General features: G+C 38.7%; 3 protein-coding genes, 1 long non-coding RNA gene and 1 pseudogene across 15 annotated transcripts; 2 read left to right on the top strand and 3 right to left on the bottom strand.

Moving 5' to 3' along the window:
• Positions 1 to 7,015: 7,015 nt before the first annotated feature.
• nkx2.4a (NK2 homeobox 4a) lies at positions 7,016 to 9,668 on the bottom strand. Of its 2 annotated transcripts, none has more exons than XM_088400489.1 (2): positions 9,107 to 9,668; positions 7,016 to 8,266 (listed from the first exon to the last, which is right to left on the bottom strand). In XM_088400489.1, the coding sequence occupies exons 1-2, from the start codon at positions 9,474 to 9,476 to the stop codon at positions 7,587 to 7,589; spliced, it is 1,050 nt and encodes a 349-aa protein (XP_088256615.1). In that variant the 5' UTR covers positions 9,477 to 9,668; the 3' UTR covers positions 7,016 to 7,586. The 2 variants fall into 2 exon arrangements, with proteins under 2 accessions (XP_088256615.1, XP_088256616.1); XM_088400490.1 differs by having other exon boundaries at positions 7,016 to 8,239.
• Positions 9,669 to 11,712: 2,044 nt separating this feature from the next.
• Positions 11,713 to 15,694, top strand: LOC148385511 (uncharacterized; annotated as a pseudogene).
• A 9,305-nt stretch (positions 15,695 to 24,999) lies between these two features.
• Positions 25,000 to 28,103, bottom strand: nkx2.2a (NK2 homeobox 2a). 2 transcript variants are annotated; one of them, XM_088400665.1, is made up of 2 exons: positions 26,346 to 28,103; positions 25,000 to 26,034 (listed from the first exon to the last, which is right to left on the bottom strand). In XM_088400665.1, the coding sequence occupies exons 1-2, from the start codon at positions 26,608 to 26,610 to the stop codon at positions 25,451 to 25,453; spliced, it is 849 nt and encodes a 282-aa protein (XP_088256791.1). In that variant the 5' UTR covers positions 26,611 to 28,103; the 3' UTR covers positions 25,000 to 25,450. The 2 variants fall into 2 exon arrangements, with proteins under 2 accessions (XP_088256791.1, XP_088256792.1); XM_088400666.1 differs by having other exon boundaries at positions 25,000 to 26,007; positions 26,346 to 28,087.
• Positions 28,104 to 39,312: 11,209 nt separating this feature from the next.
• Positions 39,313 to 54,474, bottom strand: LOC148385509 (uncharacterized). Of its 10 annotated transcripts, none has more exons than XR_015863378.1 (5): positions 53,759 to 54,217; positions 52,582 to 52,639; positions 50,289 to 50,361; positions 44,083 to 44,226; positions 39,313 to 39,588 (listed from the first exon to the last, which is right to left on the bottom strand). It is a non-coding gene; the product is annotated as an uncharacterized LOC148385509 (long non-coding RNA). The 10 variants fall into 10 exon arrangements; XR_015863380.1 differs by having other exon boundaries at positions 52,582 to 53,126; positions 53,759 to 53,962; XR_015863387.1 differs by lacking the exon at positions 50,289 to 50,361 and having other exon boundaries at positions 53,759 to 54,184.
• pax1a (paired box 1a) lies at positions 53,916 to 62,188 on the top strand. The gene is made up of 5 exons (XM_088400265.1): positions 53,916 to 54,201; positions 54,618 to 55,250; positions 55,834 to 55,967; positions 56,105 to 56,318; positions 56,878 to 62,188. The coding sequence occupies exons 1-5, from the start codon at positions 54,198 to 54,200 to the stop codon at positions 56,970 to 56,972; spliced, it is 1,080 nt and encodes a 359-aa protein (XP_088256391.1). The 5' UTR covers positions 53,916 to 54,197; the 3' UTR covers positions 56,973 to 62,188.
• The last annotated feature ends 6,832 nt before the right edge of the window (positions 62,189 to 69,020 follow it).

The raw sequence follows: 69,020 nt of genomic DNA, 5'->3' as shown, positions 1-69,020 counted from the left end.
ACTCCTAATTGGTGTTCCCAAGACAAATTGCTGTTTGCACTGATGAGGTTTTAATGGAGAGAAAATACAAATTATAAGTAAATACAACACCAATGTTGGAAGAAGAATAGAAGGACCCCAACTCTCCAAAATCTGCTTTGAGCCATCTAACGGCATCTAATTATGCAACAGGGATCAAATGAGTCAATATTAATATATGAATCTTGACATTAAATTGTGTGGATTGCGTCTTTTTTACTCAAATGTGCTTTTCTAATGTCATGGGAAAATGAAATACAAAACCAATGTGGTATACTAGAAAACTGAAATGAATATGATGGCAATACTTAAAAGAAACACCAAACAATTACCCCACTCACAATGTAATGAGAGTAAAGTAGCATTTAGAGAAAAGGGAATACATTTTTTGAGAATAGAGTCAGAATTTTACAATAAGTAGAATGAGAAAAAGAAGAACAAGTGTGATAATAACACAAAGGCTACATTTACGAAAGTTGGAATTTTAGTTTATTGTATGAAGTTGTTTTGTAAAATGATGTTCCATTACGACAAGACGAGAGCTTTGAGTCTAGGTTAATTTCTGTCATTAGGAAAATAACAAAGTTGCACTTCATGGGAATAAATTATAAATAATATGACCATGAACATATACAAAACATGCATCCTGATTATTGACATCATGTGATCAAGTTACAGTATGTATGGGCAATCTCATTAAAGAATATTACACTGCCTTTCTTTAATATATTATTATTAATATATTATATAAATTATATATATATTTTTTAATATTATGTATGTATGTATGTATGTATGTATGTATGTATGTATGTATGTATGTATGTATGTATGTATGTATGTATGTATGAATGTGTGTAACACATTTCAAACATTGAAAAATAATATGAGTAAACACATCCTAGCTCTTTCAAAATAAACCTTACTTTTTGTAGGATGTGTTCACTATATTTTTAGAAATAATCTACAAATTGCAAGCCAATTCAACCGAACTTGCAGCACACACTTGTCATCTCGTCTACTTCAAGCCATTTATATATTTGCTGATTTCAATGGGCCTTCACCATTTCTCACCTGACTGCCTCTGACCGCGGCGACCCCTGACTGCAGCTTCTCAAGAGGAAGAGAGGAAGGAGTAAAGAAACGTGGGATTTGGATGTAATCCTGTTTGTGTTCGGGGGTCACATGCTTTGCTACAGTCTGGAAGTTTATTCGAGGGAAGCAGTCCAATTGTAATTCCCTCTGGAGAGCAGTCAGTGTCTCCTGCTGAATGCTGGAGTGGAGACAGGTTGCTGCAAGATGATAATTGAAAAGAAAGTGGGTGGTCCTCTTTGGCCCGCTAGCCCTCCGGGACAGTTAGATTGAGACTTCAGCTCGTTTTCAATGGGCCAAATGTTATATTTGAAGAAATGATTATGTCCTTCTGTGCTTAATTTGTCAGGCGGCGTTATTTGAAAGGTTGCTCTCGCTGTTGTCTGTTCACATCTTTGTTTGCGCATCTCGGCTCTCAAATCCCATCAGTCGCTAGTTGTGAAAATATTTGATTTTTCGTTTTTATTGGAATACCGTGCAGTATGAATGCAGTCTGGATATTCAGGTGTGTTGACAAAAGACTGCAGGTCTCAACTGTTTTCAGGAATGGTCACACACCTGCACAAGGATAAGTTTTTCCCAACCTAAACGCACTGATTGTATCCATTGCACTGCTCTCCAGGCCTGGCCCTATTAACCAGTAATCTGTAGACTGGCAGCTGGCCATTACCGTGGCAACCGTAAGTGGGGAGAAAAACTGCATTCTGGTTCAAAGTGAAAAAGGAGTATTGTGAAGCATAGTGTTTTCCCCAATTGAAAATGTTCATATTTCCGAGGGAAAAACTTTGGTAATCAGAGTTTGTCTTTAAAAGTCTTTCATTTACATTTTTGATGTATTGTTTACGACGGCTTGGCACCCATTCCAAGGTTGCAGTGTAATTATATCATGCACCAGAAAGAGGTGTTCTTGAATGGATTACAAATCTCTCGCGGAAACACTTGTCCTTCATGTAATGAAAATGAGGGCCACAGTCACTAACCATTTCACTCAGTCTCACTATTTATCCACACGTCTAAAGACAGATTCAAAACTGCTGTAGACATTTGAGAAATTGTCAGGCGAATGTGCTTTCATTTGTAAAAACGTAAGACACGTTAATATTCCTGCTTGAAATTAGTTTGACTTCCAAAAGCGTGAGGTTAAATGTTTGTGAAGTTTCTTTGCAGAGGCTCTGAATTTCTCACAAAAACCTATATTGGCAAACTTTAATGTAACGAGATCTGGATTGACAATACAATAATTACAATGTCCCCAAAACATCATCCAAGGTCTTCATCACTCATTCGAGTTTATTACAAACGGTAAAGTAGTGTTAATTTGTTTTGTTGTTATTGTTGTTGCGGTGGTGTTTTTTTTTATTTTGCTATGATTACTGTTTTTTTTTCTTAACTTGGTTAGTATGGTTACTCTGTACCGATGACCAATCCCACATTAAGGATAGCTTCCTCCCTAAAAGCTAATGCTAACCACACTATCTCACCAATACCTTGAATTAATACTATACTTTTACTTTTATGGTATATAACCATTCTGCAAAGTTTGTAAAAAAAAAAAAAAAAAAAAAAAAAAAAAAAAAGAGAATGAATATCTAGACTCACAAATCTAGACTCACAAAAATGATACCAACCCAGTGGTCTGACTTTAGGTTGTTTTGAAAAAAAAAGTTTTTCTTCTAAATATGTATATATATATTCATTCATTCATTCATTCATTCATTCATTCATTCATTCATTCATTCATTCATTTATTTATTTATTTATTTATTTATTTATTTATTTATTCCTCCATCTATCCATCCATCCATCCATCCAAATTGCGTTATTTTTGACCAAGCACTTTTGAGAGTGTGGCATCTTTGCTTGACTGGGCTGGCCCATCAATAGTCTGTGATGTGGGTTCTCCATCAAAATAAAAGGAATACACTCTCCACCTAATTGTAAGGCCGCATAATTTTAAAGCTGCTATTCTAATGCAAAGTTTCCACATGTTATTGCTTTCAATGTCAGCACACGTGCTTCTCAGCGGGAGCTGCCACTGCATAGCCCCAATAGATTTTTTTGTGGGATTGGCTGAACTAATTTTCTTAAAGAAGAGTTTGTGCGACTTAATGAAGCAGAACTAATGGAGGTCCCACAATCATCCGCGCCGTGCTGGAAGCGCCACGGCAGGACAGAGCGGCCATTGATTCTTGCTTCAAACCACTTGAGTTCCTAATCAGCTTCTTTGGTTGTGCGTTTGAGGCCTGACAAACCCATTGTTGGCCTGTGTCACTGGAGGTCAGTAGTTATTAGTGGCAACTGAAAACAGTTTCTTTAAATACTTATAGCCAAGTGAAAAACATGCATATGGGGACTTCGAAGGGGGATTATTGGCATTACAGAGAGTCAGGAGAGAATGTGACATGGTTTTCTAATAAGGGATGCTCCCCCTACCCCAACCCTCCATCCCACACACACTCTTAACAGAGTTCTTCCATCCTTCGTCCAATGTCCACTTATCGTACAGATAGTAGTCACCAGTGTTCAGGTTTTAGTGATCATCGTGAAAAATCCTTGGATGTCATGTTCGTATGCAAATGTGTTTGTACTGACGTTGAGTATTTCAAATCTTTTTCAAGGAGCAATCTGATCTTTTTTTATGATGTGTGCTGCATTACCTTTTCACTTCGAGACTTCGAAGACTCCCCGAAAAAAAAAAGAATCCATCAGTAAACATTTTTTAATACATGAAAGATTGTCTCTCTTTGACAGAATGCACACACCACTCTCAAATCACTCAGAACTTTCCAATTTAGTAATTTCACTTGTATGCTTGTAATTTTGTCTGCCTCTCAAAAAATCCATTCCCTGGTGCACACTCCGCGGTAATGAAGGCAATACACAATCACTCGTCACAGCATTAGGCACAACTGCAAAATCTAATGAGTTCTATCCAGCTCGATATAAAAAAAAAAAAAAAAAAATACTGGTAGAATAATCATTTCCTATATCAATTACCATTAAAAAAAGAAATGATCAATTAATTGTTGTCAAGTTATTGTTTTTTTATTAACTTTAGATGGCAGAAAATAAAGTGAAAGGAAAAAACTTGATGCAACTATTAAATACCTTGTACAACAATAACACAAGATAGAGCAGCAGAAAGAAAGTCGAGTGAGGCTCAATTCAACCTCTCCACATTAAACATACACTCCACATCACACAAAATCAAGTAGCTACATCGTGCTGCTTCATTCATGTCAACATGAATCACCAAACAATTCTGAAGTCATGCAGAAATGTTGACGCTAACGTCGCCTGCGTAAACTCGCTTTGTTCACTTCTGTATTTGTTTCAATCGATATGCTGACATAGTGGAGGTTTGTGTGGCGTCATTTTATTGTCCTTCAAACCTCAAGCTAATTGAGACTAGCTCCAGTAGTGCACTCACTTAGCTTTGTAGCGTCAATTTTACAAAATAGTCTTAATTCTCAACAATAAATCATACTGATCCATAGTAGTATGTAGGTAGTAGGAATAATTCATCCATGAATTATCTCCCAAATCTGTTAAAATGAGTAAGAGAACATAAAAATACAGCACTTTTTCCTTTGAAAGTTTCTTAAATGGGTGGAATTATCATATTGGAAATGAATCATTAACAGCTGATTCAGCAGTTAATGCAGAAAGCTTCTTTTCATTGAACAAGATAATAATAAAAAAATTTTTTTTAGTTGCCTGAAAGAAATCATTAGAGGGAAAGACAGCCTCGGTATTCACATCCCTTTGTCAAGCCAAGAGCAATACCACAAAACATTTCTCTTCACATATCAAACACAGGCTACAAAAAAAAGAATATGAACAAGGATGTATGTTGGTAGGTAAACTATAGAGCCAATAATGTTGAGCCCGTGCCAATTAGCGCTCACTAGGTTGCTAGGTCGCCATGGTCAATTGAGGAACACATCAATAGGACTTGAAAAGGTTCCTCTGTGATCAGACCTTCTGACATATTAAGTAGAATAAAGGGAGAGAAGGGAGTTGGGGGCGGGGGGGGAGTAGGGGCTTGCAGGGCTGTAGAAACGACATGCACATTATGGAGTGCAACCTGCAATTACCTGACAAGAATAGACGGAAAAGTCCTTTGCATGCATGAAAAAAAAAAAAAGACTATCGTTGTCCTATCAAACTCTATGATAACCCAAATGTGTCATTTAAGGCATGTAGGTATAGAGTCCATCTGGTATTTATGGAAATATCTGCTTTGTATAATAGAGGCAATTTTATTTAATGTATCATTCAGTTGTGCGTGTGAGGAATGAATTTTCATAAAGATATATATGCATGCGAATGGAAGTGACACTGTCACCCCTCCCCAAACTTTCCAGACTGAAATGATGCATCCAGCAGCAATTACAGTAGCCAGTCAGACTCATATTTCCTTACAAAGAGAGGTCCACCCCACAATAATGTGAAAGAAGCAACAGACACAATAGGCAGTGATTACCAAGCATAGCCTATTAGAGCGCCATAACTATGGCTATTGAAAAGAGAATAGAATGGCTTCACCTCCACTTTCATTTCATGTGGTCCACCATCAAAAGCTTTGTTGACAGCTCATTCATGCCCTCAATTCCGGGACAAAATCTATCCGAAAAATCTTGCCGCATCAAAGTACATCCAGGAATGCATTGTCGTTGTCTAATGCTCTTATCCAAGTCCCTCCAGACGGACTTGTTGCGACCAATTTCAAATGTCAGGTGCATATTGGCTCTGATCGCCCTCAGAGTATCGGGATAGCACATATACATACAGCTGCCAGGTATGTGAAGGGCTTGCAAAATGGAGGCTCTCCGAGGTCTCCATTGAGACACACTGATAGCCATCATCATCATGGCGGGGTGTCATCACCGAAAGGGCTCCACAAGTCTTTTTTTTTTTTTCCAAACATGTTTAAATGACCACAGGAAATGAAATGTTAGATGCGACTATCAGCCGCTGCTTTTGGAGGACACGAGTGATGAGCTTAAACACTTTGGAGTTGGTTTGCACAAATCATTTATCTTTTCAAGAGATTGATCACAATGATGCTTGTGTCTTCGTGTGTGTGCTTGCGAGTGTGCGAGTGGGTGCGTGTGTGTGCAATGAATCTGAAAACTAAGCCGCTGGATTATCAACCTTAAGATACGGAAAGTGATAGTAATAAGTAAGCATAAAACAGTAATTCTATGTTATTCACCAAAATAAAAAAGTCACATGTATTGGCATATTTGGTGGATTATTTTTTAAAAATAGAGGTAAAACATAAAAAAGACAAAATACAATTTTATTATTATTATAATTATTAGCTGATAAACTACATATCAGTTATGCAGGCTTATTCATGCTCAAATTCAGTACAGCTCAGATTTAGGCAAAAGTGATGTCTATTTATTTTTACATCAATTTAATTTGCTCACTGGATATTAAAAATGTAGTTTCTATTATTTAGCAATCAACATTTTTATATATTACTTTAAAAATAATTGAGATCCATTGAGTTTGTTTTATCAAATATAAATAAATAGAAATTGTGAACCGGAGGTCGCATTCACAAACAAATTGTCCAATTAGACTGCGGCAAAAGATGGGACGTTAAAACAAGGTAAAAGAGAAGAAAGAGAAAAAAACTATAGACGTATACATCAGACAAGATTTTTTTTTCTTTTGCTTAATGATTGTTAATGTTTTTAAAGGGGTATTTTCCAGTCTTGGATATTTGCAGACATCTAGTATAAAAGACAGCCCTCCAAAATGTCACCCGAACAATACTCCCTCCCTCATCGACCTTGCTTTCCTTCTCAATTTGGTCACAATCTCAACATGATGAAAATGCACTTCAAAACAGATACCTTAAAAAACAAAAAAACTTCCTCAGAAATCGCTGTCACACTTCAAGTTATTTATTCTTATTGTTCACTTGGATCTGAAACATATACAGCAGCTCCATTTGATCGTTTTAACTTACAAAAGAATAATGGAAACATAAAAGTGGACGCAAATAACAATTATTATACAATTAAACGTATTCTTGTGTTAGCCAAATGTACATGTCCCCTAATTCGTTTAAGAATTCTAATTGAATACATTAGTTTACAATATCCATATGACAAAATTGGTGACTTCAGCTCCCTATCGACCCCCCCCCTCCAAACATAGACAAACATTAAAACATCATGAGGGAGGTCCAAAAGATTACAAAAGGGGTCCAAAGCGTCTTGATTGCTTTTCAAGGGCCAGCCGTGTGTGTGTAATGCTCAAAAATAGACTCCCTTCTTTAGAGATGTCAAGAAAATGTGCCCTGATCAGCTGGTACTCTTGTGCATGTGCGCAGCCCGTGGCGGCCGGCGGGGGCCTCATGTTTGTCTTATTCTATCGGACCATATTTGACGTCTATAGGCGTGTGTGGAATGGGCTCATCATCCTCAGGTTGATAGAAAAAGTGACTGCACCGGGTCCTACCACGTTCTGCCGTAGAGGAGGTTCGAGCTGACCATGTTACTGGTGTAATCTACAGCAGAAGTGTCTATTTGGGCCATGCTGAGCTGGCTGTGAAGCGAGGGGGGGCTGGGCGACATCTCCTCCAGGTCCAAATCGTTTACCTGCTGTTGGTTCTGGTGCTGGCCCAGCACCACTCCGGCCCCATTCTGCTGTTGGTTCTGTTGGTTCTGCTGCACGGCTTGTTGGTTCGGCGTCGACGTGTTGGAGGCGTTCTGACACGGTTTGCCGTCCTTGACCAGAACCGGTACGGCTACGCGCCTCGGGGACTGGGCCTGCTGTTGGCACATGGTCCCGTCCTGTTGCTGTTGCTGCTGCTGTTGCTGCTGCATCTGCTGCGCTGCCTTGTCCTTAGCTTGGCGCTTCATTTTGTACCGGTGGTTCTGGAACCAAATCTTCACCTGAGTCGGCGTCAGGTGGATCATGCTGGCCAGGTGCTCCCTCTCCGGCGCCGACAAGTACTTCTGCTGCTTGAACCTCCTCTCCAGCTCGTAGACTTGAGCTTGCGAGAAGAGGACCCGCCGCTTCCTCCGAGGCGCAGCGTGCAGGGCCGGCATGGACTTGGAAGCGTCTCCCATCCCCGTGAGACCCCCCATAGCCGCCATGTTCATACCTGTGGAAGGTCCCATGAATCTAGAAACTTAAACATATACATACATATACGTGCGTTCAATCAACACAAGAGTACATCACCGTTCTGCCTCACGCTTGTGTTCAAATTGAGCATAATATTGGAAAACTATGGATGATAAAATATTACTTCTCTTGGACAGCTATATTATATTAATAAAATGGCCTCTTATTTATCTCTGAAATCAATAATTGGAGTAAAGCTGAAATTGAGAATTTTAGATGAGATTGCTTTGTAATTAATAGTAATAAAGGATGTAAAAAAATGTCATTTTAAAAATTTCAAGTTTACTTTGTAAAATAAGAAACATAACGCGCACTGCTCTTTTATTCATTTTAATATGTATATCATTCAACAATCTTAAATATTAAAAAGAAAACAACGAGCCATAATTGCTAATTGTGAACGTCTTACAATTACAATATGAAGAAAAACTGTGAATTTTATATTAATTTGTAATATTTAAAACGAGATTTGACAAGTTTGACTCGTGCAAATAATATAAATTGCAGAAGTTGATGTTTCATGATTGGTTTAAAAAAACGTAGCCTACAAGTGAAAACTTTTAAATGATCAGTTAAACGGGTGCATAATAATAATAATAATAATAATAATAATAATAATAATAATAATAATAACGAGTCAGACTTGCAATAAGAATCCTTAATGTCAAACTTAAATGTTAGTTGCTCAATTAAAAAAAAAAAAAGCTGTAGATCCACTTGTGCAATTAATTCTAGCAAAGTAAGCTTGCTTTAGTATTTCGATTACAGGAGCGCAGAAGAGGGTGGAAAAAAATAAATAAAAGAAGAAGAATGTGTTGAGCAAGTCCGGCAACAGCGCACTTACTGGTGGAGTATCTTGGATCAGGGTTGGCGCTGTACCAGCCTGTTGCTGCGGCACTATTCCTCATGCTCTCCTGGTAGGACGGCAGCTCGCCCATGTTGCCAATGCTCCCATTGCAGTATCCCCCCATGGCGCTGTGGGAGAACTGGGACACGGAGTGCGGCATGTGGTAGGCGGCCGCCACGCCGCCGTTGTGGCCCATGGAGTGCTGCTGCATGCCGCCCTGAGACACCTGCGACTGTCTGTAGGCTCCCAGCGGAGAGCTCAGGTTCCCCGCGCCGTCCATGGCACTAAACTTCTTGTAGGTCTCCTCGATTGGACTCAAAATGTCTGTCACTGAAAAAGGCGTTGTGTGCTTTGGGCTCAACGACATGATTCAGAAAGCAGGTAGAATTTTTTTTTTTGTGTTGGAGCAGATCAAGCGTGTTGTTGTATCGGCTCTCTCCTTGTTGGGTGTCTACGTAAGAGAGGACTTGGAGTGCGCCTGAGATCCTATTGATCGCCTTGGAGAAGGAGGCGAGCCCAGGGCGCTCTTAGCCCGGGTTTATTGGAGCCAGGAGCCAGGTTTATGACAAACACTGGGGGGGCGGAGCCACGCGCCTTTAGCAGCAAACAATGCTCATTGACATTTTATTCACATAACTCATGAAAACAAACTTTCATATACATCAGCAAGCACGTGGAGGGTACGTTAAAAAAAGATTCTTCTTATTTTGTGGTAGATGATGAATGACCTACATTCACCATCAGCTGGGTTTTTTTTTGGGGGGGGGGGCAAACTTTGAGAGCACTTCGATGAAATACTGGACCAGCGAGTATCATCAAAGTGTCACATGAAGTAGAATAACGTGCTTCTTGATGCTTCTCAAAATGTATTTCCTCAAACACGAACGACACTTAAAACAGCATATGAACTCACTAGCCACAATATTAGGTACAGCTGTGCAAAAAAAAAGATCAACTACAACTATTGCCTTTACAAAGATCGTAATGCCAAGTATTTTTTTATAAAACATTTGTAGCAGGTTGTTTGCTGTGGTGTTTTTTATCATTATTATGTTTGGAGTTGATCATTTCAGCTGCTTGCGTGCAAAATGCGAATCACTGTTTAGAAAACACTTTTATTGTCATTGTTCCAGTTTCAATCAAATTAAGTAACTAAAGTAGATTTTATGAAAGAAAAATGTGGATGAACAATGAGCAACTATCACATCAGTAGATTATTATTTTTTTGCTGCAGTCGAGTAGCAGAATATTAACCAAATTATTAATCTTTGCAATAGTACGCAGGTGAACTTTTATTACGGTGGACTATTAGTCTTTCATTTCATCAGAGTTTACCTTTTACATAGCTGGAGATAACCAATAAATTAGGAACACACCTGAGTTTACAAACAAATAATAAACAAGCTGTTTGTGTAATACTTCTCTGATGTTGTCAACCACAACTGCGCATTTTTATATATATAGCTCCTGAACACCTCGCAAAGTTGCAATTTTATGAAACCCCAATGCAATGGGCTAAGACTTAATGCGACTTGGCGACATTATAATCCTCTAACCCTCAAGCCTGGCCAGCATGCATTGATGACACTTTGTTGCAGTCTCCACCTGACATTGTAATCTCTCAGCAAACTGACAGGCGCCAGGGGAGGAATCAGAGCAAGGGGACAAACAATATGCAGGAGGAGATGGCGGTTTGTGTGTGGAGGCCTGAGTGTTCTGGGAGGGGGTGGGGGTCACAGCACTGAAGTTATACTGAGCGGTGCTAATCTAAAATCAGTAAATGCATCATATATAGCCCACATGTCTAATCAGTTTAACTGTCAAATTAGATGATAGCCTCATAATTTGTTATCATGTACAATGCATGCCTCAATGGGGGCTTTGTGATCCTCTGCCGCTCAGGTTATTTTATAAACGTACGGGCCTCTTTCTTCATTTGATTCAGTCTGCATCAAGGCATTAATGCAATTTAGCGTGTCGGGGCAGCTAAAGGAGCTACCTAGTTTAATTGAGCAAATGAAGACGTGTCATGGTCGGCCATCAATTAAGGCGACAAGTGAAGAAACACTAAACAATCTCCGGTTAGCTTGATTGGAGCACATCCATGCTTGCAAACACATTTCCTCCTCGGATATAACATGAAGTGTTTGGATTTTACTGTTGCGGGGGAAGAGGGGGGACGCACGCACGCGCTTACGCACGCACGTGCACACGCAGACGCAAGCAGACACACACAAACGCACGCACAACAGCTGGAGTTGGCAGGAACGAAACAAGAACAAAACATTTTGTCTTAACTCCAATTGAATAGTTCTTAAAAACAAAGAAAAAACAATCTTACATGTTTTGCTGGAGGAGAAAATAGCGAGACCTCGATCGGCTCAGAACTCGAACATTATGCAAATGAGGCAAACCTCTCAACCTAAAGTCAGAGAGCAGGACCCGGTAGCACAGACCCTCCACGTTGGGATCTGATAAAAATCTGGAGCTGGTTGGCTATACATGTATCGTGCTTCCGAGCAATTGTTTCTTAAAATCTTGATCTCAATTTAAGTTACCGTGATGTTGGCGGCGTCCGCGGTGTCTAAGGAGGCTATAACAGGATGAACGGAACCGCCAGGAGGCCCATTGAAGAAGGTTAGTTGAGAACTGTAAGAAATTGAATGTAAAATGAATACAATATTCAAAAGATAGCGATTCGGTTGTTTAAAAATGATCATTATTAGTGTAGGCTGTTTTTTTATTTCACATTTAACTGCCGCCCTAGCAATATTTGTATCAAATTGTATCAATTACGCACAACACGGCAGCTTATAAAATCATTTTGACGCTATAACGCTTTAGAAAATCTCAACTTTCGACTGTCCAATTGACTTTTGTGATCAGTCCTGATTGTTTTTTTTAATGTATTTGTTTATTTTAGCACAATAAAGCAAACCCGCTCGAGGGCCTATTTAAGACTGCCCATCTTTTTGACATAAAAAAATAACCATCATCATCAGTAATAAATTTCTTAAATATGTCATTTATAACACAAGACTTAAAATAAATGAATAAATGTGCGTTTTGCGCAAGGATATTATCCTGTCATCAAGACCATTTATATAAGGGACTCCGCCGGGCCGTTTTTGGTAAAACTAATCAATGTAATTTTAATCAAATTCTGGACGTCGACCTGCAGTTCATCCCAACATATTAGATCGAGCAAAAACGGACGAAATACTTCACTCCATCACTTAAATGTTGATTCAATACCGTAAGAGATGTTGAGACGACTGAAGAGCTGAGGTCCCGACCTGCCCCCTCGGCCGCAAACCAAACGTGCATGCAAACGTATAGTGCAAAACGGGTTTGTTTGTTTGTTTTTTTCGAACGTCACACTCGTTACATTAAAAAGTGGAAAGAAAATCTAAAATCTGCGCCCAGAGACTGTGAATGGTTATTTTTGATTTATTTATATTTGGTTAAATATTTCATTTAATGTCATGTTGGGAAATTACTCTTAACCCGTAAACATGCATCTTCGTCAGTTTTGAGTCATATAGTAACAAATAGGCCAAACAAAATCTAATATATGATAAAAATTTGCCGATTTACAAATTATTTACGTATTAGGGGCGTTTAAAAAATTTTCATGCATACAATAAACGTGGGACTCAAGTGCCGTTTGTTTCACAAGATGTATATTTCTCACAAAGATTGTTTAGGAGATGGAATGGACGAGTTGACTAGTCTATTTGGAGAATAAGACCAAATCTTCAACTTTTATTTTGAAGCGAACACACGCTGTCTTCAGACTAAGATTTCAAATTTGGAAGAAATCACATTTTGTGTGGAAACTCCATGTGCACCTAGCCCCATTTAGCTCAAATGCTCTCTCTCCTCTCAAACGGCCCAGCAATGTGGGAGTAAAAAGCGGGCAGGTGCATATCATTCATGCTGGCCTACTTGAAACAGTTCTGTCCCTCGGCTAAGTAGGTTAAAGGTCTTCCCAAGTGGAGAAAGTATATGACAGGCCTCTTCAAGACCTTATTCTACTCCAGGAGTTTTCATTCATTCACAATTAATGTGTCTTGATGGAAGAGATGATGCTAATAGGGTCCCCCAAAAACAGAATATGTGGATGCTGATCATGCATCTTGGGAAAATTGCCAGTAGGTGAATGCAAAATAGTGTAATAGGATTAGTGAGCCCATTGTTAGTGGCGCCCACTTCATTTACTTGACAAAGTTACGATTAAATTTTTTGTACGGTCCTGGTGAATGTGCGTGATGAAAACAATGTCTCACATTTATTTAATTTAAATTGGAGTGAAATGTAAAAAGGAAGTTCACTGATGATGGCAGATTAAACTCTCCCATTCTGATAATTTATTGAAATACAATACAATGAGGCCTCAAAAGTTAAGAGTCTAACATTTTGGAGGCTAAAATTATTGGTCAGTGTTGTATTTTAAGTACCAATATTTTAAATGGCCATGCACTTTCATTTGGAAATCCATTTAATTTTTTTTTTAAAGGTGATTCAGATCACTGTAAAATAGCAAATGAACGCAGGACAATGCATACAAGCGCAGTTTTGTTCCCATTTTGGTTGTTGGACTTGCTGCTTGCACGGCAGCAGCGGGGGCAGGTAAACCAAGCCGTTAGTGAGTTTGTCACGTCACTAACTTTAGTTAACATATGCATCAAATTGCAAAATGTCTCTGCCCGGTATTGTGTTCCCAAAAATATGAAATCTCACAAGCTTAACTTCTGCCATACTGGTGTAGCTGGAATTCTTAATTTGTCTTGCTGATTTTGGAAGGATGGTTTTCTATTTCACTCTGTGCCGTTTGTCTGTCTCTATTTGTTTTTGTCCAGAAACAGCTGAACCAGATGTTTCCGGCAAATTCTGCCTGTTTGAAGAAAGCTGATCAAATGTGTTGTTCTCGCCACCAGAAGTGCATGCAAACAACTGCAATCTGTCTCAAGTGTTTCCTTGTGTGCAGGTGTACCTTGATGCTAATTTGTGTTTTTATTTCAGCAGTCAAGAGATGGGCCTCTATCTTTCTGTCCAAACTTTTCAAGCACTTTGAATGTCAGTTTCGAATTGAATCTCGAAATGATTTGACAGTGTCTATATAGAAGCGACCTATTTCACTTGTGTTTGTCCTCACTTTTGAGTGCTTTTATGCAGGAAGATAGACTGCCATTATAATTCACATAAACACATCGCAAAATGACTTCTCTCTGAATGTATTGATCCTAACAGAGGTACAAAACTCCTGTAATATCATTTGAAATAGAAAGTTTGACTATAAATTGAATAAATCAAATGGGCAGAATAATTGGGCTTCTTCTCAATGAGTAAACCTGCAGCTGAATAGCAAAGGCTCTTAAAGCGGTGTCAAACACAGAACGCAGATTTAACATGTACACTGTATAATATGATACAATTGCCAACATGTTTTTACTAATGAAATGCCATATTATATTTTATTTCTTCATTATTTATTAATTTATAATTTTTATTAATTTTCAATGTGGCATAAAATTATATTTTTCCTTTATAAAAATGTATGTTTATTGTTTTCCAATATATCTAAAATAAACACATTTAAAGTTGTATCCCGGCTCTGGATAATTGTTTGGTGTGTTTTTATTCTCTTGAATAATAATTATATCCAATCTAAAAGGTCACCATGAATCATGTTTTGTGGGTTGCCAGTTGAGTAAAGTTCGGAAATCATTTTAATTTTCTCTCGAGTGTTTTTAATGTCTCTAAAACTATAAAGTATTTGGAACATACCACTCAAAATGTCTGTTGCCGAAAATAAGTCAACATTTCAAAATATTAGCTACGTGATTTAAAGCTTGCAGTTTTTCACTCGTTGTCACTCACAATTGAATAAGAATAAAGTGCATTATGTCTCGACTATCAGTAATGTGGGCTTATTCTTTTTTTTAAAATCTGTTTTATCAGTATTGTACTGGAGAATGTTTTGTTTGTACTGTGCATACAAAATGTTGCGGTAACATAAATTTGTCAAATCACTTTTTTTTGCAGTTACACAATGATAGTTAGGATTTCTTTCATTAGTACTTTGGTTTTACAGCATTTGGAGTAAAAAGCAAAGCCAATTAAACATATTCACATCATAATACTACTTATATTCTAAAAGTAAATTCAAGAACTGTCTATCATGGCAGTTGCACTTTCTATAGCACTGAATCGTGCTCGTTTCACTTCTTGCCTCCATCAAGTCTATCTGAGACTCTCTTATTTGTCTTTTTTTGTCATGTACTGTTCCAGCAGCACTTTTTGCTTTTGTGGGATATCAGCTGCCTGTGCATGGCCATCTTTGAGGAGGCTTGATTCCATCTTGTCTGGCTCATCAGTACACTAGCTGCTCGGCCACTTGAAATGCTTTGCTGGCCTCTTCTCTTCAACCATCACAAAATAGTAGGGAAAACCCATGGCCGCTGTTCGGGGGGGGTGTCTCTCTCTCTCTCTCTCTCTCTCTCTCTCTCTCTCTCTCTCTCTCTCTCTCTCTCCACTTCACCTCAGTTAAGAAAGCAAACACAAGTTTCTCTACGTTTGTAGAAAATGAAGAGGAAAGATTTTATATTTGCAAATTTTTCATCAACAATATCTCCTGTCAACTGTAAATCTTGCAGCCATCTTGCAGCCATTTTACGAGTTCAAGTTGTAACCTCACTGACATGCATTGGATACGCCATTATCAAATATGTTGCCTGTATATACATTATCCCTAGAAATGCAGTCGCATAATGATAACAAGTTTAATATTTCTAGACGTGAATATGTCTGTGTGCAGTCAATACCAATACCAGTACAAAATTTGTGATTGTGACATGAAACAGCAATGGACATTTTAGAATCCACACAATAGATCGGAATCATGCACTGCAGACATAAATATAAAACTAGAAAACAAATACTTATAAACAATGTTTAACTATTCATTACAACTTTGAACCTGTATGTATCAAGTAGGCTAAATGCTAAAATCAGAGAGATTTTTTTTATAATTGCCCATGCGCAAGTCAACACCTCTGGGCATTATGGGAACAAATGCTCTGTTTTTAGCATTTAGCTTACATTTTATCAAAACCTTGGAACGTACTGTGCAAATATGTTCAAACAAGTTTGCCAATCAAAGATATTTACTCAACAGCTTCTGCATATTTGTAGTGTGTGTCATACTTGAATAAATGAGAGAACCTCTTAAGTAAGTTAAAATAAAAAAAAATGATATGAAAATATGTATTTTTTCAGCCCACACACATATTGGACGTTCAAGGACGTTCTAGCCCACCCATGGCGCTGTGCTTGAGCACTGTGTTGACACTGTATGTTCTTATCCAAGCAATAGATAATATTAACACCCTAAAATGGTGATAATTTGATCAGACTTGATAAGTTAATATATTTAGTACGTTACAAATAAATAGTAGTCTTATGCACTAATCGCTTCTAAACGTAACGCATTGAACCTCTGTGATTCGCATGGTATTGAAACAGGACAGTTTTTCCTCAACAGGCATGTATAAATAACTCCTATCGGGTGGAAATAGCTGAAGATATTTCCTTAAATCCCTCAAATTCTTCATAAAACATTGACAAGCTGTCAAAATTGGCGAAAACAAACATGCTTTGTATTAGACTTGCACTGGAAAATGTAAATCGGGGCCATACAGAGTGAAATCCAGCCACATATGCTCATGCAAGAAATTCAACTGAAGGGAATAGACGTCTCGGCATAATCAAATTAAATCATAATTTATACTTAAAGTGACTAAACCATATGTAGTCGAGTGTTGGATCATGTGTCTTGTACTTGAAAATACAAAAGCAAAAAAAGAGTTTGGTAGGTGTCATGTTAACTCAGAGGTGAAAGCCACATTCACTCAAACAGGCACTCAGAAACAGGCAACTTGCAATCAGCTCCAAACCTCCCAACCTGCAGGGGGCAGAGAAAGATCAAACTGTCAGACAAAAACAGTCCAACCCTTGAGCCGACTACCTATATACTTCCTGTAACCTGCATGGCATGGAGAGCAATGAACAAAGAAGAAATGTTTGGTAGCACTGGAACAAACAACAGAACATCACTCAGCTCATGGTCAAGATGCAACTGGTATGAAAATGGACATTTGTATTGATTGTTGAGTAACTTTATTGATTTGAAAATTCAAATTAAGTTGACGTGAAGTTTGAGTACTTGTTTCAAAGTTTAAGTATGTCAATTTAGACAAATGTTTATTTTGTAAATGTAATACTTTCTTTATTTTCTTTACTTGTTTAAAGGTTATCAACATGAAGTACAATCTACATTACAACCTTAATTGGGACCTAAATGGAATGTAAACTGAAACCCAATTAAAGGAAAAACTAAATGAAGATTGGGGTTGCCCCTTTGCATTCTTCAGACCAGGCTTTTTTCAAGTTTAACCAAGAACTGGGTGAAACATTGACATAACTTGACAGTAGGTGAAGATCTGAAGAATACTTGCAGGTTTATTTTCCTTCGCAATCAATACGGTAAATGACATAAAGCTAACAAAACACTGGAATTTTCTTGGTGTTGGAAACTGTTTGCTTCCTGTCAACCCCAAAAAAATTCTAATTCAAATGTCAAATTCACCGTGGGTCTTATAGCTTCTATAGATTTTCTCGAGTAGCGTGGAGGGTGGGGGTGGGGTGTAAATTACAACAATCCAAAAATAACATAAAAGTATAGGTCAGTGCTTCGATTAGTGTTAGGGCCTTCAGAAAATGTCTATTCATTTACGTGAACCTCCTTTATACTTGCGGTGCGGCATCCAGTGATTCACCTTTTCGCCGAATTCTTTTTCCAATGTTTTTTAAATGTCCATGAATGACATTGACAAGTAAACTGCAAAATCACTTCTTGCAGAAGATGTAGTCAACCTTGCAGATGACACGGGCGATTGAAGACCAGCTTGTTGCACCCTTGATCTTGCGTACTTGTGTGAAGAAATTGTACCATTCAAACGTGAATGGTACAATTAAAGATTACCGTATTTTCCGGACTATATGTCGCTCTGGAGTACAAGTCACACTAGCCATAAAATGCATAATAAACAGGGAAAAAACATATAATTCGCATTTTTGGGAGACATTTATTTGATATAATCCAACACCAAGAACAGACATGAAAGGCAATTTAAATTAAAAATATAATAGAGGCAACAACAGGCTGAATAATTGTACGGTATGCTAACGTTACATGACACATAAACAACGAACTGAGCACGTGCCTGGTATGTTAACACAGAGTATTAACTGTTCAAATAACTATAGCATGCTAACAAGCTTACCAAACCATCCGTGGCACTCCAAATCACTAAATCCAATGAAATCTTCATCCTCTGTGTCACTTTTAAACAACTCCACCAACTCTGGAAGAAGAAGAAGCGGCACGTCAACTTCTATGTTGCTTACGTCAGACTCTTCGTCAATTGCAGTTCCAATTACTCCTCAGGCCTAGAGCGCCCTCTTGCGGTTTGCGTGAAAATAGCTTGTAAAATTATATAATGTATTAGTCGCTCCTGAGTATAAGTCGCACCCTCCAGCAATATATGAAAAAAAAACTGTGACTTATAGTCTGGAAAATACGGTATGTTTGTTCAGAAAGACATTCAGTATTATGCGAATGAGAAGAAAAAGAACATGAAGATACTTTGGCATTCATACGTGAATCTACATATACATAAAATATGATGGCAATGCTCCTTGTATGTCTTCAGAGGGTTAATCACTCAGTCAATCGTTCATTCCTCCGTGATCGTTATTCTTACTGATGTCGGAAACGTAGAACAGCTACTTACAATCAGGCTGACGTCCCTGAGTTTGCAATGCTAACATGTCAAGCACCATACATTGCTCCACTGAAGAAGGTGAGACAATCCATTCAATGAAACATGTGAACACTCAAATCTGTGACTCTGAGTCCGAGTCTAGGATGTTTGATTGTAAAGGACCTTTCAGCAATGCATGCAAAGCATTTACAGTAGCACAAAAGATAAAAGATAATGCTATAATTTTAAAGAAGCCCCATTAAACAGCATGCAGACTGAGTTACTACAATATATGTAGAATCTCGGATGAGCATTTATTTTAGACCCATGAAAGCTTTCCAATTCTACCATACTACGTATTTGGAGCACGGGGAAAGTGGAAGCTGTGATAAACCTTTCATACTAAACTTGAACTACTCCATCCATACAATTGTCACACTTTTCCCAATGAAATTAAGAAATAAAAAATCTTTCACTCTGTGTTAAATAGATGTTTGAAATGTAAATGTAGATTAAATGCTCACCTTGCACACAGGTTGCGGTTTGTTCATGTGATCAATTTTTAATGTTCATGTTTAACGTCATACGACACATGTATGAAATTATTCTAATCAGAGTACAAATAAGGGAGTACATATATTTGCTGAGAAGAAAACTCTCTTAGTCTTCAACTTGACTATATCCATCCACTTTGCAGACTCTGCTGTTTTTCTAATCTCAACATTTAGCAAAGTCAAGAACCTTGACATGCACTCTGTTTGCACAAAACTGTCTCCAAACTGGCTGCGAGTCATGTGCAGCACTTAAAGCTCAATCCCACAGAATGCTGTCATCGAGGAACTGCACCATCAGCATCTATTACAGTGTAATATTTTTGCTTTCTGCAAAGAGGTGGAAGTGGAGCAGTAAATACTTCTATTAGCCTTTGTGGAAATTGCACTTTTTGTAGCAATAAATGAATGATATCAAGATGTGTCATATATCAAATTTGCTTAATATGTGCTGGGTTTACCACTCAGTGTGCAAATGCTAACAGTATTATGAACACACACATTCCGGCTCCGGCCTTCCTGTGTGGAATTTTGGAGTTTGCATGTTCTCCCTGTGCCTGCATGGGTTTTTTCTGGGTACTCCAGTTTTGTCCCACATTCCAAAGGCATGCATGGTAGGCTGATTGGCCACTCCAGATTGCGCGTAGGTTTGAGTGTGAGTGCGAATGGTTTTGTCTCTGTGTGTCCTGCGATTGGCTGGCGACCAGTTCCGGGTGTACCCTGCCTACTGCCCGAAGTCAGCTGGGATAAGCTCCAGCCCGCCCGCGACCCCCCGTGGGGACAAGCGGTACAGAAAATGGATGGAGGGATATCTTTTTGGGATGATACTCTTTATTAACATGTTGACTTTATTCAGTATTATTCATTATGTCTAATGATTAAACACAAGGAATAAACAACAATGCAGCAATATTACTCACAAACCTTTTTAAAGCTGAGTGTGACTCTTTGGGTACTGATTAATGAAAAGATCTACTAGTTGATGCACACTTCTAAGGTTGCTTCAGGTTCAACATGTCAACCACAGGTTAATTATCCTACGGCTGCACATGATCATTTTCGTAATAGATGACTACTGACTATTATTTCTTTTCATTAACTATGATTCACATGGTTGAGATTGTAACGTTGGAAAATAGGGGAAAATGTTCATCACTTTTTTCCACAGTAAATGTAGAGGTCTGAAAATGTCTTTTTTATTAAACACAAAATATTAACAGTCAGTCCACTTTCATGACGCTTTGCAGAAATAAAAAACTTTACTGTTGAGGGGCTGAAATCAGAAATTTTGGATAATTTATGTCAAGCAATAGATCTGAACAATAATTTGTACCGTTCATGGTTGATGTTGCAGCATAATATTTAACATAATTATGGTGTTAAACGTAGTTACTATTGTTAAATTGAAAATATAACACAACTTTAAATGGAAAGCCATATCCAATTAATTTTCGACAATCATAATATCAATTATTTACACTGTAGTGTGAATACCTTGACACTGAGATTTGCATCTCAACATGCTATGCTAGTTATTAACTAGTATAATTCTGTAGCGTTGTGGCATGCCGTGCGTATTCTCTTTACTCTTTGTTATTCTTGCATTTGGATCTGCATGACAAGAATTTTTGCTGCAATTGAAATACTATTGATTTTTCACCCCTTTATTAGATTTTTCACTAGTTGTTCGTGGGTATATGTGAACTCTATCCATCCGTGTTAAAGTACACATTATTATTTTCAATAATACTCCATAGCACTCCCACATTTCATATTACTACTTCTTTGATCAACATATAAATGTAAGAAAAATATGAAATAGAATAAAACATTAAAAGCCCAGACAGTTTTTTTTTAAACTAGTTTACATTTTATCATATATTCTAAATTGGGTGACTTGGCTTAGAAATTAAAGGCATTGATTAAAAATTTTGATTCATGTAGAGGTAATGCAGATTGTAGAAGTCTCAAAAATATTGCCAAAGGCGCCACATTAGCTGCAACCTGCAGGTGTGGGTTCTCCTTGCTTGACGTTTCAGAAGTCATCGTGTATATTCATCATGTAGCAGTCGATCCAAAGACCCTACTGTTGACATTCTCGCCCACATTCTGCTTTGTATGGAGACGTGATGTGTTCCTCCCGAAGACACTCGTGCACCACCTCCAGTACTTCGAAAAGTCACTCAATGAGTTTTTCCATATTTATTCATCGTTCAAACAAGGGGAAACCCTGGACCAGATTGTGAAATGTTACATGTCTCTCCCCTCAGTTTTGTGGAGTTTGAATATTTATTCAGTCTTGATTGACCTCTATGAACTTTGAACGTTTGCAGATAAAGACTTTGCAGCTTCTTTTCATCATATTGGAGTCTCTGCATGCACCCTCCCTGCGTTTGCATCTTTTAACTCAACGAGGCCCCCTGTCGGTACCTGATCACAAAAACAAATATAACGGTAGCAAAATAGCATAATTTTAATTTAACATTTTAACACGATATATTTAATATCCCGGATTCAAATCCGTTTGTTTTCAAAGACATATGATGGAAATAAAAGATGACAAGTATTCTTCACGCGCATTGCTGTGGATATTTGACTCAATCGCTCTTTGTTGGAATGGATTCCGGCTGAGTGAAGACTTCCCATGGAGGACCACACTTCAACGCCATTGTTCACTTTCACTGGAGCGTAATAAGCTGATCCATTTTTTGTCCCCCTATCCTATTGCGCCACACTGTGGAAGCTTACAAGTCTGTTAACTGTTCTCGCTGTCTCATCTCTTCAAGCGATAGTGATAATTTCTTGCAGTCTAATATTTGCATCCTATAATACACCATAGTAGTATTTTTTATTTATTTAAAAATATATACATTAACAAAAAATAATGATAAAGGTAAATAGTTATATTTAGATTAACCTTAGCATTATAAGTGGTATAAAACAGACATGGGTAACCAAACTAAAGACCTCTGGTTCCATCTTGCGGCATTTGCGCGCAACAACTTATTTCCCTCTTGTGGTACCTCCGCCCTCCATCACTCCCTCTCTTTTAATATCAGCACGAATGGCGAATCTAATCTGGATCTCCTTTAAGGCAATAAAACCTAGATAGCTTCCTTTAAATGAAAAAAAAAAAAAAAGCGCCGCTTCATATGGCTTTGAAATCCTCGTTTATTTTGCGATGTGCATGACATGGGGGAAAAAAGATTTGTGTCGGGGTTCAAATGGGCAGGATGACGAAGATCCACCGTGTTGCAAGTGCGTTATTTCCTCAAGTATTGTATTCGTGCATGGGGACAATAGTGTTATCCACGTAGTTTGAACTGCACATTTAAAGAGGGTCGTTGAACATCTCGTCAAGCAATCTACGTTAAATCTAAATTGCAATATACGAAATACGATGTGAAAAGATAATGAAATAAAATAAAAATAGGGTAGGAATTCTGTTTCCAATAGGGTAGCAGAAAATGTGGAGAATAATGCAGATATATTAAGATATTAAGATTCAGCTTACCACAGCGTTTTCCAAAACTATCGCGACCGTTAAAAAAAGGATATATTTCTGGATCATATTCGCCGTATATTTTTTCCCCAGTTAATTCACATCAATTAAATAGCAAATACGTTAATGATATTTTTCCTCGGGCTTTTATCACCACGAAATGCACTTGACAGCTATATTGTCCATGCGCATTGGGATAATGTCTAACAGAAGATAATATTAACGCACTTAATTTAATTTCTCGTCACAGACCCGCGAAAAGTGAAGACGATAAGCAGGAGAAAATTACTGAATGAATTGTTGTTATTGATGGGGGGAGAGAAAATACGCGCGACGAAGAGTGAAGGCAAACAAGGAAAAACTGTGTCCGGTTTTAAAAATAGTTTTTGCGCTGTGTTAGCTGCACGCTTTTGACGAGAGACAATAATCAGCCTTTCACTTTTGGAAAACAGGAGGATGGGGGCTGAGCAGAAAATGAGAGGGCTCTTGTTGGCTTAGCTCTATCAAGAAAGAAGGACTCCCTGTTATCTGTGAATGGAGCTTCTTCTTTTGGCGGACCAGAATAGATATAGCACGAATTTTTAATTCGTTTTTCTTGGAGAGACAACAATGGCTTGTTTGAAAGCTTTACACAATTTGGGTTTTGTGAAGGATCCCTTTTCCCCCCACCAGCTCTCCTTGTCCGAGCACAGCTGCCCATATGGGATACGACGTGTGTAGTAAAAGATCACAATGACATCGAGTGACAGGCGACACAAAAAGCCCAAAGATGCATCTCCCTGACTCGGAACACCACCGGCAAACTCTGACAGGCTCGCTGTCTTTTTTCCCCCCCCCTCACTGTCTGCATCCCTGCGCCGCTGCTTGGTAACATGTACGCCTCCAACATGCAGCAGAATCGAACCTGGCCTTTTGTCTCCGGGTTTGGTCTTGTACTGTATTGTGCAATAATAGAGTCCAGCAAAATGCCTCTTTTTTTATATAGTCATTCTATTGTAAATAATATTAAATATCCCCTTGCAACACGTGACTTTTTTTCTTATATTATATATTATTCATATTATTTAACCTTCCAATGTAGCCCGTGGTGCGCGAACACATGGTCCAAAAGCAGTAGCCCCCCTGAGACACCATTTTGTAAATAATTAGCAAATCTGTCCAATTTAGCTGTTTGTTCAGTGATGATATGGGCGGCTTTAACATCTGTTGGGATATTTTGTGTGCGTGCGTGTGTGTTCTCGGGCCAAACGAAATGCAGCGAGTTTTTTTTTTTTTCTGCGAGGCTATCATATTTACTCAAGATATTGACTGGAGTCAGATAATCCACCGTGTATGGGGGTCATTTGTGCGTGTTCTGCGCGCACCTTAAATGAGTAACAATAAGTTTAATTGTGTCTGACAGCGACAGAAAATATAAATTGTTAAAGCGGTTTATATTTAAATGGAATGTATTCAATTACGAGGCTCAACCCTGCTGATGACAGCGGGTCTATCGATTATTTCCTTCCTCTTGTTTGCAAGTTACGCGTCTAACAAGATAACACCACGTTTATTGCATTAAACTACTTTTGCTCCAGCTTGCACGAGGCCGGGGACCGGTTGTAGATGCAACAAAAAGGAGAGCTTTTGACATAAAAGCTTCTTGTGTTGAAAAGCCCTCTTCTATTAAGTGAGTGGATTTTGGTCCCATTTCACAAGTGACTTCAAGCTTTATTGGTGAGGGCGCTTGGATTTAGAAGAAATATTCTCATGGATTAAATCTGCCTAACCAGAAAAGACTGAGGGCTCAAGTTCTATTCTGTTATACAATAATGTTTTTTCTACGCGCTTAGAGTGGTTTTTTTTTTTTTTCTTAGTGCTGTGGTATTTACATTTTCTCGGCGAACGTGGAAGTAGCATAAGGAAATTTAATGGAAGTTTACCACACTTACATTTAAATGCGCAATCTCAAATTTACGCACAGGATAACATTTAGGCACCAAATATTTACATTAAATAAAAACAGAATGATAAGGAAATTTGAAAAGTTGCCAGTGTTTATTCGTGGCCATAAATATTTTTCGGTCCATAAAAGAAGCAAGAAATTAACATTTCTATAATTATAAAGTGGTTCGTACGTGCTGAGAATAACACGAGGGCAAAGGGGGAGAGAAAATATATATATCTACAACCAACACACAACATACTTTTACAAAAAAAAAATGTTCACAAGAAGAGCATTGACATTCTCGATAAAATCTATTTGGGACAGGGGTTTGGAGCCAGTTCTCTTAACGAAAACATGTAAACACGGTGCACACGTAAGCCCCGAATAAAAATGGTACCGTATATTGTGTGGACTGCGAAAAAATGAAGTCTTTCGTGAGTGGCTCTGCGTGAGGTTTCCCCCTCTCTTTGCGTGAGGAGTGAAACTGCCTATCGTATGCCTTCCCAAAATCGAGTCTCTGTCTATCGCGTCCCCTTACCAAGTCCACTGTTGCGTTTGCACCAAGTGGTGCGCCGTGGGGAAGTGCGGCGTGGCCGCTGCGCCGTATTGCGCGTTGTACTGCATGTGTTGGAGCGACTGCGCGCCGTACGCCGTGAAGGGGATCCCGGCCTGAAAAGTGGCCGCCAAGTCCTGAGCTTTAAGGGTGTGACAAGGCTTCCCGTCCCTGACTAAGACGGGCACGGCCACTCGCCTGGGGGAAGGGAGGTGGCTCACTTCCATACCTTTCTCAGCCCGGGCTCGCTTCATCTTGTACCGGTGGTTTTGGAACCAGATCTTCACTTGGGTGGGGGTGAGGCGGATCAGGCTGGCCAGGTGCTCCCTCTCCGGGGCGGACAGGTACCTCTGCTGTCGGAAACGACGCTCCAGCTCGTAGGTCTGCGCCTTGGAGAACAGCACCCGCCTTTTGCGCTTCTTGCCCGAGTCGCTCCCCCCGCTGCTGGACGTTTCCTTGTCGTTGTCCGGCGACTCGTCGTCTGCGGACGGCTCCGGGGACTTGGCGGAGTCCTGGGAGCCGGCGGAGAGGCCGTGCACTGCGGCGGCGAGAAACGGGAGGAACACTGTCAAAATGTTATGTCCGGTTCCAAAAGAAGACACTTCACACTTGCATGCATGCGTCATCACAAAAAGTAGATATTTCAACAAACGGCGACAGCACCCAAAAATAACAAGGGGAGTCAGTGAAGCGCGTTCAAATGTGCATTGTGTGCCTGGAAGTCTCCCAGAACACCATCCACATCAAATTTTAGACAAGCTTCGTAGTAGAAAGCACCATTTGTTGAGCTACAACGCCTCGGTGCATCCAAATAAAAATATTTCATGGCTACATCGCAAGCATGACAGTTCTTAAAGATGATGAGCATCTACTTACATGAATATTGAATACTGTCCGTGGTGGCGAGCCATCGCGTGTACGGATTGTCACTAGTGTCGTAAAATGGGTTCTTTAAAGGCAGGTTCTGCACATTTTCCAGGGGACTTTTCACCAAAACTCCCGTGCTTTTCGTCGTGGACGTGCTCTCTGAGCCCTCCGTGTCGTCCTCCGCTCCGGTGATAGATCCCTCTTCGTCATTCGTGTCCGGAAGGTCCAAAATGTCCTTAACAGAGAAGCCCGTCTTTGTGTTGGTCAACGACATATTCTGGTGGGGGGCGACAAAAAAAAAAAGTTGCAGCACCAGCACCTTTCTGTCGCTGTTTGAGGGGGACACACACAGGGAGAGAAGGAGAAGCTGATATTGGGAAGGGGAAAGGAGAGTCGAGGCTATGGAGAGGAGCTGCTGTGGGCGAGCATCGCCTGCAGCCGAAGTAGCTCTGGTTCGGTCTCCGAGGGGTCCAGGGAGGGATGCCAAAGTGGCTCAAGTGCTAAGCGCGGCTCATGGATACAGTGCCGGTGCTGGGTGCAGGAGGCAAATAAGCCATTACCTTGTCCGATGCGTCCATATAAGGTTGGTCTGCACACATGAACCTGCAGTGAAAAAGCATTAAAACACGCGAAAGGTTGGCCACGTGTGGGCGGGTCTTAGGAGTCAAGTGGATGAAGACAGTGTTTGCAGATGTGAAATTGTGGGTTTTGGGGAGATCCGAGCATCTACCATTGGTGCTTCAGAGTATGATGAGTGGTATAACGTGTCAATTAATTACAAAGACTGGGAGGGCCTTTTCTACTCCCTATTTACATACAAAGAAACTCCAAGTAGCTAGACTCACAGTTACTCTTTAAAGAAGGCGCACTTTAAACGAAATATTCGCAATAGTTGCTTACGCAAACAAAACATTTGTCGTTTTTTAAGCATTTTACTTATTTTCGTTTCTGTAACGCAGTTTGGTTTTGTCCAAACATGTAGGGGTAATTTATGTAAACCTTCTGAGTCAATATTTTGGCCGGAGCTTAAGGACAAGAGGCTGAAGCAGGGCTTTGTTTATTCCGTTTCAAATAATGGACCTATTGTGTAATATAATTAGCTGAATAATAATAATAATAATAATAATAATAATAATAATAATAATAATAATAATAATAATAATAATAATGCAATCATAATAACGTTGCAATATTAATATATTTACTATTATTAACCTGTCCACGCAGCTTGAAGAAAAATCCTTAGTGTTCAGATTTTTTTTTAAATGACTAAATCAACCTGTTCAATCCGGTGCCACTCTCATCTTGGCACCATATCCTAATATTTGTTTTGAGTGCGTATAAAGCCTCTTTTACAGCGCTCCAAGCCCGCTATCATTGTTGCTTATACTTTATTTTTCTCTCCTTCAAGACTTTGCCTGCCGCTCTCCTCCCTCTGCCCGCTATCCAGTATGTGATGTGGGTGACAATGTTTCACGTTTTCACCAAGTCCCCGGCCGCATCCTGGGTGGTCGGACCCGGGCAAACACAAATACAAACCGATTGCTAAGCTGCAGACAATGGGGGAAATGTAGACAAATGTCCGGCTCCTGTTGGAAGCTTTTGTGCCGCTGCAGTTTTTGCATTTATTTCGGACCCCCAAATAATAGATGATTGACGCCCCGCGCACAATGCTTTCTAACTGTTTGGAATAAATCTGAGCTTGTTCCTAGTTGTCATGGCATTCAACTGCTTTCAATGGACTATCTCTTCATTCAATCCCTGGATCCTTGCACAGTATTAAGGCAAGTCCTCCAGGGCGCGCGCACACGCACGGCCACGCGCGCGCGCACACACAACAGGAAACTTGTGAAAACTTATGGGCGGGTACTGTTGGACACACAATCTACTTATATGCAAACATCATTATTTGCGTCATTCATCAGTATTCAATTTTTTTCAACATTTTTTTGAACATTAATATTGTGATCATTAACACAATAATAATAATAATAATAATAATAATAATAATAATAATAATAACAATAATATAATAATCAATAACATTTCGACAGTATTCTTGTTTTATTGTGTACGCATTATTTATTCAGCTACATCATTTATGTTTCGATTATTTACAAATTTGATTCTTATGTATTTTAGACCTTAGCTATTTTCCACAAAATGTGGTAGAATTAATCTCACGTCTCAGCATCCCACAAAGGCTCCATTCAGTTGAGCAGGTTCTATGGAAAGACCGGAGCCGGTTCTTAGGCCCCAACAAGGGAGAGAGAGGTTACTGACCTGATCCACCAAGTAATGCTGCACCCAGCTAAATCCGACATGTGACAGGGGACACAGTGCGCACAGCAGACACCCAGAGAGACATTTTGGCAGCACCAAGGAAGGGCCCGCGAGAGCAGCTGCAACCTCATCAGGAAGCACACCGGGCCCTTGCAGGGCGTCATTTGACTGTTACTCATTTAACCCCAAAAAGTGAGCTGAGCCAGATCAGACTGTGTTTAGACCACGGAGGCTTATCGGCCCATGTCACGGAGCTTTGCTTTTGTGTGTATGGCACCGTGACAAGAGGGTGTCAAAAGTAGTTGCTACAGACTGGACTAGGACACTTTTTTTGGGATGGGGGTGGAGGGGTGGTGCATGTTTGATCAGTCTCGTGAGGGTTGTGCAGGATGAGGTAAAAGTGCACATGCAAGCTAAGTGGACTTATCCTCTTGGAAAGACTATCTGGCTGTGTTTACCTGTTTACTTTAACTGCGCGTTCAAACACACACTGACTCACTGAACTACTCTTCTAGTGTTGTCTTTTATTATTATTATTATTATTATTATTATTATTATTATTATTATTATTATTATTATTGCTGCATAATTAATCTGCATTGAAAATCAATTGTTTAAAATATTTTTGCCAGTTTGATGGATTAAATTGACGTTGATTAAATAAATAAATAAATAAATAAATAAATAAATAAATAAATAAATACATGTTTTGGCATCGTGTGTATGCGTGTGTGTGCGTGCGCGTTGTGTGCGTGTGCACGTTTGCGTGCGCATGTGTGCATGTGCGCGAGTATGAGACAGAGAGATAAAGGAAGGCCTCCAAGCTGCAGATGCACACATTGACCAGGGCATTTAAGGGACAAAACAGAAGTGCATGACTGCAGTTCATCAGCCTCTTATTTGTGCAACACCTTCTGACGACACATGAAAAGAACATTTCATTTTTAAAAAAATTTCGTCAGTCGAATATAGCCCAGATGACCCGAAATAGGCTACAGACGCACATTTGTAGAATTACCATATATTAACAGAGCAAAAGTTACTTTTCACGTTCACTTTATCAGCAAAAGTGAATCAGTCAAGCTTTTTTTTGCACGATTCTCCCCAAACATCTCGCGTAATTTATTACAATCCTTCCTAGAAATTCATGCCCACAATTGGTTCTGTTATACCAGAAGAAAAGCTTTTTGTATTCTTGATTAAATACATCTTTCGATTGAAAGCACAAATAAGAATGCCGCAGGAGGATCCATAATGATGTTGATCGTCCTCCCTTCTTTTTAATCGCCAAAATTCAGCGTATTTGGCCGCCTCGGGAGGAGAGTTAAGCTTTGATAAAGGTGACCACTCCCGCCTCGGGCACCCGTGATAAATGTGACAAACCCGATTTCCCTCTTCTATGATTAAAGACTACATCTAATATTCAGGTAAAGCCGTTGCGGTTTATTTAAAGTGTGGCTAAGCCGTGGCCTGCGGACATGCGCCTCAAGGGAAGATTTTTTTTTCTCCACCCAAACGCAGAATCCAACACTTCCAGGCAAAAGGGAAAGCCTTTATTCGTCTCTATTGGTGTGATAATTAAACATGTCACGGTGAGATTAAAGCGGCGCGTCCATGCCCCCTGAGAATGACTTCAGTTGTTAAAGCACCAGTTTATTTGTAACGGTGGATTTCATGCCATACACGCACTGTCATTTATGTATGCAGGACGAATTGCTAAAATCCTCACATTTTTGAGGGACAATTGTATCGCGCATAAATGCTTTGAATCCAAAAATCAGTCAACGTGGTTAGAATTGAGTGTAAGTGCACAGTGCACACAAGCAAGTAAAGAAATAAACACAATCTGTCACGCTCATATAGAAACGTGTCCTCCCTCCTCTCAGGCAGCCTGTTTCGTGAGTGTCACAATAACGTGAACATCTGTTGACATCTGTAGAGCTCTAGCGGTCCCTACTGGTACTTTTAGGAAACAACAGGGGGTACCCACTGACGGCTTCCAAAAAATTACAACTCGAAATGACTAATTAATAATTGTAACCCCAATTTATGAAGTCAAATATAGACACACTCCGAATTTAATATTTGTATTTTGACATCTTGTCATACATGTTGCAGGTGAGTTTTTGTAATTGGAAAAAATATATATTTCTGTTATGATGCACACCCAGTATGCTCGTGTGCCCTGTCCACACTCACGTGACGACCACTTCCACACATGCAGGCCCATGAGCGAAACAAAAGCTTGTCGTGGGCTTACCTCGTACACCAGTGGGAGGCTGGTCGGCGAAGTCGTGGCCGCGCGTGTGGGGTTCATGAAATATCTCCAAATGAGAGTGAGGAGTGCGTGCACAGATAAGCCTGATGTGCTTTATATACCCTGAAAGCAAGTGCTCCTCTTCTCGTATTGTCCGAGAGCGTTTGCATAGCTGGCCAAGAGGTTCTGCTCTCGCTAACTCCTTTGCATTGCACAATGTTTGTCTTCCCTTCTATGACGTGAGACAAAATATTGGCCATATGTTCATCGGGCCATAAACCGGACTGGAGCGCAAACACAGCAGCGCGTGGATCAACCCTGCGTGCACTTTTGGTTTTCTTTCCGTTCTTTTCCTGCCATCTGCAACCGTTGTGGACTATAATGTTGGTGAATAATGTTACAGTTAAGGAGATAAGGGGGTAGCAGGTTGATCTTCACAGTATTCCCCACGTAGGGCTCTCTAATAAATGGTTTGGTAACCAAGAAGCAACACTGAGAGAAGAGCAGATGTGGCATGTTATCCAGCACGCAGCCGCGTTTACATTAGATACCCTGATACAATGATTGATGATGACTAGCCCACAGACACACCAATTCACAATTCCCTTTGTGGACCCACTCTGGCTTTCAGCGTACAGATCAACCCATGCCAAAGAGCCTAAACTGCCAAAATATCGCCTTCATCATGATGATGATGAACATCCACAACAATGACAAACAATGCAAAAAAAAATTTGTTTTTGAAAACTTCATGTATTATTAAAGCATAAAGTTTCATAATGATGAAAATATAAATAATCAATGTGGTTGACTACAGTCTAACCTTGATAGTCATGACTAAAACTGTGTATGGATCTGCACTGATGCAGAAGGATATAAATATGGCGTCCACGGGGCTGTTTTCAAACTTGATTACCAAGTGATGCGATGTTGTGATTTCTCAGGAATGTTGTTGCAGGGTACATTTGGAAATGTAAACACTTGCAGAGAGCCATAAAAATAAAGTCTTGCATATTGATACATTGCAATGTTTTCATGTTGGTTAAAGGTAGAAAAGAAAGTTCATCAGATGGCTTTAAATATAACAAATTGTATATTTTCTTTATTTTAACTGAAGTTAAAGTTTATAAAAGTGACTTTGCTATTTTAGTTTGCTTCAAAGCTTGTTGCTTCTCTCATTGCTCAGTTCTTGGTAATGTTACTTTTCCACCTGGAAATTACTTACTTAGAAATTCTTTTGTATCCTTATCCTGACTGATACCCTTGAAGAAAAACAAGTTGTAGAAGCAATACAGCTTGACTTGCGCTCTAGATTGGACTACAAAAATGTAAAAAAAGCCTAATAGAACAGCCGCAATTTATTTGGGGTTCATAAAAGACACTTAAAATGGTGGCCACATTCAAATTCAAGTTAAATTGTCAAATTTACGAATTGCATCTAACTGCCTTTCTGCACTTTAATTTTAGCATACACAACATCCACCCCTGCATGTATAGAAGCTCACAAGAGGACACGGCTAATTGTCGAGGAAGAAAGCCATACAAGGCAAACATCGGCCGTGCTATTATGACACCTTTGGGGGTGTAGAAGCTAAATCACGACAATGATTTTATTGTGGGGAGCCTGGAATCCGTGCATGATAATAACAGCGTTGCCTGGTGTTGCAGGAGTGACCATCAATCAATAGTGAATACATGGCTGATGCGGTTTTGTGCAGCACCACTTTGTTGATGAAAGAGTGAGATTATCCTCCCAGCCATCGCTGTGTTCAAGGGTGTCGCCAAGACCCGGAGAATACAAATAAATAAATTGGCCTCATACCTCGTTTGAAATTCCACATTATGGCAGAGTAGTTAGTTAGAAATGGAATGTATTCATGGGGTTCACACCAATGAGAAAGAAGCTTCCCACTCAGCCGCTCTGAGAATACTCTTGTGTTGTTTGAGATTCGCCACAAGTGCTCTGGGTGTTAAATACAAGACCTCCTGAAAAGGGATGGGTAAGATAGGCCCCGTCGGTCAAGCTATTATCAATCCCCGGCCTTAAGCTCGATGATGACCATACTTCAAATGTTGTTAATGGCTGCGTGAGGACACCGGTGGCACGGCTTTCTGAAATCAATCAGTTCAAGTTTTAATGTATCGACCACTCGAGAAGAAAGTGGGAGAGCTTCTCAAGGAAACTGGCACAGGTTTTCATGGATGATACACTTTTTACAAAGTTTAATTAAACCTGAGGGCTCACTTGTGTGCTGGAGCCTTAAACACGCTGATAGCCGGTGCTATTTGTATGAAAGCTTTAGCGATTTTTCTTCTCAAATGCGAACGCTTAGAGTGTGAGAATGAACGCTTTTAGTCTTTCAAGAGCATCGCAGAGGAGATGAGCTGTTGGCTAAGAAATGCTTCACATCATTTGAGTATTTGCATGGCTTACATAACATTCGTGTTGTGAATGCAAGGACCTCTAGAGTATGTAGATCTTAACATTTTTGAACCGTTATAAGCTGGAGAGGTGAAATTGATAGAGATGGAATGAGCTGTCTCAAAGTGACATGAACTTTAAAATGGAATCGCTTCAGTAGACTCAAGAAACTAACCCTAACCAAATGATTTTATTTAGTATATGAGTTTTGCACTTGACATAACCATCTTTTAACTCATATTTCTCTTTTTTAGCACAAGGCATGCATGTACAACCTGATCATCCTTGTAATAAACTAATAAATAAACTAATAAATACAAAATTAAAGAGTGCAGACCTCTGCCTAAATAAATAAATAAATAAATAAATAAATAAATAAATAAATAAATAAATAAATAAATAAATAAATAAATAAACAAACAAATGTTCATGTGTTTTTAAAATTCACTACGGTAATTGACTGACTATTATGAAAAAGGCATTCCATACACAATAGAAAAGTTATAAAATGTTGAGTGAAATAGTGTTTGATTACTGACTACTCAATCAGAATTCTGCCCTCTGGGTTGGAAGATGTAAAGTTCTAAGTATGACCCAGAGAACATCATCACCCCTGTCATACATGGAGTTGAATACATTTTCCGGGCATTTTTTGTCTCTGAAGGTTACTGGCCGATATTGCTGCTTTGAATGGAGACATGCACTGTAAAATCTCAGATGAAAACATCCTTTGCTCAGCAAGAACACGAAAGTTGAGTCATCTGACACTGACCTAAATTATATGTCCATAATAAGGTTAAAGAGTGGCTGAGTCAATCACAAGACGCCAACTCAAAAGAAAACCTTTGGAGGGAGTTGACGCTTTGAGTTTCAGAGCGGCAGCCAAGAAACGTGTAAAAAGGATTGCCTTAAAATTACTGCAGAATGTTTTGTAACCAACAAGAACTGAGACCTTACTTACCACCAAAAGTTTCTGTATATCATATTATACTGTGTATTTTAATGTATTTTGATTGATATTTGGAAAGCAAGATTACAAATCCAGCAGCCAGGAATTAAGTAATTATACATTGAATAATAATGAGGACATTTTCAAACTTACTTAATATGTAACTTTATTGCTACAATGTCTGCCATTGTTTACATTTTCAAATGATCACTTCTACAACATTACTTGAAAATCACAATGTCCCATCACTGGTGAGGTACTTTTAAAACAGGCCCGCTGACTACTTAGGTGGTTCTTGGAGTCCATGTTGGTGACCCCTGGACTCGACCATTATTCTTAGAACATTTTAAAGTAGTACTTTTTTATAATATAATATAATATAATATAATATAATATAATATAATATAATATAATATAATATAATATAATATAATATAATATAATATAATATAATATAATATAATATAATATAATATAATATAATATAATATAATATAATATAATAAGGGTCTGGTACACACCATAGTTTGGTTTCACCGATTCATACATGAGACTCAGCGCTTCCCAATCACTCAGTTGGCACAATTTTTCGATTTTCTCAGATAATTCTCACACCGCATCAATAGCTATTAGTTATATCAGTCAGTCCTACCATTGGATGGGTTTGCTAAAGAAGCAGAAGCACTCAACAGCCTTGACCTCACCCCCATCACACACCATTGGGATTGACTACAATCGAGAGTTTGAGTGTGACCTGAAAAATGCTAACAAATGAATAGAAGTAGATATTGCTGCAAATGGGAACCAACTTGATAACTGTCAGGTTCATTTCCTGTTAGCATTTTGTTCATATAATAAAGTCACTCAGTCCCTACTTGACTATTATTTCATTACTATTCTATGGCGCTCTCTATCGATACAAAAAATCTCCTTCTCTAAGCACCTGACAGAAGTGATACATTAATAAATAAATTTCTCTTGACTGAGGCAATGCTACGATCATGTTTAGTATATTAAGTTTTTTTTCTTTCTTAACTTACGTACCATAAGTAAAGAAAGAAAGAAAAACTGGGCACATGGTTCTCACATAAAAGCTACAAATTAACTGTTAGGCAGGGACTATCATTGAAGCGTTCTTGTTTAATAGCTTTGGAAGTAGCATTAAAATCAATCAAGAAGGTCACCTCACAGGGTCAGCTTCAACACAGTGGACAATAGCTGTCTCCCAAGGTGAACGTAGAGTAGCGGTATCAAATCACAGCTACGACCTCCTCAACAATCTCGATTGGAGAGGTTTTTAAAACTGGTAGAGAAGCAAATCGTGTGGTGAATAAGAGATGGAAGTGGAGAGAGGCACGTCGACAATGGAGGCGCAGTGGCGGTCTCTCAAGGTAGCCGAGAGATGTCGACGCGGTGACTTGAATTGATTTTACAGCGAGTCAATGAAAAGGGAACTTCAGAAATACAGGTTGCAACAGTTAGCTTGCTTTGGTCTCCCGAGATTTCTGCCGTCTTAAAACAATAAATCATAGCATGAGTCAAGGATGGGTTATTGCAAGATGGGCAGAGTTTGGCCTTGTCTTGTCTTCACAGAACGTCTTCAGGCAAAGATTTGAAAGCTTTGCTAAGATATCGACTTTAACCTTCAGTAAAGGGCCAAAATAAAATGTAGCAGGAAAGAATACGATGTATTTGAATAGCAGTGCATGGGCAAGATTAGAACAGCAATTTCTCAAGGACTTTAATGTTCTTAAAAAAAAAAAGAACAAAAAATGTTTGTAAAATTAATGAAAAATATGTGCTACATTTAAAATCCTAAAATAATACTACCATACATAACTTGTGTGTTGATATGACTTTCTTTCTTTTTTGCTAGTGGTTGCAATCATAACATTTAAAATCCTAAATTATAACATTTAAAATCCTAAAATAATACTACCATACACAACTTGTCTGTTGATATGACATTCTTTCTTTTTTTTGCTTGTGGTTGCAATCTTAACATTAAATATTCTGTACCTATATAATCATTTTTACAGGTCAGCTTGAAAGTACCAAACTTTTTTTCATAAAGTGTTTTCGTAAAAAAAAATTACGCTCAAAGCCTTCAACTTTTGATTCTTTAAAAGAAATCTTCATTCAGTGCTTGGGAATTTCTTCCGAACAACACATATCAATCCGGAGAGCAATTCGGTCCGCGATTATAAATTAAATGCCTCAATTAGTTTGACGAGAAAAGTTGAATCGCTAACATCACTGTTGACATACTATGTTGTTCTTGGAAGAATTTTATTATCATTTTCAAAGTCAGACTGGAGATTGTGTTTGGGGTAGTTGCTTATGTGTTCCAGAAAATTTTCCATTTGGGTGCGGTGAGCAACCCATGAGGATATGAACCAAAACCACACAATGGAGGCAAAACACGAGGGCTTCGGGGTGTGAAACATTCACCTTGAACCAGGCTGCTCCTTGCAGACACAAGGATTACCCATCTGCACATTTCTGAAGCCTTTTGATTAAGAATGCATTCAAATTGAAAGACGACAAGGAGAATACACAATTTAGTGATTTCAATGGCTTCCTGCAGATGGGTTGTCGACATATTTAGATAATCAGCGTGGAGATATTTTCTTTATACCAGGCCCGTGTTGGCAATTAACATGTTTTGTGCTGAGGTGAAAACTTTTTTCCAGGCAATGACGATGGATGAAAATACATTAGAGGAGGTCATGAAAATGGGCTGCTATTATTTGCGTTAAAAGGATGCTTTTATAAGGTGATAGCAGTGGCATAAAACCCTCAAGGGCAAATAAATGATAAAGAACTCATCTTTAATTGGCATCCATTTTGGATTGGATAAATAACACTTGAAATGTCCTATCCACATTTCAATTAATTGAATGGAAAGTCGCTCTTAAACTACACCTGTGTGGTAGAAAAGCATCCACAATGCTGTTAAAAAAGAACACCAAAGCAAGCTGAAGGTTTACACTTTCCTGCTTTGCATTATTCTAGCAAATTCCTAATGGTAAGAATGAGGCAATCCCTCACTTTGCACTATTATAGCAAATTCCTAACGGTAGGAACGAGGCAAAGTTGTGATTTTACTACAACAATGCAACATATTTTTTTTAAATTCATTCTTTTGACTGTTCTCGACTTGATTATAGCTTACCACAAATTTTCCAGTAAATGTTATTGAGTGTCATGGTCGAGCTGTCCCTTCCTCAGTCGCTCTCTGTCGCCATCTAGAGGTGAAACTATGTGCCAATTCTGAGGAAAACTGTGTGTACAAACACATCCTCCCTTTCAGATAATTATGTCTTTTATCTAAGAGACACATACGGCTACTTTAACGTCGGACATCCAGCTGTCCTAATGGCCCATTATTCAAATAAAAGGGGGAAACACTGTGGGGTTGGTGACCTCCTCCGTGCGCCGGGGCCCTCCATCCAGGCACACCTGCTGAGACAAGGTAACGTTTATCAGTGACACCTTCACAGGACCGAAACAAAATGGCAGGCAGGGTCAGCAGTAAGGAGCACGCCAGGCCTGGCATATTGCAAACATATCCATTTGCTACAGCCCAACTCTTGTGGTTGCCAGGCTACTGCCTAATATATGGTGACTGAGTGTGCGTCAGGAAAACAGAAGTAAGATGTTGACTTTGAGATAAGCACCTCTTCAAATTAAACAGCGCCATCGCATTGCATTCAAAATAACATTTCCAAAGGTCAACTTTAAATGATACCCATTTGGCATAAAAAAAAAAAAAAAAGTGTTCTTCAACTCACTAGATCCTCAAATTTGCATAGCAGTTGCTTTAGTTAGCGGCATTTCATCATTTATGTTTTAATTACATCGAATGGAGGGGATAATATCACAGCACGGGAGTTTTGTAGTGTGTGTGCCCTTGTCATCTGAACACTCGGATGTCTCCTTATTAAAGTACACAAAAAGCTAATTATGTCCTGCTCTGACTAAACATTGCCATGGTGGTGCACTAGAGAATCACCGCTGAATTGGACACAGGAGAGGGAGCTCTTATGATGAATGTGCTTGCGCTCTCGCACACGGCCAGGCTAGCGGTTGCGTGCATGTCAACTCGCTCTCTCCCATGCTCATCTCCCGTGTCAAAGGTCAGCAAAATTGTTTTGCCGACACTGATTGCCGCATCAAGAAGACTTCACCACCATTTTCACTGCTGAGTGAGTGTACAGGAAAGGCAGACACTCTATTTAAGAGCGCTGCCTGAAAACGTGCATCATTTGATAAGTAGATAGATGGTAAGCAGGTTGGAGGAGATACGGAAGGCTAGCTAGACAGATAAGGTAGGTTTAATGGCATGGTACAAAAGGTAACATTTTGCTCAATCATCAAGAAGACTGATGCTTGATGAAAGGACCTGACTCAACCTCCCAAACAACTTTAAGGACCTTGATTTGTACAATAGGCCATAGTTGTTCTCAAAGTACCAACCTCAAATTGTCGCTGCAAGTATACAGCCAAAATGTATAGTTTTGTGGAGAAATTAAAATACAGAGATACCAAACGTATAGATTTGAGTCAAAGTGTTCTGATTCGTGTAGTCTGTAGTCTTTTCTATCAATAATTTACATGTTGTTGTCACGGCAGTACACGGTACCTTGTGAGCTCAGTGATGGGAGAAAAAAAAAGAAAGCTAGTTAGTTTCTCACACGAAGCGGCACCATCACCTGGCAAGGCCAAACAGGCTGAATAGAGGTGCTGATGTCATTGGCGAGATGGTATTGATTGACCAGAGGCCACCAAAGGCCAACGCAATTAAGGGAAAGAAAACATACAGCATTACAGACTGTGTAAATAAAGAGACACTGCAGTAGGGCCACACAAAGGCCAGTCTAGGGCCATTCAGATGGCCCTTGTTCACCGTTGCCTGAGGTCTTGGACGAGAAATAAGGTTCTGGGTGGGAGGCCTGAGTATGGAGGGTTTAACACGCCTAAATAACAACTTGGGAAATACAATGTGTATTGTTTCTGCGTGTTTTATGCCCCCCATTCATAAAAAAAAAAACAGCACTGACACGGTAATAAATCTTTTTAATATGATGAAAATGTCTATAATGAATGTAGGTTATTATTCCTTAAATGGACAGAAATGATGTTTGTGGGTTTATGCTTTAGATATTAAGGTGGCAGAGAAAAAGACCGCATTGTTTTCCTTCATCCTTTTCCCATGATGGGTGGGAGGCGGAGGGATGAGGTCATTGAGTGTTGCCAGGCTGTGTATGGGAGGTCGAAGCTCAGCCTTCTCTGTGTCCGGAACTATCAGGCAATCACGGATGAGCTACATCTTGAGGATCTGTTGAGAGATACAAAACTGTGGTGTTGGAAGCCTCTCATGCGGTACGACTCTTACCACATCTCTCAGTATCTCACAAATTCATTGTAATGTATTTTGTGACACCACAGTAAAAAGTATTTTGTACACATTTTGACACAATGCACTGAAAGAAGTCCATGCAATGTCAAAACCTTTTGAGTCAAACGATATCAGTTTGCAAAGTAAGGCATTGAAAGATTAGTGAAGAATAAACTCACTCGCCCTTACCAGTCAACCATTTTCGTAGCAATGGTGTTAGCATGAACCTAAGTGGTGCTTTAAGCAATATGGCTTGATAAGTGTGAGGTCTATGTCAATCCGTGTTAAAGTACGTGCTCATACAGAACAACGGGCTGCTCAAGCCCTTTTTTTTGATGTAGCTCTCCTAAACAGACATCGGGGTCACTTATTCTGATGGGCTTCATCTCACCATCCTCTGACCCTTCTCTAGCTATATAAAAGCAAAAACGATAGTCTCGGTTTCGTGTGCGCTCCAGGCATCGACGTGACCCTCTGATAATTTGCCTCCCTCTCCATGCACTCGTCACCGTTAAATGAAGGCCGTATTGTCTCTCCTCATTTACATTTCCTCATCAGTGATGCACTTTTATTATTCTAATTTAGGCTTGAAAACTGGGATGGATGCGGGGATGGCTGAGGGTGCTGCCCTTGCACTCCAAGCACATCACCCTGGAGAACAAAAAGGAGGTGCGGAGCTCTCAAGTGCTCCATATACAGTATGTCTGTCTTACAAGCCACCTGAGGATCTATTGTTTTCCAATGACTGCAAATGCAAAATTGTGATTTAAAAGTGTTCTTTAAATTGCATATATTGCACTTGGCAAAAGTCAATGTACATTACATAATGTAGAATGAAAACAAAACTAAACAAGTGTGACCTACCCTTACACCAAATTTTATTTGTTGCAGAAACAGAATTTTTTTTTACCAAAAATTTAGACACCCCAAACAGTGTCTGTTTTAACTAGTTTGCCATGTCATTATAAAAGTCTGTAAACATTTATAAAGCATCAAAAAGGTATATTTCTTAAACTATCAGAACTGCTGACCAACTTTTACAGCAAAATTTCATCTTGGCTACACATACAGCTTCCAGAAGTGTTTAGAAATTTTATTTTTCATCCAATTAGATTTCAGATATGAGTTGCTATGTTAGTGTAATCCGCCCAGGGCCTTCTGAATCAGGTGTGCTGGCCTAGCACACACATACTAACAATGACTGTTTGTTTTCAGAAACTTGGCGTTTACGAAATGGGTTAGAGCACAGGTGTCAAACTCAAGGCCCGGGGGCCAGATACGGCCCGCCACATCATTTTATGTGGCCCGCGAAGACAAATTGTGCATCAAATTTGTGTGTCATTACTAGAATTGCAAATTGTCTTCACTTTTGATAATATCTTTTTTTTAAATATTTGACCAGTTTTTACTCGTCTGATTTGAAAACAAGTTATTTGTCAGTTTGTTTTGTCGCTTTTACTGTATATAATATGAGGTGCTCATCCATTTATTTGGGTTGACAGTCATAATGGCCTTCCGAAAGAAGCTATGACTACAATACAGCCCGTGAAAAAAATGAGTTTGACACCCGTGGGTTAGAGTGACGTCAGCAAGTCAACTTCTTCTGACTGGTTGATCACTGCACAGTACACAGTTAGTAAACCAGCTAGCCTTAATGATATTCATACCATTCATCCATATTTTGTTTATTATATTCGTAATTATGAATTTATATTTATTTGCAGATGTAATTGCAATACATGGATTTACCATATTTCTAATTTCATTCTTGAACTACCCCCCCACAAAAAAATATTCAAAGCATGCAGTTAGAGCCAAAGCAATTGATCCATTAACCCTACGGCATTGCAAGAACCTGCCTCTCAATATCTCAAACAGAATGTCAGCCTATAGCCTCGTTTGCTAACGATCACGTTTCCTTAACAACTCCACAAGATCTCTTAAACCTTCAACAATATAACAAAAAAAAAGGCCAAAGGGTGCAATAGGTGTAAAGCTGCAATTGCATCCAAACATGTATAAATATAAATGATACTGGAGGCTTGTGGTAGAACAGATTCTGCAGACAAAAGACAGGGCTGTTAGTACGAAAATGGTTTTCAATGGTTTGAGTTGGCTGAGAAATTTACTGGAGATCTCAAATGAGGTTCTGCATCGTGGTTTTTCAAGTGTGCAAATAATAATTATAATAATTCCCAAATTAGCTCAGACTGGAAGGTAATGAAAATGAGTGGACAAAAAAGACCAAATGAAAGGAAATGCATTGTCAGCAAGTATAACAAGCCAGGTTTCAATTCAAAAAAAGGTCTAGCACTTCAATAGTGGCTCACCAGGCAGCCATCTTTCTACAATAAATATATTTTTAATTTGTGCTCTTTTATTAACCAGCAAAATCACTTGAAAATGAATAGCACATTATCAAGTCTTCTAGTGCCTCTTACTATTCTTTATCATGAGTTTGTATCACTGTGCAATTCATCTCCAGCAATTCTTCACACTAAATATGTTTTATATGAGGCTTCATTTATCATGGCCTGTCAGCTCTTAGCCGTATCATTACTCAGTCTAGAGTTATAAATTGGAATCATTAAACGGTTTTTCATATAATCTGATGCAATAACTGCTCACCCTTTATTGGCTGGTGAAAAGAAAATAGTAAATACAATTGTCTGTCAAGATCTTTGGAGATTGCCGTCTCTCTCGGGCTGGAATGAAATTAGGCCGGGCGCGGAGACAGGATCAATGTCAGCACATTTGTTCGACTTTCATGGTGGAGGGGACCGGGTGGAGCGGATGAAGGATGGGAAGAAAAGGGAGCCGATACCCATGAACCCCATGAGCAATGTGAACCTTTCTGTCAATGATATATATATTTTTTATAGTGTCACATTAATCAGAAGTGTCTTTTCAACTATTTGCTGCAGCTCTGTGCAGATGTGTAATGGTGATATGATCCCTACTGAGGTAAAGTCAGATAAAAAGACTTGCTGGAGGAGGTATTAAAGCAAAACGTGTGTTTCTTTTTTGTAAAATCACAATCCTATCGGACACTTAATTTGATAAGACAATTAAGAATATGCAGTTAGAAAATCATCCTTATAGGTTGAATGATGCAACAATACTTTTCAAGGAAAACTCTCTGGGCTGTGTAAAAACTGCAGTTTTTTTCTTTTACAAATCTTATATAAACACCTCATGAGCTGACGCAGGTATATCAAATGTATACCAGTCATAGTGTATTATATTATTCAAACTATAGGCAAAAATATCAGTACTCCTTACATTACTGTCAATCACTATTTAAAAACAACAAATTGCAAATGGCTACCGCATATAAAAGAATGACACGCATTGTTTATGTTTTGTGTTGCTCATTTAACGCAAAAAAAATAAATCTTTGTTGTTAATAGGAATTAGCTTGGACAAAAAAGTCATTCACACAACAAACTGTGTAAAAAGGTAAACACTGCCTAACTTAAGGGCAAGAACAATATTAAAAGTAAAGAGTAATATTGATAAACGATCCAAAAATGTCTGCAGTGTTCTTCATTCTGCATGATCCGAACAAATTGATTGTGGGAACGTGTCCTCTGAACACATTGGTATAGACTGACACCTGGTGGCCTATTTTAAAGTTCATCTAGCGCAGGAAAAAAATACCAGATGATGGCACATGAGGACATTTAGTTCTGCAAGCCTATACTGCCATCTGCTGGGTGTTCTTTGTATGTTTCAGGTAGGCAAATAGCAGTTTTTTGCCTTAAAATTCAAAGTATGATTTATTTATGGCAACATTGTGTTCGCACAACAACAAAAAACAGGATATCCGGTCCAATTCAATTTACTGAGTTTTTTTTTTTTAACTTTTACCTTTAATTGGCTCAATACAAGGTTATGTACTAAATTCTTGTTTCTTTGTCGTAAAGTCCAACTTTCAACCATTTTCAGTTGTGTTAAAATAGTCAAGCATTTGTTAGAGAGGACTGTCATGCGCCCAAGAATGTTTTCATTCAGATTTTGTGATCACGTCCAAGTTTAACATTTGCCCAATGACCCCCAGTATACAGGTTATGATTATTTATTTACCAACGGCCCATATTTCCACCTGCAGACTGAACATGTTTACATATAAATGTCTCCAAAAGAGAGTTTGCTTGGTTACCCACTTTGTTCTGGTAGTCAGGCTGCAGAATTCACGTATGCACCCGCTTATTGTTTTGACACTAAAATAAAGAATAGTTCAATATTGTTATGTCCCTGTAGATGTCAAGAGGCTGGGAAGTATTAAAATTGAAAAACAATGCTTACACTTAAAACCGTAACGTCCAAATTGAAACGAAAATATTTTAAAATTCCTGTACAAATTAATAAATCATCCAGTGTCTGAAGTAAGAAATCCTCAGTTCATTTCTTAATGATGATGGCATGACTTGCAAACTACGTGTTCTCAATCACCCGTGACCTCTCGCCTTGTCAGGCAGGCTGATTCTGCAGACTTGTCATCACTTTGCACCATCTTGTTGATGCTATCACAGTGTCAGCATTCTCGCTGCTGAGAACTTGATATGACCCACAGGGCTGAAAGATGAAGAACAAAACAATGATCTGTTGGTCCATATCCAGAAAATCAATGCTAAATTCCAACAAAAAGTGAGATGTCCCTTTTTTTTTTTAAAGTATGTCACATTAGGTACTGCTCATTTTAATAAAACATGGTAGTAAATTTAAAAAGAAGTCAGTCCGAGCATTTTTGTGGTGGGGGGTGGTGGTGGCTGGTTATCGTCTCCAATCTTGAAGCCAGCTGGATGTGTGAGTACAGAAAAGAAAAGAAAACTATTAACAGTAGCCCATCAAACCTGTCTTCCAGGACTTGCTAGTACTTGTTTGGGTTCAAGTTCAGTAAAGGAGAAAGGGGCAAGTGCGGCTTAGTATGAGTCATTCAAGGCAAGTAGACAGTCACACATCCATTCTAACCTTTATATCCAAAGAATTCTTTTTCGTCTATTTCAATATTTTCAATTAGACATTTTACAACAGGTATTACCGAACTTTTTGAAACTGAGCACTACTTCTGAAATGATACTGTCAATGTGAAGACACTGAAAACTATTTCTTATAAACGTCAATGTGAAGACACTGAAAACTATTTCTTATAAACGTGTATCAACAATGTTTTAACGTGGTAAAAACAGATAAATATCAATATGCAATACTTTGTCTAAATATGCGCTAGTGTTCACATATTCACAATATTCCTAGGAAATCATGATGTGCTCTCATAGGTGAGTTATCTTTACAACAGGCCTGTGTGGTATGAATAAATATAGCCACAATTATATTGTTATGTGCTAACTTAGCATGGTACTGTGGTGACACTGGACCTGATTGATGAGCATTATTCAAATCATAAACATTCAACATTGATGAAATCATACCAATGTAGATCAAATTTTGAAAAAAATTCTCAAAATATTAATATAAACTTCACGCAAATGAAATTTTGGGATGAGACACGTTACAATTTTATTTTGATCCCCCTATACTTACACAACAGTCAAAAATGAATTCTGAATGTTTCCTAGCTAGATTAAGGATACAAAGACATTTGCAAAACGAAAAACTGCGGCTTGGTTGTCATAGACACCACAATAACATGAACTCAAAACACAGAGAGCTCAGTTATGTTGAAAGAAAAAGAAAACGAAGCATTCAGAAAACAAGACAGTGCCAATTTGTTAATCTGACATGTTGAGGGGCTTTTAATGTGAAATGCATACTTGAACACTCCTGTCACATTTGCTGCAAATCATTGCAAGTTCGAGAGAATCAGATTACAGTGCACATGATCTTTGACACCAAGATGAGCTCCTAAAAAAAAAGTAATAATAATAATAAAAAGGAAGTGTATGGTTCTGTGTGGCCCCCCAAATAGCACTGCCCCCCTTCATCATTTACTCATTGCTCATATTGACGCTGAGGTAATGAATTTAAAATATATTTAAAAAATAATAACGATGAAAAAAACATACCCTCTATTTACCCTCTCCTTGACATTTTATTATACTTCAAGCATTGAAGGAAGTTGTCAGGACCCATATTTACCTGTAGACTTGATATGGGCCTGCAGGGAAATCAGTCAATGGCATTGAAAATTTTTTTCTTCGGAAAAATAATATCACAATGGCTTATCTTTAATTATGATCGCAACACTCACAAAGAACATGGGTTCTCAGTCTTACGAGTAAATCATAATAAATCATGTGTTCTTGGCACCTTTTAGTTGAAAGGAGGAATTATGTAGTTCCTGGCATCTTTTCATGAACTAAATTCCAACACCACAGTTCTTGGCAATACATTTTGTACGTGGCTTTGTTCATACATACAATGGCCACTAGAGAGCGTTTGCTACCTAATCTTCTTCAATGTATCAGGTTCCTGAATTTGGTCACAATACAGCAGGTAGAATTTATGCAACCGGTCGCAGCCAATATTGATTATTAAGGATAATGAAAGAAGAACTCAATCACTTTGATTATCTGGTTATTATATTCAACATCAGGTTTTTCACAAAACCAAAACAACTGCAATGTACAAATATTGATATGGCTGACAGTAGGTGGTAATGGTTAAAGTAAAATACAATAAAAATTGGAAAAATAGAATAAAATAAGGAAGAATAACTTTCAGTAATACATGTTTTAATTCAAATATGGCATTTTGTGATGATGTGCTTTCAGATAAAATATGATCAAAATACATTTCACGTGAAATACCTACATGGAAAAAAATATACATTAAAAATGAAATTTATAACCACAATTTATTCAATAGATTACTATTATTATTATTTTTATATTATTACTATTATTATTATATCTATCATATTTATTTATTTTTTTAAGCTGATTGATTTTTCCCCTTTTTTCTAGCACATCAGATTTTTGAGCTATTTTCATTTTTTGTTTTTAGGTTTGACCAATAAAAGCTTTCACAATACAGTTTTTACAATACATCGAAATTTAACTATGACGTTTCAGAAATAAAATTCCACCTGTTGCTAATCCTAACTCTAAATTCATAAATAAAATGAAATATATTTCCATATAACATAATATCCATCCATCCATTTTCAACTTATTCTATTCACATCATTTTTTTTAATAATATGAAGATGATTTTTACTTTGGCTCAATAAGTGGTGAAACATAAAATTTTTGAGTCATTCATTTAAAGCTTTCTATTCAACCTTAGTTCACTTCCCCTCTTCTCTTCTGTCATTTGTGATGGCGAACAATGTTTTTCATTTCACCGTGCTTCTTCCTTGTGCATTGATTTAAATGAGCAACAGTCTCTGTGAAAACAATAGACAATGGACGTCAATTAATACTATATAGGTGATGGCCGCACGAACGAAGGAAGCTGTCACCCTTGGGAGGTGGTGGGGGGTGGACTCGCCTCCTTGGAAAAACGGGGGAGCATTGAGGGGCTTTTTCTTGGCCTACAAGTCCGGACTTGGTTGCAGACCTGTCTGTCCTAACTCAGTGCAAACATGTCAGACATTTCACCACCAGGATGAGTGAGCTCAGCTCCCCCTATAGAAAAGTGAACTGATCTTTACCTCGCACTGACTGTCAGCTTGAAATGCTCCCAACATATCAAATGTAGCCAAGCTGCTTCATTAGTTTTTAAAAGGCATGAACTTATTCTTGCTAAACGCCGGCATGCCGATGAGAGAAACGAGGGATTCCTGAAATATGCGCTAACCGTAAAATAAATAGTAATTTTTCACGAGTTGAAAGACAACGTCTCCACATTTGACCAAAAAATAACCATGTGGGCTGAGGTTCTGACATTAGGCACCTACACATGTGCGCTTAAAGGTCCATTTACAGGTGTGGCTCTGTTGAATGTGGACAGCATTACAATTCACAGAGGACGGAGATAGAGTTAATTAAACCATCAGCGGCAGGACAAACAAGTGTCCATTATGCGGACGCTGGACTCCGGTTATACAGCTTTCAGCAGAATACCTCCATGACAGGTGACCACAGGCAAGGAATACAGAGTGTGTGTGATTCAGGACGTCCTGAAAGCACGGCTATTGCGGGAATATACACAGGACACCCAAAACAAACCCACTTCTCGCCCTAACTGGCAAGCACACAAGGGTAGAAATAAGGGAGCGTATTTATGAGCATGTGGTTCAGTGAGGTCATAGTACAAGGCCAGATCTCTGTGGGCCACCAGGAGAGAAGTCATGATGACTATTATTTCGTTTTGAGACTTAGGAAATACCAATACTGGAAGTGGAAATTATGAAGAAAAAAAAAATCCTGCAGTTGGTCTCAGATGAATTTTTGTCTTTGTTTTGGGTCATCGTAAATAGTGTTTGGTGGCTCAAGTTCTTCCTCACCAGCCACATCCAAGCCTGCTTTTATGGATGTTGCTTTGTGTCTTGTGCCACTGTCAACTTTGTCCAGAAAACCATCCTGCCACCAAGTTGGAAGCAAAAACACTTGTCTCGTTATGCTGCAGAAAGATTCATTTGAGATGCCTTCACATCCAGATCCTGCTCACTTGATTCCTGGGTGACCTCCACTGGCCCTGACTCCAAGATCAACATTGACAAATACATGACTTGAAAAAGTAGAAAGTCTAAAACGGACTATAAGAGAGCAGGACTGAGTTAATTCAGTTTTGATGAAAAAAGACATGATATTTGGCAACCAAGGTCTGCGCGCACACAAACACACAGTTCCCCTGTGTTGTGACTTTAATTTTGGTTCTGTGAGGAGGTCTCACTGAATGATAAAGGGCCTGGTTTTGGGAAGAAGACACCCGGTTTTCATAAGGCTATTAATCTTAAAAGCAGCAGCTGTCAGAGCAAATACATTACCCCTATTCCTGACATAAAGAAGATTTTTCCAAGTCCTTGATTTCTGGTTTGGCGGAAAACAATATCACACTGCCTCTGATAGAAGGCCTTGAATAGCCCTTTCCAGATTCTCCATAATGGATTCAGGATTCTTAAAGGCATAGTCTTGTAGCAATTCATGACACACAATTTGCATTTTCAGTTTAAAGTGGATAAATGAAGGCAAGCCTGTTATTAGATGTGTCAAAGCTGCATTTGAGTCGTGAAACCGAAGATGGAGAAAGATTTCACCTGAAGGACGGCACAATGCGTAAATAAGGAAAAAGCTACGGAGCTGAAAGTCAAAAGTTAATGTTAAACATCAGAGCAGACGTGAAATGAAGATTGTGTACAAGGCTTATGTCAACAACCATGTGTGACCCACAATTTTTAAGTCTGGGGCTGATATCCAAGCAGAACACGCATGAATCAGCAGCAGCTGTAGATGAAGTCTGAAGTGCTCCCAAAGTAATTAGGTTCCTCCACTAATTGGTAACAGACCAGCAAAGTTGCACAAGCTAACAACAGACAACTATAGACGGACTCAAATGTGCACATAACTATTACAAACTTTCGACTTCAACCAGCTGAAGACAATGTTTCCCACCGTGCATTCACCATCTTTTTTTTATTATAACCTGTACAATTCCCTCTAAAGTTCTTCAACGAAACAATCTGGTTTCGATAACAACATCAAAAACAGTTTATAAAGATAAGATTGTTATTTTGTTCAATACAAATCAATCTATGTTGCGATAACTGCATTAGTGGTTCTCATTTGAGTAAGTCACAACAATTTGAACAGTTCAATTAAATTCTGTTGAGAACATAGGATGGATTGCTAACTGCAGTTTGAAAATCAGGTTTGGGCGTTTTTCGTTTGCCATGTTTAGACAAGAGGCTTGAGCTGGGAAAAAAAAAGAGCAAGTGCCATTATCTTGATTCACCATGTAGCTGCTCGACCCACCCAAAACCACCCTTCCATAGAACCATAGTTTGCAAAAAAGAAATATCCAACGAACTTCAACATCAGTTTGATTGCTGACGTCAATATGAATGAGGAAACAATGGACTGAAATAGCATTAAATAGCTTGGAATATAAAATTAAAATAAACATCGCACAACACTGAATGGTAAACAATTAAGTTATAATAGACACTGTACAACACCACACATACTGTGTCAGATCTCTGAAGTAGCATTGACATTATTGTTATTGTCAACATTTTATTATTTTCCAACATGGCTCTTGCATGAGAAGCACTGTGCACTCGTATTAATGATATTAAATATAGAAGTACTTTCAAAGTGCTATATGTAGGCCTTCAAGACATTTGCAGATTAATGATCACTATATTCAATTAATGAATGTTATGAAAGTAATACAGCTTATTTCAAAATGCCAGAAAATTATTATCCTTTTGTTGCATGGTATTCTAGCTACTGACACCTTTGTGTTTTAGCAAAAGTTACTACCGACGCTCATCTTGTGGTGGAAAAAAAAATTCAATTTTGGACTAAAATAGAATTTTTAAATCAAATCCTCATGAAGTTATTTTTCCGTATCTTGGCTGCTATCTTTGTTTTCTGAAAACAAACACATACACTGTTCTGGACCAACTGTGACAATTACTGCCCTGACCTGATTGTAACGTATTGTGGTAGTGCAAGTTCTCCTTTATCTGTTTAGGATAACACATCTAAAAACAAATGGGGACACCACACCTGTTCTTCCTGCAGTTTTGCAGTGCAAGTTAACATCACTTTTGGGGCCATGAGGAAGCACAGCATGTGAATGCTAAGAAGCAACAGAAATGAAAAAAATATATTAAAAAAATGAAAGTAATAAATAAATAGCATTGTGATAGTACATTACCAATTAAATCAAAGTCAGATTTGTCTCTAAAGTGCCAAAGTAGCAAATGTTATGTAACACAAATAACCAATAAAGAAGAACGATTGGAGGCTAAACAGGATAAAACTGCTTTTGAGTTGGTTTAGTGGCACAAGAGGAAAGGTGAATAAAATATGATGTGGCATTAACAGGAAACACTCTTGCCTCCAAGTAAATTGTGTTCAGGTAGAAGAGCAAATAAAAAAGAAAGTGTAAACATCTCCTACTTAACTATGACTTAATTCTTTCCTGTATAAATGACAAAAGTCCCAGATTGTGTAAACAGAACGTAATGTAACAATTAGACGTAAATGCTGAGAACATATGAAGACATATGAGACGTGTTTATTGAAGGTCACAAGCAATTACCCAGCGTGGTAAAAGCTGGCATGTCTCACATGGCACCGCTGCACGCCCTCATTAGGCGTGTTCGACAGCCCAGAGTGGTGCTTGGGCCTATAAAAGAAGTCAGCTTGCTGTCCCCCAGCCTCCATTTTAGCAAAAACTCAAAAGCAGATATCATCACCTTGAATACATGACGGTTAAACTGAAGTAAGGGGGGGCTGCATTGCAGTAAATTGGTTGGGCTTACTCCGAAATATGAGCAAGGCTACGTTCTGAAATGTTCTGTTGTTCATATTTAAACAATTAAATTCTGAGGCAAATCTGATTTGAAAAGTCAGTGTTTTAATGTATATAAAGCACATCGTCCAGGTAATATTTCTAGCTCACTGGGAGGGGGGGGGGGGGGGGGGGATATCACTCACATACACAAAATAAAATATAACTTAATGGGTATTTAAAGACGAAATACATTCAAGAAAGGAATCCTTGGATGACACACTAAACCAACACCAATATTTACTGAGGGGGTTTGGGAGGGAAGGGTGGGGGAATTATTGCACCTTGCTGGTGTCAGGTGGTGACCAAGTTTGTTCAGCAAACACCTATTTTTTATTTATGTTTTATGTTTATTGATTATACACTCATAATATCCTCACATCAAAAACCCATTCATCCATCCATTTTCTATACCGCTTGTCTCCACGGGGGTCGCGGGACATCAAAAACCAAAAATTAAAACATTTTGTGAAACTTTTAATTACTATTAACTTATCTAGAATCTCGCTCTACATTTTTTTTAACAAAAGGGAGCCGTTTAATTAAATGATCAGTAATGTTGCTGCCCTCTTTTTTCATTAAAACGCTACAAAATACGATCTATCCATTTTCTGAACCGGTTCCATTCTAATGTTTTTAATTCGGTTTTGTTGAATAAGTAAAGTGACATTCACGCGGTTTCCATTTTGCGGTCGACGTTAAAAAAAATATATTTTGGTGGTTGTGAAAAAAGGACTTTTCTTTCGTTTTATGTGAGATTTCTTTTAGCACAACATCATTCAACATAAAAGGAAATTGTTCAAGTGTTTTGGGCGAAAGGTATTGGTGCAGTGTTCAATAACTATTATTTAAACTGCCAAGCGGAACCGGTCTTTATTTAATTTAGTTTCGGATATTATATTTAGATTTGCGGCTTGTATTTCAAAAGTTCATGTATGTACAGTCATCAAAGTGAATGTATTCACATGCACGATAAGTGGTAAATGTAATGTCGCTAAATAAAAATTCCCATCTGCTTATTTATGTCACCGTACATGTTTTATTCAAATTTGAAATCATTAAAACCATGCAAGGCCACGCACATCATTAAAACCAAAATTGCGCCATCACGCCAGATGATAACGTGTTTTTTCATCTAAACACCTATTTAAAAATATTAATTCATGAAATAAAACACCTAGTAAACAATAAACATTTAGGCAACATTTTACATTATTAAAATATAGAATTTGAAGATCATTTTGCTTATGATAATATAAAAAAAAACAATTCTGATGGAAATACTGCCTTTTGAACATTGTGACAAGAATAATTAATAATAGAATATATTTTCAAAATTCGGTAGTTTAATTATATTTTTATTCATAATAAATATAAAGATGTATTTTTATAATGAAAAAAAATACGCTCGCACTCTCGCTTGAACTATGTATATATTATAGCTCAATACATGTTTACAATAAAATCATTATAATTTTTTAAACATGTAAACGGCGTACCGACCTTAACACAGCCAGAAAGCAAACATATGCAATTCTTCTGATGTCCAGCTGGAGGAGTCCTGCATGACAACGAGATTAACACACACGACTTCAGATGACTTGCACTTAATTTTGGGAGCAATTCCAAAGATACAGCGTGTGTTCTCTTGCGTGTCTCGTGACACAAACAATAGTGCATAAGCATAACGGGATTCCATGTGCTCCAGTGACGACGACGCGACGACGACGATGATGGTGGTGGTGGTGGCGGTGCTTAGTGCTTGGAGGTATGGAGGGGGTTAGGGTGCTCCACCTTGTTACCTTGAGGTCGACTGTAAGGTTTTACAAGACCCATTTTGCGAGCATATAACCGTTTCCCTAGCGTGGACGGTCTGCAAACATGCTGTGATAATGCACGTCTGTGGAATCCGCTCTGACAACCCCTAGTCTGGAAAAGTGGGAAATGTATAGCGTTATCGATTACACGAGGCCACTCGGGTTTGTTGCTGTGGCTCTTTCCTATTGTAAAACTCTGCAGCCCCAAGCCTCAGCATGTCGACTTATTATCTGGGGAGCAAAGCAAAATAAATAAATAAATAAATTCATACATACATACATACATACATACATACATACATACATACATACATACATACATACATACATACAAAAAATAAAATAAATAAATAAATGTCTTCCAAAACGCTTCATCCTCACGAGTGTCATATGAATGAATGAATTGATTAATGAATGAATGAACGATAAAATAAATAAATACATAAATAAAATTATTGAGTTATAACTGATCAGCAATATCATGAAAACATCCAATGAATAGTTGCACATACATGTCCAAGTTGTCAATCTGTTTCATGTATCTACATTTTTAATTGCATGCCAATTGCAACACAAAATGGAAACAATATGCATCAATGTATTGATATTATCTCAATCGTATTATGGCTTACATACGTATAATGTATACTTTCGACAAGCATTGTTGATACATTCTTTTCCGTTTTAGCTTTTAGACATTTGGTAGCACTTAAAAAAAGCTGCTTTACATGTCGAAATTGCAACTCCGACTTTTTTTGTCGTCGTTTTTGTTTTTCTTCAATACATTTGATGCACTCTGTAATTCCTGCGTATGCATATATAGTGTGTGTGTATATATATATATATATGATTGGAGTTCTTACCAGGAGGCTGCATGTTGGATGAAACGTTTCCCCTTTCTGCCACTTCCCCTATGCAAAATACTCCAGGAGGCTGCACAGCTCCAACCGGATGAGGTTTGTATTGGCTGACAGCTTTGCACAGCTTTGGGCAACCAATGAAACCGAAGCACAACCTCTGCGTAGAGCAGCTACGATTGACGTGGAGAGGACGCGTCAAATTAATTCCAGCAAAGTCCGGACTTCCCGGGATAACTTCAATTTGCTTTTATCGGATGAAGATCACCTTTGGCGGCCACCTTTATTGCATGCGTCTGAAAGGCGACAGAAGAACATCGCGTGCTGCAACTCAGGGACATTTAAGTGGACTATTTTTTTGTTCCACTTTATTGTGTGCGTTCACGCTGCCGCCATCTGAAGAGGGTTCGTGTACTTCCAAACATTACGGAACGTAAAGAGGCAAATGGGTAAGGCTGCATCTTATTTACTGTACGCTTGGTTGGTTTGAAGCTGATGGGAAGCGTGTCCGCGCTCACCACGCCTGCGTAAAAAGTCACAATTCCCCTCCAAACACTGCTCACCATGCGCGTAATATATGTGCATTTTTGTCGAGTTAAGAAAGCTGCAATTATGCCAGCACTGCTTAAAATGCATCGTCTTTATAATTGAAATGGGAAAAAAAATACGTTTTTTAAATTTATCTTCTATGATCTAGAGTGCCAATGCCAATATTTTATGAACACAATTTTTTAATGAACAAGACAGTTGGAGGTGCTTTAAAACATCCACTGCACTCGTTGCAAGCATTTTTATTGACACAAAAATAATCTGTGCAAGGCTATTCGAATGTTTTTTCTGAATTCCTTATGCGTTTGTGGTGCAGAGCAAACCTATGGAGAGGTGAACCAACTGGGCGGTGTGTTCGTAAATGGAAGACCCCTGCCCAACGCCATTCGGCTGAGAATCGTGGAGCTGGCCCAGTTGGGGATCAGACCCTGCGACATAAGCCGGCAGTTGCGCGTCTCGCATGGCTGCGTGAGCAAGATTCTGGCGCGGTACAACGAGACTGGCTCCATTTTACCGGGCGCAATCGGTGGGAGCAAACCTCGCGTCACGACGCCCAACGTGGTGAAAAACATCAGGGAATATAAACAGAACGACCCCGGGATCTTTGCGTGGGAGATCCGAGACAGACTCTTAGCAGACGGCGTGTGCGATAAGTACAACGTGCCCTCGGTGAGCTCCATCAGCAGGATTTTACGCAACAAGATCGGGAATCTGTCCCAGCCCAGCCAGTATGAGAGCGGCAAGCAAGCCTCGGCTCAGGCCGGCCTCCCTTACAACCCCATTTATCCTTACTCCTACCCCAACACCATGTCACCCGCTGCCACCAAGATGGGCTCCCCAGCTGGGGTGCCGGTGACGGCGGGACACTTGAGCATCTCCAGGGCCGGCTGGCCCTCTGCACACACCGTCAGCAACATCCTCGGGTTCCGAGCCTTCATGGACCCCGCAGGTGAGCGCAACACCTCCCGCGGTGCATTTTTTTTCTTTCTGCACAACCTGTTCGGCCGCAGGACAATGTGTCCATTAGGCCACTTTCAATGGGCCTTTTCACGCATGACGTGTGTGCAAACACCTTCCTCACCAGCTCGATCCATTCTAATCCCCCAACTGCTCGTTATAGACTTTTTCTCTTGACCTTTAAAGTCATTCGTGTTTTTTTACGCTTTCAAAATGGACATATTTGCGTTAACGAATGTTTGCGCGTTAAAATATTAAACAAATAATTCACTTAAATATATTTTGGACTACAAATAATGAATTAATCAAATGCAGTTTTATTTATTTATTGTAATCATTATTAACCATCATTTATTAATAGTACATAAAATTACCAGATTATATATATTTTTTGCTTACAGTAATAACGCTATACGTTTTTAGAATCTGTTTCCAGATTATACTAGATTAGATTTGTGATGCACGTCATGTACAGGATTAATGAAAAATCTTACCATTTAGGTTTTTTTTTTTTTTTGGAAAAATGTATTCTTACTTTTCCCCATTTTTTCTTTTTCTCCTTTTTTTGAAATCAGCCATTGCTGGGACGGAGGGATATCCAACCAAAATGGAGGAGTGGAGCAGCGTCAATCGAGCAGCTTTCCCTGCAGCTCACTCAGTCAACGGCATCGATAAATCAACCATTGATGCTGATATAAAATACGCACAGGTAGAAATGCATTTAATACAAACAGCATTTTTATGAATAATTTCTTGTCATATTTAGCCTATCTCTTGCAGAGGGGCTCCATTCAACTCCAATCCTATTACAGGCAATCCATTTTTTCTTCTGTGTATATTCCACAGCCGACCTCCACACTGTCCGGTTATGTCTCAGCGTGTGCATACTCCCCCACAAACCAGTATGGGGTGTACAGTAGCCCAGCGGGCGGCTACGTGGGGCCGGGTCACCACCACTGGCAGCCCCAGAGCCCGGCTTTGTCTCACCCGGGGAGCGGGATGAGCATGCACGCGGGGGAGATCCACTCTCCGATGGCCTTCAAGCACCACGCCCGAGAAGGTACATGAATAGTGGTGCCGTATTTAAATGAAAATACCACATGCTGCATAATGACTATTCCAGCCACCAAATCTTATAATGCTCAGCCACATGGCAATTCGCCAATCTAAATTAATGCCTCCATTGGCCATTTTTTTATGGTACAGCTGCATTCTTTTTTATCAATTTGTGCTTTCACAAACTATTATAATAATAATTAATCTCAGATTTGAATCACACCAGCAGAGAGCTATTCATTTAACACTATGATTATTGATATGATTATTGCTTGGGTTGTTGTAGAAAGGTGCTATATGTACTTGTATGCTATACTATCAGACATAAATAATAATATTTTAACTTATATAATTAATAAGCCTATACCTTTCTTACTGCATCAGTCAAAAATCAATAAAATTACAATTGACTGTATTTATCCTAAAGTGTATTTTACTTTGTAAAGCATATCACACCAAGAGCCCCTACAGGCCTCTTTGGTACATTAACCTACGGGATAAAAATGTGGATCTACAATAAATTAAACATATTCACAGTATCTACTTTATTTCTTTAATTTCAGGAGAAAGAAAACCTCCCAGTCCGCTGAGCAAGCAGCAGCAGCATGAAGACTTGAACAGTGTGCATGGACTCAGTCTCCCTACCTCATCATCATAACCGGGACTTTTACCAGCTTCCTAATCAGATTTAACTGAACTCATTTCAACTCCAGTAAGTCTGAACCCAAACAAACATGGGCTTCTCTTCATTTTGTGGATGCAGTAAAGCCAAAACAGGCTTTAATGGCCTTATGAATGTAAGCTTGCATGGATGGATGCATCGGTGCTCCGCAAAGTACAACTATTTTGTCATTAAAAAGAGAAAAAAAAGTTTTGCATGTCCAGATCATCATTGATAAGAAAAAAAAGCCGTTAAACGTGTTTTCATTCGTGCTTTCAACTCCATTCTGCAGTCAGGAAAAAATATTGAATATTTGCCAAAGCTTTAATTATAAATATATTTGAACAATTTCATTTTAACATTAAAGATAGTATTAAAAATATAAACGTTTTTTACACAGCTTATTATATGATCAATAAACATAAAGGGATACTCTCAAAAACTCTCAAAAAAGGAAGAGTCATGCTATTTGGAGCTGTAAAACATTTTCTGGCTGGAGCCTTGAATTATTTTTGGTGGGCTGTTTTTCATCAGGTCTTGCACTTCTCTGCTTCTAATGGCCTGCAGATCTTACCTAGGCCTAGTCTCAGAGTAGGGCCTAATTTGAGAGTTTCCTGGAATTATAATATTTGTTGGTTATTAAATGGGTGCTTAGCTGGAGGAGCACTCAGGTGTAACCACCCCACCTTTCCAGAGAGTTGTGTACAGTCTGGGCGCCTTCACTGATGTTATCTTACTGGTAATGAAGGCTGCCATGATGCAAATCTATGGGGTGATGGCGCAAGTTGTGTGTGGTTGCTGCAAGTACAGCAGATCTACTTCTACGAAGCCTCTCCAAGTTTCAGAAAATAAATTATAAGCATTTTCCTCATAACTCCTTCCTACTAAACTGCCATGTTTGCTCTGTGGTCTTCTCAGAAGTTTTTAATAGACTCCCTGACCAATTTATGAGGGCTTGTTGTCTGATGTCACTGCTAAGTTATGCACGTTTCTATATGCCAATGTCATTTGTAGTTAATAGAGTCTTCTCGGTGCCTTTGAAATGTTTTTGAAAAGGCTGAAAATATTTGATGGAAAGCAGCTTATGTCCCAAAAGCATTATTAGTGTGCACCGAGCAAAGTTATATAGGTACGGAAAACTAATGAGACAGAATTGTTGTTACTATAGTAAAAATGCTTCTGGAAAAAAAATCTAACTGAAATCTTACGTTAGAAAACTATAATTACTGAAAAATGTTTGTTGTCTTGGTCAATTAATATCGCATGTGAGCTTTCAGGTTTCATTAAATGTATTTAAATGTATTTATTTTGGTATGGAAGCAAGGTCAAATATTTATTTCAAAAATGTAATTTACTTTACATGATATTTAGTGACCTTTTTTAAAACTTTATAGTCAACAAATACTCCTAATAGTAAAATAGTAAAACTAAAACTCATAAAAGCCAAAGCAAAACAAAGCCAGTCAAAACAAATAAAAACTAACTATGATAAAAAATCCAAAATGATTAAAACATGACTCACTTTAACTGTCATCTGCTTGACTGCTACCAAACACCTTTACCTTAAAGCCACTATTGTACTTGTGACATTCAGTTGACCCTTACACCTGAACTGAGGTGTTGTCATTGTCTTCTGCAAACAAACATGCAAGATTGTGAATTAAAAGAGGACTGTGCGGTCAGGAAAGAATGTAGTTGGTCAAGTCATCATCAGTTTTGTCATCGTTCTTGTGAAATGAATCAGGGTGTTACATAAAGATGTTTCAGGTAATGCAGAAAGAAGCACTTTGGAAGTCATGAAGAGTCACCTTTGTTTTTTTTAATACATGAGCCAATGTATATATACTGCAGGATTTTTCAATTTATATTTGTACTATATATACAGTAAACAATCGGTGGCAGCTCAGTATAATAGTAGTTATGGTATGTCTGCCTCTCAGGTCCTCCTTGTGGAGTTTGCATCTTCTCCGAATGTGTAGGTTCTCTTCCTCGCATGTTCCAAAAAATTGGATATTGGGTTGACTGTCAACTTTAAATTATGTAGATGTCAATGTGAGTGTGAATTGTCATTCGTCGCGGTTTTCCCTGTAATTGACTGGCAACCAGTCAAGGCTGTACCTCTCCTCTGGTTTCAATTCAGCTGGGAGAGGCTCCAACTCTCACGTGACCCTAATGAGGACAAGACCTGCAAATGAATGGATAGATATACATTCAGTTACCTTCCAACAAACACGTTTAGAAAAAAACAACACTCATCAATCCTTGTTTCTTGTTCTATAACATAATCGTTTGGTGAAAATAAGAAGATGTATGACTATTTGTAAAAACAATGCTTTATGAAGCTACTGGTCTGTGTTCATCTTGAATTTATTTTTGATCCATAATTAATTATTGATTTACCAGACAATACTCATTATAGGAATATCATTTAGTGTGTGTGAGTGTGTGTGCGCGCGTGTGTGTGTGTGTGCGTGTGTGTGTGTTATTCAACAGAAACAACATCTATAAAGTGAAATGATCATGTAACTATTAGATATCAAATGACAAAACAATATTTCGAGTGTTTATATAATATTAGGTCATAACATTGTAAGCTGGTGCCACACAATATGAGCTCTGAATTATGAGGCTTCATTATTTAATCATATTTTCCCCCGCTTACTATTTGTATGAATAGTTCTGGTCAGGCCGCTCAAGGAAATGTCCCACTGTTCCAATTTTATGGCAGGTTGTAAGATTTGGGGGTCCTCCCTGTGCTGTGTTTTGTTGCCCCTGATTCCTTTCCTCCCATTTTTGCAGTAAAGCCCCACGAGACTCACAAAGTCCAAACATTAGCACGGCTGATGAGCATGCACATGCTCCCTGACTGAAGTCGTTCATGTTTTCCCGGATACCACTTGGGGTTCAGAAAACACTCCTTCATGGTGGCGGGGTTACTTCCTACGGGACCTATGATCATCAATCAGGGGCGCTTGTGATACCCCCCACTGTGTTCTCTGTGTTGGGTGGACAGCAGGTGGGCCGTTTGGATTGGTGTTTCCTCCTCTTTTCAGAGCACAGAAACATTGTGCCTCTGTAATATCGTGTACACCCTCACGTCAGTGCCAAAATAATTATCTCGATTATTCTGGACGTAAAATTGTGTCCGTCTGCACAATCTAGGGATTCAATATGGAAAAGCTGTATGAAAATGTCTCCCTTGACAAAGATTGGTCTAAATGGCATATTGACTTTATTGATTTTGAAAAAAGTATTGATTTAACAAACATTTAAATTGTAGTTTGCAGTAGTCTATAACTACACTGCATTACATTGTGTGTGTGTGTGTGCTTGCGTATGTGTGTGTGCATGTGCGTGCCTGAGTGCGTGCATGTATGTGCGTGAGCGAATGCATACGTGCTTGTGTGTTTTATAGATTTATTGATTTTATTATTTATATTTTACATTCTTTTAAGTATATATAGAGTGTCTGGTATAGAAAAGCAGACATATGTCTCCAAAAATGAAATGGAATGTGAGGGAAGAACAGAATTTAATGAAATCTGTAAATCTAAGCCAAATTGATGGAGGTATGATGAAATGTAACCTACCTAAGTTTTCAAAAGTAAACTGTTAGGAAAATCAGTTTTCAATATCTGAAAACTTAAAATTATTTATCATATCTTTGACTCATAAATTAAACCAAATTTAGTATGTCTGGAAAGAACACACTCTTGGGATTCTCATGACATAGATTTTAAATTATTTCCCTTTTCAGTGGAAAGATTCAGAGGAGTACAATCTTCCAGTTTTCATTCATTACAAGCTACTGGGACATCACATGGATTAAAAAAAAAAAAAAAAATCTTTAAAATTTTGTTGCCGTGGGTCCCAGTCGCTCAGAGTTGAGCTCTTCAAATCTTAACTCCAGTGTTCACCCCGAGTGTGCGTGGGTTTTCTGTGGGTCCTCCAGTTTCCTCCCACATTCCAAAAACATGTCTAATAGGTTCACTGAGCACCCTAAATTGCTCATAGGTATAAATGGTTGCTTGATTGGCGGCCATCTTCCAGCTCACCCGGATGAAGGCAAGCACTATAGAAAATTAAAAGATATCTTAAAACAAGCACAAGTTTAATCTTTGACCGTTTGAACGTTGGAGCTTCAATCTGTTGTTTGACCAAAGTCTGTAATTGGAAGGGATTTTAAAACTGACCGCACACAAATTCTCCGAGCAGCCATCAAAAGATGACAGGGGCTCTCCAAAAAAGCAAGTACGGACCTTCAAATCAAACTCAAATGATCCATGACATGTACCATACAGATCATTTAGTTAAAAAAATTCCACAATATAAAACTCACTGCGCTCTTTTACCGTAGAGGGTGTGGCAAACTTCTCTTGGCATTGTTTTAAGTTAAGCAGAGATCATCTCGGGACAGCTACGTCAGGTGAGATATATCTTGGAATAGAGAAAGAGTTGGCCTAGCATCTCAATGGCTTACAAAAACGACGTGTGTCAGCACTTCTCTCTCACGTCTAACGTTTCAAATAAATGGATTTACCATGGCGACAGTGCATGCAAACATGTCCGATAACAGTGTACGGTCTAGTCTTGTCAAGCAGAGTGTAATATTTGACAAGTTCACTTCTGCTCATTGTTGGCGGCTTCAAGTTGTGACAGACCGCGGGGAGGAATACGTTACATTAATACGTGCAGCTGCGAATAAGTTAACAAATTATTACCATCGCTATCCATGATGTCTTGTACAATGTATACATGACCAATGATGACGTTAGAAGTGATCAATATCTTTTGATTAATTTCTTGTACATTCAAGAAAATGTCTACTATGCAATCCATCTGCTGTTTACTTTTCTTTCTCTCTTTTTTTTTTCTCCCTCCGACTGACTATCCCCAACAATTCCGAGCAGGCAGTGTTACAGCTCTGGAGTCTGCAGGATGATAAATGTGTCTTCACCATGTTCCTACTTGCACCGCCAGCTCACCACATCGACCGGATGCTTGAGTGGGCCAAAACGGGCCGAGACGCGACATGATGACATTTGACTTTCCAAATGGAAACGTGTCATTTTACATTTGATCTCAAGAGGTTCCGGTTCTGTTTTTCATCTTTGGGAGACCCAGCAAAATAGTCATAAAATGAACAAACGCATTAGGCTGTAAAACTAACATGTATTGTAAATATTAAAGTCATTTAATCACAATCAAACGCAGCCCTTGTTTGGAGCATTTTTAGTTTGCACAACAAGAACCTATGCTGATATTATGTTTCTGCCAAAATGCCCATCTGTAACTTATTTAAAGTTTTCTGAAACAGTGTATTACTCCATGTTAGTGCTAGTAACTGGCTCAAATTCTTATTAAGTGTTAATAAGATGATGACGCCTCACAAATATGCAACTCAACTGTGTCTTACAATATAAGAAGTAAAGTCATGTGTGAAACACAGTTGAACTCAACAAATGAGTAAATTCTAGATATATTTCTGCTATGGAAAAGAAATTAATTCAATATTTGAATAGTATTTGGATTACAAGCACTAATGTGTGTCCATTAATATGTGATTAACAGGTGATATTTTTTTTATTCCCTTTTTCCCCACTATTTGGCTTTACATAACAGTCCATAAAGTATGTGTTGTTTAAAAGACACAAATAGTTCATCAATGAAAGTCAAAAGCAATGTGTCGCTGTTGACATTCTGATGTCAAATATATAAAATTAAAATTAAATCGGTCAAAACAGTCTCATTAATAAAATGAATATATTGTGACTTTCCCACGAACGGCATTTCAATCGAGCATAAAAAGAAGTTTCGAAATTTCATAATCAACCGAAAAGATGCTTGCCTAACCTGTTTTCGGTTCAATACTTCATGCACTCAACAGGATCAGCGAGGAATTGTATCACGATGTCGTGAGTTGAAGAGATAATGCAACAAAAGGTAAAAAGTAAACAACCGTGCAGGTCATTAATCAAGCTTTCCACCGTGCCCTGCTGCCGCCACACGTTAACTGGTTGTGACAACAAGTACCAGACGGAGCAGCCAGCCCACATCAACTCTCATATTTTAAGGTACGTTGGACAAGCCCAAGTCTAAATAAACACAAACTTACATGACCTATTGACTTTAGAAATATCCGGGATGCAGTAAAACATGTATAAGACTTTCTGCCTTTCCCCACATTGACAATATAATCAGAGTCAAACAGCCAATATTTTTGTTTGGCTTCTTCATGAGAGCCGGGATCTGCTCTCATGCTTTGAAGACGACAGTGTGCAGTCAGTTGTGAAGCAGAGGCGTTCTCCCATCTCAACGCTCACACACAGCATTGACCCAAAGGCTGGCTGCTAATTTGGCATGGCGAAAACATGACTAGAAAGTGAATGAAGGGTCCGATATAACCGCTGCACTGGAAGGGAGCGCAGCTGCACTTATGACATCACGACTACATGAAAATACTTGACAGCTTAACTCTCAGAGAAGAGTACCGTATTTCCCGGACTATAAGGCGCACTGGACTATAAGGTGCACCTTCAACGAAGGGCCCATTTTAAAACTGTGCCCTTATATAAGGCGCACCGGACTATAAGGCGCACCATTCATGCATCATGTCAGATTTTTAATCTAAATCAAATCATTCTCCATTTAATCTTTTTTATTTCAACTTCAGACGCAACAAATTACTTTATAATCACAAAATAATGATCCATAGTCTTTTTGATTCATGATTCATAGTCTTCAGCGGGCCACTTATGATTGATTTCATGACACAATGCTTCGGGCCAGTTTAAATTTAGGAATTTGGTCCATATATAAGGCCCACCGGACTATAAGGCGCACTGTCGGCTTTTGAGAAAATTTTAAGTTTTTAGGTATGCCTTATAGTCTGGAAAATACGGTATATTGGAAAGTACTCACACTTACACTCTTGCACTAGCAAGTCATCTGTTATGCGTATGCCCTTGTGAGTACAAATACGCAAAAATAAAGTTCTGTATTTTATATTTATTAACCAAACCTCATTATTACTATTACTCAGATGTAGAACCATGAGTATTTCAGGGTCCACTGAACTAAATCCCAACTCATCAGTATTCAAACAGTGTATTGGGACAGATTTTTTAAAAAAAGCTAGTTAGACATGGCATGTACTGAACAGAATGGTTTAAAATGGGGGTAAGGTGGAAAAACAATTTCTGTCATTCATAAGAGCAGAGTCATTGTGTTTAAGGACTTTATTTTCATGCCAAGTGCAAGTCTACCATAAAGTGCAGATTAGCTGTGCGCTTGAATGAAGTTTACTTTGATTTGTCATTTTACTAGACTTTGCATAGGTAGAATTGTTTGTAATCGGGCATTAGTTGTGGTATGAAAGTGGGAATTCAGGGCCTTCCAAGAGCAGTACGTAAAATAATATAATAGAGTCGCTGGGGTCCAGGCATTACATTGTCAGGTAAACTCTAAATGCTTCCCTTGCAGATGATGTAGGGCAATTGTAAGCCAGATCATTTTGTTGAAAAACATAATATAAATTGGGTTTATGGATTGGATTGGATTGGACTGTTCAAATAAAAACAATCCGACTTGATCTTGTCATTTTGGCCTAGATCGGACTCTGTAACGATCCAATGCGCCCCAGTGAGTGTAAGTACCACTAATAAAATACACATAATATAAAATGTTGTTCTCAAACATAAGTGAAATAGTTTTGAGATTCTGAAGTGACATGGGAAATGGCAACGAAAAGCTTCCCCCACTGACAACATCAGTAACTCACACAGACAAAAGGTGAGTGTCAGGATGAAAGAGGAAGTGCTTTCTTGTCTTCCTGCTCTCAGTGGCTCAATAATGAGGAGGATGTGTCCGTATCCATTACTAAGTTAACAAAGTTTCAGCTACTTCATAAGTGAAACGCAACGTCATCTGCCTCACACATGCAGGGGGAAAACAAACAGGCATGCTTGACTCAGGATTTCCGGTTGATTCGGGTCCATGTTTGAGAAATTTTAAAAATAAAATTGCATCAGAAAACATTGAAAATAATGTTAGTAGTGATCATTTGAATATTACAATTTCCTCACTAAATTTTCCAAAATTAAAATGTCATCTAATTTCATATTTACAAGAAAATGAAAAGTGTATATAAGATTGCATTTTTATATTTTTTTCAGTTGGTTTATTTCTCAGATAAGACATGAATCTAATCAAATCTAGTTGTTATCACTATGTGGTCACTTGTGTTTCACTTATCTGACAAATCTACCAAAGCCACTGAGAAAAAAAAATGTAATGTCAGCACATTCTAATTTATCAATTGGGTGTTGATACGGAACTGAAGGAAGTCCCCCGGTCACATCATTGCAGGTGTTTGCCTTGTTGACGGGCCTCATGGACAAGAAGTTTCTCATTACACATTGGTGAGAAGGAGGACCTTTAAGCCGTGTACATTCCTACCATGTTCTTAAGAGTGTGTAATTTTGGAGACTAAATTTAGGGGGGAAGGCAAATCAGTTTTTATTCAAAGCAGACCTGACCCAAACACAGATTCACCACACTGTGGTTGCACTTTAAGCCAACTCGTTATTTTGCCTTTTTCATGTTCAAACTGCAGCAAATCTCTCAGTCCTCTGAACATGGCTTATAAAAAGGAGAAACAGGCGCTTGTCCGTTTTTTTTCCACCCTTGTGGGAGGTTTGCAATCATGATAATGTGTGCAATGACAGTGAAGCAGCTGATCAGTGATGTTTGAGCACAACTCTGGCTTAATTTTCATTCCTGGGGGTTCATGTTATTTGTTGCCAACTTTGCAGTAATTCCTTTTTAAGTGACCGATGCCTTCCCGAAAAGGCAAACCTTTTGATCAAAATGGAGAGGAAGATTTGAAGTTAGATTTCAACATTTCAGTTAATCCATCAACAATGCCAAAGCACTGAATAAAGCCTGAGTCAATGAGTGTGTTTACTCTGTCTTGGAGTAAATATTAGTTTGTCCAGATAATGCTACAGGCTGCTGAGGGTTTCCACAATGCTTAGGTTACACACATCTCCTTTTTTTTTTCCTCCAGAAGAATTGTTGCTTCCTCTTTCTTCTTCTTGAAAGCCTAAACATCAGTAGCCATCTCAAGTGGCTGAAAGTTTTAGTTGATAATCCACTGTGTCACGTGGAGCCACAGTAAGATTAATGGCAGGCTGGGGACTCCTAGGCAGCAAATATCTCAAACAATCAAACACACCAAAAACATGTGATTCAAACCGTAACCACTTATGCAATTAATGACTTTTGGTGAAAATAATCACTAAATCACTACGAAGACTCAGAGTTTTGAGGTTTCGGGTAAAAATCTGGACTTTCTCTCATGTTCCAAAAACATCCATGTTCATCTTAAATTTAATTCAAGATTCAAAATAGTCCAGAGGTGCGAATTAGATTGTAACTGATGACTTGTGTTCCACCTCCTTTCCAAAGTCAGCTGTGATTGGCTAGAGCTCATCTGTGACCCTCATCTGTGACAAGCAGCTTCAAAAATTTGATGTATGTTACCTTCAGCACATGTATATTTAAATTTGCTCTTCCTTGTTCTGCAGCACATGTAAGGAAAACAATGTTTTAAAATTTGCTCTTCCTTGTTCTGCACACTTCCTGGTGCAATGTGAGGTGAGCACATATGGGCATTTTAATGAAGGAAGTCATAACAGTAAGAAGCAAAACAAATATGTGATTAAAGGACACAGCCTACGCAAGCATAAACGTGACCAACCAAGACAAGATTGAACAAAATCACACTGACAAAACGCAGGCTTAGATGTAAAATCTGCCAATCAGCTCTCATGTGAAATGAAATATGAGGTAACATTCATCGAGATAATAGCGGCCTCACGCTACACTTAGTCCCAAAGGTAGTTAAGAGTGTCTAATTCCTGCAGCGTTGCCTTCACCTCCGGTTGCATGCTGAGGTATTTATCTTTTTGTTCAGGAACTCGTTTCTGTACGCTTGCATACGTGCTGAAATATGTAAATTTGCGAAAAGCCAAAACGATGCCAGCGAATAAAGATCACGTAGAATCTACGCAGGCCAGGTCGACAACAATCTACGCCGTAGATTGTTGTCAACCTGACCTGCCTTAGATGCGACCGAGCGATTTGCCCTGGAAAACCTTTCTCTCACCTCAGCCTTGTGCGATAAACATCTTTAATGAATAGCTGCGTGCTTCAAGGAGCGCCGCCCGATAGTGATCGCTTCAGGACCGGTTGGGTTCAGCTCTCAATAACAATCAGGGAATTCCATCTTAACCATCTGAATGTCTTCCACAATGCCACACACTCAGAGATGGCGCTAGCAATGGACCTACAACATCATAAAACTTGGCACTGATTAGGCATTCTGGCCTGACTCGACAACTCTGAGCTTGAACACCACCCCCTGTTGACCTCTGGATCTATTTGTCGATATGAACGCTGACTCTTTGTTGGCGTGATCTGATCTCAAGTTGAGATAGTGCACAGCTAAGCAGCATAAAAAGGGGGAGCACCCAAGGCACAAGCACAGCTAACTATGAGTGAGTCTGAAAAGCCCAAATTAAGCCATTTGGGCCAATCTCTAAGGAGGGTCCTTATCATCTGAATGATCCACAGCAGAATGTGCATAAATACTATGTTGATACTGCAATTGAGCTTTAATAGCTGTTGAGGTCTAATTGCGCTTCGTACTGTAAGTTTGCTGCCTTTGATAAGCAGTAGCTTTTTTAGGCCGAATTACCGTATTTTCCGGACTATAAGGCGCACCGGACTATAAGGCGCACCTTCAATAAATGGTCCATTTTAAAACTTTGTCCATATATAAGGCGCACCGGACTATAAGGCGCACCATTAATGCATTAATTTTCTGAGACAGTCCTGTATAGGTGCCGACCATTCGCACCGACGTTCCACGAACCATTACCATTGTGAATGAACTTGTAAGTATGTAACTATATCCTTTACTATATGCTTTGCAGATCGGTTGATATTGCAAATGAGAATCTGTTGTCAATCGCACTACCAGAAAAGTTAAAGATTAAAATAATAACAAATTAACAATTTTATGAAAGTTGAATGAAATTTTTATTAGATGTACTAAGTTTGTTTTATTGTTGTTATTATTGTGTGAATAAGAAGGGTGATATTGGTGTTTGTGACTGCAATAAACAGGCCAGCTTGCTTCATGTCAGATTTTTAATCCAAATCAAATCATTCTCCATTTCATCTTTTTTACTTCAACTTCAGACGCAACAAATTACTTCATAATCACAAAATAATGATCCATAGTCTTTTTGATTCATGATTCATAGTCTTCAGTGGGCCACTTATGATTGATTTTATGACACAATGCTTCAAGTCAGTTTAAATTTAGACACGGGCCGCATTTGACCCACGGGACGGAATTTGGTCCATATATAGGGCGCACTGGACTATAAAGTGCACTGTCGGCTTTTGAGAAAATTTGAGGTTTTTAGGTGCGCCTTATAGTCCGGAAAATACGGTAAGTATAAAGGAAAAGCCAGAGCATCAGACAGGGGGTGACTGCTGTCACACATGACTGATATTTTGAAAGACTTGGCAACAGGATAGCTCATCCAGTCATGTCAGTGATTAGATGTGAGCAACACAAGGTCGTACTTTCTTGCTCAACCCCCCGGGGAAGACAAGACTGTAATTAGTCTCGTCTCACTGCTCTACCAATCTGTCAAACATGAATATTATGTTTTTAGCACCCGGGCCTCTCTTTGCTAATGCACGAACTAACCACTAAAAAAATGAATGTAATGACTTGAGATTAAGTGAGTAATTGCTGTAATATCAGTAGATGCTGTCAGCGCAGCTATCAATCTTGTCAGCTCACGTCCTTTTGATTGAAAAGATTTTTTTTCCTGCCTTGGGCAAAAAATTACCCTACAATTTTATTAGTTTTAAAAATAGTTTGATCCATTTTGAATACAACCGAAAATATACTTTAGGCAGCATTAGTCAGAAAGAAAATTTTGTTAGTCAAAAAAATAATCATGC

This window comes from Syngnathus floridae, chromosome 16 (assembly GCF_059516105.1).
Source record: "Syngnathus floridae isolate MCC-2025c chromosome 16, RoL_Sflo_1.0, whole genome shotgun sequence".
Lineage (NCBI taxonomy): Eukaryota > Metazoa > Chordata > Actinopteri > Syngnathiformes > Syngnathidae > Syngnathus > Syngnathus floridae.
The sequence above is the reverse complement of the archived record's forward strand: the minus strand, read 5'-3'. Positions and strand labels throughout refer to the sequence as shown.

What these genes read in the sequence shown, in the direction of transcription:
- nkx2.2a (XM_088400665.1), bottom strand. Translation starts at nt 26,610, where the DNA reads ATGTCGTTGACCAACACAAAGACGGGCTTCTCTGTTAAGGACATTTTG. An exon ending in GGACAGTATTCAATATTCAT is followed by an intron (nt 26,035 to 26,345) that starts GTAAGTAGATGC and finishes ACATTTTGACAG; the next exon opens with TGTTCCTCCCGTTTCTCGCC.
- pax1a (XM_088400265.1), top strand. An exon ending in AGCCTTCATGGACCCCGCAG is followed by an intron (nt 55,251 to 55,833) that starts GTGAGCGCAACA and finishes TTTTGAAATCAG; the next exon opens with CCATTGCTGGGACGGAGGGA. An exon ending in CTGATATAAAATACGCACAG is followed by an intron (nt 55,968 to 56,104) that starts GTAGAAATGCAT and finishes TATATTCCACAG; the next exon opens with CCGACCTCCACACTGTCCGG.
- nkx2.4a (XM_088400489.1), bottom strand. Translation starts at nt 9,476, where the DNA reads ATGTCGTTGAGCCCAAAGCACACAACGCCTTTTTCAGTGACAGACATT. An exon ending in TGATCCAAGATACTCCACCA is followed by an intron (nt 8,267 to 9,106) that starts GTAAGTGCGCTG and finishes TATATGTTTAAG; the next exon opens with TTTCTAGATTCATGGGACCT.